The 71,438-nt window shown below is 46.4% G+C and overlaps 4 protein-coding genes across 5 annotated transcripts; 1 reads left to right on the top strand and 3 right to left on the bottom strand.

Moving 5' to 3' along the window:
• The first annotated feature begins 22,331 nt into the window (after positions 1 to 22,331).
• On the top strand, positions 22,332 to 24,096 carry LOC124688137 (zinc-finger homeodomain protein 7-like). Its single transcript, XM_047221852.1, has one exon. It carries the CDS (start codon positions 22,338 to 22,340, stop codon positions 23,790 to 23,792), a length of 1,455 nt encoding a protein of 484 aa, XP_047077808.1. The 5' UTR covers positions 22,332 to 22,337; the 3' UTR covers positions 23,793 to 24,096.
• Positions 24,097 to 25,513: 1,417 nt separating this feature from the next.
• LOC124688136 (ATPase family AAA domain-containing protein 3-like) lies at positions 25,514 to 29,873 on the bottom strand. The gene is made up of 8 exons (XM_047221851.1): positions 29,595 to 29,873; positions 29,405 to 29,500; positions 28,846 to 28,956; positions 28,404 to 28,713; positions 27,815 to 27,905; positions 27,424 to 27,733; positions 26,852 to 27,000; positions 25,514 to 26,508 (listed from the first exon to the last, which is right to left on the bottom strand). Exons 1-8 carry the CDS (start codon positions 29,871 to 29,873, stop codon positions 26,004 to 26,006), a joined length of 1,851 nt encoding a protein of 616 aa, XP_047077807.1. The 3' UTR covers positions 25,514 to 26,003.
• A 5,462-nt stretch (positions 29,874 to 35,335) lies between these two features.
• LOC124688135 (chromatin modification-related protein MEAF6) lies at positions 35,336 to 39,099 on the bottom strand. Of its 2 annotated transcripts, none has more exons than XM_047221848.1 (6): positions 38,912 to 39,099; positions 36,743 to 36,843; positions 36,201 to 36,270; positions 36,051 to 36,078; positions 35,909 to 35,969; positions 35,336 to 35,755 (listed from the first exon to the last, which is right to left on the bottom strand). In XM_047221848.1, the coding sequence occupies exons 1-6, from the start codon at positions 39,062 to 39,064 to the stop codon at positions 35,659 to 35,661; spliced, it is 510 nt and encodes a 169-aa protein (XP_047077804.1). In that variant the 5' UTR covers positions 39,065 to 39,099; the 3' UTR covers positions 35,336 to 35,658. The 2 variants fall into 2 exon arrangements, with proteins under 2 accessions (XP_047077804.1, XP_047077805.1); XM_047221849.1 differs by having other exon boundaries at positions 35,909 to 35,966; positions 38,912 to 39,091.
• A 5,844-nt stretch (positions 39,100 to 44,943) lies between these two features.
• LOC124688134 (protein RADIALIS-like 3) lies at positions 44,944 to 46,752 on the bottom strand. Its single transcript, XM_047221847.1, has 2 exons — positions 46,375 to 46,752; positions 44,944 to 45,267 (listed from the first exon to the last, which is right to left on the bottom strand). Exons 1-2 carry the CDS (start codon positions 46,635 to 46,637, stop codon positions 45,243 to 45,245), a joined length of 288 nt encoding a protein of 95 aa, XP_047077803.1. The 5' UTR covers positions 46,638 to 46,752; the 3' UTR covers positions 44,944 to 45,242.
• Between the last annotated feature and the right edge of the window lie 24,686 nt (positions 46,753 to 71,438).

Here is a 71,438-nt window from a genome sequence, read left to right as displayed (position 1 = left end):
CTGTTTTACAATCCTCAGTTTTGCACCAGCGTACGGACGGTCGTGAGGCGGTGGTTTACATCTTCTCTGCCGGCAAGTACGTAAAAAGAAGTAAAAAGAAGCAACGTAATTAGAGAATTAGAGCATCTCCAGTCGCTTCCCCCAAAGCGTCCCCCAAAGGGATTTAGGGCGCGCCGGATCAAAAATGCGTTCCAGCCGCGTCCCCCAAAGCCCTTTTTTATCCGGCGTGCTCCTATACGGTGTCTGGCGCCCCGAGCCCGTCCCCGTCCCACAGGGGACGCTCCGGGGACGCCGGACAGAACGAAAAGCGAGGCGGGGAGTGGCGGGGCCGACCCGTCAGCGGCACAATTAATTTTAACCTAACCGTCGCCTACATCGCGACGGAAGTTATTGGCGCGCAGCGACGGTGCAGTTCCCGCAGCGACGGTGCGGTTCCCGCATAGGGCGCAGCCGACGCGTCCCGTCGTGCCTAGCTCGCGTGCCGGCGTTAATGAGCGCCACCGCTCATCCGCCCCCTCCGGCCTATAAAAGGGGCGCCTCTCATCGTCCCTCTCACACACAAACCCTAGCGCCTCTCTCCCAAACCCTAGCCGCCACCATCTCTCAACAAGACTCGACGCTATGTCTGGTAGAGGCGGAGGCCGACCTCGCGGCCGCGGCCGTGGTCGTGGCCGCGGCATAGCTGAACGCTCGTCGTCGCCTCCCACGCCGTCGTCTTCATCGTCGGAGATGGACGTGGAGCCGGACGTCCTGTTCGAGTTCGTCCACGTCCTCAAGGGCGACCCGCGCGGCATCCGGAGGCTGCCGGACTCCTTCGCCGAGTACGTCGGCGGCGTACGCCCGCGCAAGATGCATCTGCGGGAGCATTCGTGCGGCTACTGCCGGTGGATCGTCGACGCGATCTACGACGCGCGCGGCAAGATGTACCTCAACATCGGCGGGGAGAAGTTCGCGCGCCACCACAGCCTCGAAGCCGGCTTCATCCTCGTGTTCTCCTACTTCGGCAACGGGGACATGAGCGTCAAGGTCTTCGACGAGAGGCGCTGCCGCCGGGACTACCACGTCGACGGGGACTCCCACGACGACGAGCACCGACGAGGAGGACGACCGAGTGTTGTTTCTTCGCAGCGAATACGTGCACGGAGGTTTCTGCCTGTTCGCCTCATCGGTAGAACCAACAAGGGCACCATCCTCCCGCTGGATTTTCCAGTTTAGGTGACTGGGTGTGCCCTCGAGTGTTGTTTCTTAGCAGCGAACACAGGAAACCTTCGATGCACGGCCTAGTTAGGTTTAGTTTTTTTGCAATATTTTATATTTGTGTCCACCATGGTTCAAACTATGTATTAGTTTGTAGAAAACCATGTTCCAAACTATGTTTTCGTGTAAACCACGTTCCCAATTATGTATTAGTTTGTTGAAATTGAAATAAAAATGCCAAGAAAAAATATTTAAAATGTTTGGGGGCGGCGTTTGGGGGACGCGGCTGGGGAGCGACCTCCCCCAAACACGGCACGAACAAAACACGTCCCCCAAACGCTCAATCCGGCGCGATTTAGGGGACGCTTTGGGGGACACGACTGGAGATGCTCTTAATTAGTTCAGTTCGTCCGGAAAGAGCTACTACAACATAGCTAACCCTAATACCCTATCATGCGGTACAGTATCTGATTCTCACGTCAATTCATCTTTGAATCCGTATGCAAAGACACGTCGCTTTTGGATGAGGTATAAAACTCGGTTGATTAGTTTCCACTTTGAATAATCTATTCCTAGCTAACAACAAAGGGATTTACACGTGGAGAACATTCTCCTAGCTAGCTACATGCATGCTTGCCGCATGCAAGGTCCACTAAGCGTTGACAAAATCAGGCTGATGAGATATACCTTGGAGTATAATCTGCAGCCTAACTAACTTATTCCATCAAATAAATATACTGTAGTACGTTTTCTTTTTTCTTTTATAATATATAGGACATGAATATAGAGAAAATATATTATTGAACTACATCTCAAGATAAATCTCGCGACATTAATTTAGTATCATAATTGTCGCTATTTTTTTAAAGATTTGGTCAAAGTTAACAAAATTTAGCATAACACATGTCCAAAGTTACTACTATTTGAGGAAGAGGAAGGAAGCAACAAAATTCCAAACTTTCAGCAAGAAAACATTGTTTGGCTTGTTCACGTACACGTCATGTCCGTATTTACGTTTAATCGTGGCCGTACACCTGCTGTCTGATCTGAATTCAGATGGTCCGTCGAGTAGCAGGAACGGGTCCTGCCTGTTGACCAGAACTGAACAGATGACGGCACCATGGATCCGGACTGCTGTGAAAGTGTGAATGATACACAAATTTGTGTCGCCACCTGGCCGTCGATGCGCCACGTTGTGGGGGCAAAGTTTTTGAAAACGAAGAAATGGGGCGAATCGTTGTGCGCGCACGCACGTTTTGGAGTCCTACCTTTTTTGCGAGAAAAAAGATCTCAACATCAACTTAGACTACAATTATAGATCCATGATTGGTTATAAGTAATAGGGGTCATGATTAATTAAATTACACCGTGGAAAGATCACTTTTGTTTACGTGTTTGAATAAATGCACTGGTTTCTTACATCACAATATGCTATGGTTTAGTTCTGTTTAGGGTTCGTACAACCCTTGTGGTTTAGCACGATGGAATGAAAGTGTGCTTTGGAAGGCATCCATGCTACATGAGCTACATTGAAAGCAGGTTAATTAAGCATGCAGACAAAAAGACTGTTTGATTCATGCATGTGTAGCATCGATCATTTTCACAGCCTGTTTGATTCAAATTATTTTCATACAAATTCAGAAGTTAGAATAAGCAAAATTAATTATGGGTTGTTGATTTTGCAGGGTTGACTCTTACATTCTGTTAGGGCATCTCCAGCGGAGCGACGCATTATATTGTTCGCGAGCGTCTATTTGCGTCACCTCGTGAACGCGAAAATAACCGTTTTTGCCCGCGCATCCGCTTGCGTCTGGGGTGGCTCCAGCAAGGCGACGTATTTTTTTTGTACTTGTCTTTTTTTTCCTCTTCTCCTTTTAAACATAGTTCCGAACATTACATATTGGAATATGGTTTTACGCAAACTAATACATAATTGAGAACATGTGTTACACAAACTAAAACATAGTTTGAACCATGGTTGACACAAATAAAAACATTGTAAAAAAGGAAAAACCAGTTATGTTGATTCCGCATGTTCGCTGCCAAGAAAGAACACTCTCAGGCACCCAAACTAAAAAAATCCAGCTGGTGACGGTACCCCTGTTGGTTCTTTCGAGGAAGAACAACCAGAAACCTTCACTACTGGCATCAACTGGCCCGTAGCTATATTCTCTGCAAAGAAAGAACACTCTAAGTTCTAACTATCGGTGTCCGAGTCGGATTCGCCGGTGTGGTAGTGCCTGCGACACGCGGCGTCGTCGAACACCTTGATGATCATCTCGCCGTCCCCCTTGTAGAGGAAGGTGAGCTGGCAGCCGGGCTCGAGCGCGAGGTCGCGGGCGAACTTGTCCCACCCCGTGTGCAGGTACATCTGGCCCTGCCCGTCGAACAAGACCTCGACAGCTGGCAGAAGTTGCAGCTGGCCTCCCGTAGCTGCAGGTGCGCCGGCTCGACGCCATCGACGAACTCGGCGAACTTGTTCGGGAGCCGCTTAATGCCGAGTGAGTCATCGTCGATGCGGATGAGGAATTCGAAGCAGCGGTCCTCCTGCGAAGACGAGGAGGGCGCAGGCGACGCCGACCGTGGGGCCGTAGCTGCTCCACCATGGCGGCCCCTGCCCAGGCCCGCGATCTCGACCGCCTCGCCGGCCACCAGGACCCGCCATGGATTTCCTCGCGGGCCTAGATGCGTCGCAAGAAGAGCTAGGCGGCGCTACGGTGGAGCTTGTGGCAGCTAGGGTTTGTTTGGAGGAGTGGATGAGGAAGAAGAACGCGCGCCCTCTTTATATAGGCCGGAGGCAAGCGACGGCCGCGAGACGCGTGGCATCGCCATTACTGCGTTGGTGGAGGTGGGCGGCGGCCGCTCGGCAGCCGAGCCATCGCCATTAACGTGGTGCAAACTGCCGAAGCAACGCAGCGGCGCCAGTCGTTGGCGCGCGTGAGAAGACGCATCAACGCAGGGTCGCTGCCAGGCGGGCCCGACAAAACGTCCGCCAGACGCGAGCTGACACTTTGCGTGTACGCGCAGCATCCGTGGAGACACATCCGAGGCGCATATTTGGGCCAGGTTTGCGTCGCTGCGGACGGCCCAGTCACTTTGCATCGCCCCGCTGAAGATGATACCAGACGCATTTTTTAGCGTCGCCCCCGTTGGAGATGCCCTTACATCCAGTTTATTTGCGTTGAATTTCAAAATAAATTTTGCATTGACTTCATATCTCTTGGGGAGTGCTTTACCTCGCGTTAAAAAAAATATAGTAGGAAATTACCTATCCCGTGACATAATCAAATAAAGTTTCATAAAATATAACTCCGTTGAATGAACATGACATTGCAATATTACATTTTGTTTAATATTGCGGGCCAAAGAAGTACTAAGGTTGTGTTTTGTAAATCCCCAATCCTATTTCAAAGATACACTATTTGTGTTACCTAAAATAAATCTTATCCTATACGTTTTAACTTATCACAAGCACGGTGATGCTTCACTCCATATACAAAATTGTGCAATTATGTGAACATAATTGTTTTGTGTTATTTCTACCTCCGCTAGCATACGGTCGATCAAATTTGGGCTTCATGCCATGTTTCTCTTGCTAAGACATGTTGTTCGTTTTGTACTATCTCCTCTCTACCAATATACGGTCGATCAAATTTGGGCTTCATGCCATGTTTCTACCGCAGATGGCTCGAAAACGCCATCAAATGCTACCTTTTGTGTCGTGTGCGGAAGAGAGTCGTTGGTACATGTGGTCTTCACATATTGATCTTAAATTTTATATTGTATATGCCGATGATACAATTCTGTTTATGATCTCGAAAAAGCTCGCAACCTAAAATTAATTTTGGCGGCTTTTGAGCAGTTGTCAGGATTGAAAATCAATTTCCATAAAAGTGAATTGTTCTGCTTCGGTGATGCCCAAGATGATACAGCTCTATATACAGAGTTGTTTGGTTGTGGGCAAGACCAATTTCTTATTCGCTATTTGGGTATTCCGATTCATTATCGGAGACTTACGATTGCTGAATGGAAAATAGTAGAAGAACGATTGCTGAAGCGGCTTAGTAGTTGGAAAGGTAAATTGCTGTTCCTGGGAGGAAGATTGGTACTCATTAATTCGGTACTGACAAATATGGTACTGTATATGTTATCATTCTTCCTATTGCCAAAAGAAATTCTGCATAAACTCGATTATTATCGATCCAGATTCTTTTGGCAAGGGGACAGCGAGAAAAAAAAATATCGACTGGTTAAATGGAGTATAGTTTGTAGTCCCAAAGATCAAGACGGGCTTGGAGTTCATGACCTCGAGGTCAAGAATTCAGCTCTGCTGGGAAAATAGCTTTTTAAGCTCCTTACCGAGGATGGGATTTGGCAATCTATTCTCCGGAGAAAATATATCAGCTCCAAGACGTTGTCCCAAGTGGTTTGGAAACCTGGGGATTCACACTTCTGGGCTGGTCTAATGACGACAAAGAATGTCTTTTTCCGTCATGGAACTTTCTCAATTAAGAATGGAGCTCGCATACGGTTCTGGGAGGATGCTTGGTTAGACAAGGCAGCCCTAAGTGAACAGTATCCTGCGTTGTATAGTATAGTTTGTCGCAAAGGAGATACCATTGCCACAGTAATGGCTACCTCTCTCCCGAATGTGACATTCAGACGAGTTTTGTTAGGACAAAGGCTTTTGGCATGGAATGCTTTAATTCAAATGTTGGGGGATATTAATCTATCACCTGAACCAGATGAATTCAGGTGGAATTTACATGTAGATGGCTCTTTCTCCGTCAAATCTTTATACAGCGCCATACTTCATTCTGATTTACCAGTTGATAATAATAAGAAAATTTGGAAGATGAAGATACCATTAAAAATAAAAATATTTGGATGGTATCTTCGTCGAGGTGTCATCCTCACCAAAGACAATCTTGTTAAGCGGAATTGGCACGGAAGTACTCAATGTGTTTTTTGTCATCATGATGAAACTATTAAACACCTTTTCTTCGAGTGCCAATTCGCGAGATCTATTTGGTCTGTCATCCAAGTAGCATCTACCATGTATCCTCCGACTAGTGTGGCCAATGTCTTTGGCAATTGGCTTCATGGTATAGATCCAAGGTTCAAGTTGCTTCTTAGGGTGGGGGCGCTAGCAGTTATCTGGGCGCTTTGGCTGAGTAGAAATGACAAGATTTTTAATGATAAAAATTTCTCTTTATTGCAGGTCATCTACATATGTACAGGTATTCTTCGTTTGTGGTTACCTCTTCAGCGCATGGAGAACCGAGACCTATTTACGGAGGTCTGTACACGGTTGGAGGATACGGCGAGGGATACTTTTTCCCTACATGGATGGCAGCATAGTCTACGGATTGAAGCCCCACCCACACCTTAGGCGTTATATGATTCATCCTTCCGATATGTATTTCGCCTAGTTCATTTTTAGTTTGACATCTTTTTGGACTTAAGACTCATAAACGGCTGTATGCATCCTGGTTATGCAGAGGCTGGATGTAATTGCTTCTAAAAAGTAATAAAACATCCTTTATCGAAAAAAAATCCTAGACGTCATACCTTTTCAGTTTTCAAGCTGTGTGCAATACACATTAACCAACTGTGCTCCAATAAACTGATCTGGGACATCTAATATGTGTTTTTACATACCCTTTTGTTGCCCTAAACAAGCATAAATGACACGTAATGATACTCTTACATTCCAGTTAAATATAAACATCAAGATACATAGCAATATCACAAAAGCATTAGATGTATTGAGCTAATTTTGAGTGAAAAGAGTGAAACAAAGGGACCTTTTCAGCAATATCACGGTTATGAGAATGCATTTACCTTTTCAGCAATATCAAGGTTATGAGAATGCATATACAGGCATTCATGTGACACAATCTCTCGGTAATTTATCTATTTAGTCAAGCAGCTTATTTTAATAACGACTCAAATGTTGAAAGACATTTGTGTAGTCTAGGACCCCTCGGATGCAAGCAACTACATCAAAAATAAGATTTTAGATTTCTAATAAAATCCACAATACTATTGAGCAAGTTTTAATATGAACATCTTGGAACAAATGTGGTATGTATACAAGTAATCGGTTATTGTTATGTGAAGGCCTTAACTGCTCAACAGATGCTGGTATAAATACATTTGTGTCACTGTGTCAACATATATCTAAGCATATATTTGGAAAAAACAATTGTGCAGACATTATTTTTTATTTTTTTAAAACAAGGGCAAAATATTTGGCCCAATTGATTAATGAACATAAGAGTTTAAAGAAAATAAAAGCAAGATTGCATATGGGAGTGCTCTCCCAGTATTAAATCACTCAAACGATGTGCACCTGCAAGAACCCAAACATTTGCGTCAATTTCTTCGCTTGGAGTGCTAAAGTACATGTATGTTTTGTTGTTAGACGTGTGTATTGTGCTCATATTCCAAATTTCCTAAGAAGCGAGGAGGGCAAGACAAAGATTTTTTTTGCTTCGTCATGTTGGACCATGAAGAGTGGACCGATTGATTTGGCCATTGAGCAATGCCAAAGTGGTATAATCCAGGCAAAACCTTGATGACACCCCAAAATCTTATGGTGAAGCAGCAGTGGACGAATAGGTGTGTAACCGATTCTGGCTCTCTCTTGCAAAATGGGCACGCACCGCAATTAGCAAACCTTTCGTTCCAGACGATCGGCCGTCCAAAAAAAACTTTGCTTTGAGAGTGGTCCAAATGTTCCAAACTAGTGATCTCGTATTTTTTGTTGTAGCACCGAAGAATTAAGTCTTGTAGGTCTACTTAGATATGTATTGGCCACTGGTGGAGAGGTTCCCAACAATGTCATCGTCAACATGGGCATTGAGATACACTTCCTTTAGTTGACTCGAAAAATCAATAAATTGGGCAATGTGCCCCCATCAAAAAATCCACGGGTATGTTGATTTTGACGATCCATGCATTATTGACACTCCATTTTCCCCCTTTTGGATACCTCATAGATGAGGATGATGGTATCTTTCGGCTTCCTATCATTTAGCCTTGATGCCTATCAAAAGGAGTCGTTTCCCAACCACCCACAGTAACAGTAACGGTAGAGGCACTATGAATAAATGATAGGTAGATGTTTCCAAGAGGAAAAGAATGGAGGGTTAAGCAAGTTGTAAATAACAACGCATGGATAGTTAAAATCAACATGTTCGCATATTTCTTGTTGGGCACATTGCCCAATTTATCCATCTTTGGAGTCAACGAAGGCAAGTGCATTTCAATGCCAATGTTAAGGAAGACATTTGTGTAAATCTTGATAACCGGCCTATCCCTCACAACAAATCAAGAATACTTTGCATATGCAACAGAATGAAGAACCTCACATCTACCGCTAGACCACATACTACACGGCTCCATCCACGTATATATGCAGGTGAAGAAATCATTGCATCTTTTGGGAGATAGGGAAGATTGCGATCAGTTAGGAGAAGTGTCTATTCTTGTGACGCACCCCCTAACAATGCTAGAGATATAGATTAGATATTTAGATGTGTGCAAGTCAGTATTAGGAGAGCATGTTTTGGTTATAAGCCCGAAGACATGTCTTGCTTCCGCAAACTCAGTCCATCTAACTAAGCAAGTGAATTAGATATAACGATGTAAGTTAACTGCATCCAAACAAAATAAGCTTCCACAACCATCTTAGAACAATTTCCGGTTTCGACACATCATATGCACCCGTTCCCATGACCGGGTATACCTCGCAAAGTTTGGAGGTAGAGATACACGCCAGCGCATAGCAAGCGATTTTGGCAGCGAGCCCTTATATGAAGACATATGTACAGTCTAGATATACAAGTTTCATTTTTCAAATATATAAGTTTCCTTTTTTGAACATTTCACTGATCTATTAATAGTCATTAACAATAGTACAAATAATCTGAAAATTAATATGAATTTAAATATATACTCGATCACCTAGCGACAACTACATACACTAGCAAAAGGACATACTATACAAGAGTCTTGCTTAGCTAATACAGAGATGTGCTTATGCACAATCGTCTACGTATCAAAGAAATGAGTAAAAACTAAAGGGGCTTTACAATTACAACACAGATATCTAAGGCACCACTGGTGATAGATGGTCAATCCGTTGATTACGCTGTAATCCATGTCGGAAAAAAATTCTCTCACCGATTGTGTAGCATATCCGTAAACAAGTTGCGATGCTCCACACGTTGTAGAGACGACCATGAATGAAACATAGTTGTGCACCGATAGATAACCTGCATCAGAAAAATTCTTTGTCATTGAAAACCTTGTCATTTCTACAAAGATGTAGCGACCAAATTACTGCAATCGCTCCTACCGTAATAAATAACTTAAACCTATGATCCACACCATTGAGCGAATTGCCAAAAATATTCGCAACGCTACATGGTGGGTATAAAGTAGATCCTATCTCGATAACTAACCATATAACTGCTTAATAGTCTTTTCATGATGACAGAAAACACACTTTTTTACATCCATGCCAATTCCGTGATGCAAAGTTGTCTTTGGTGAGTATTACTTCTCGACGAAGATACTATGTAAAAATCTTAGTTTTAGCGGAATCTTCATCTTCCAAATATTTTTATTATTATCAACTCACACGTCTGGCTGAATTAAAGCTCTCTTAAAGATTCCATCTAAATTTGTTTTTGTCTTGCATCAAACGGACCAAAGCCATACATTGTAGCAAATAGTTCCAAGATGCTAGCCTTGGACCAACGAGATCCTAAATGCCACATTTGGTAGGGAGGTTTTCAACACCTTAGTGGCCGCATCGCTTTTGTGACACACAATATAGTATAGAGCATGATGTTGTTCATGGAGTGTGGCGTTATCTAGCCATTTATCCTATGAGAATCTTATATCTGACCCGTCACGAAACGGGAATGAACCATATGGAAAGAATAATTTCTCCATTGCCATAAGACCAACCTAGAAGTGTGATTCACCCGGTTTTTAAAGAACCCGGGACAGCGCACGAGAGCCAATGTACTTTCTTCTTAGAACGGTTTGCCACATCCCCTCTTCGATAAGAAGTTTGAAAAGCCATTTACCTGGGAGAGATATGTTCTTGACATCAAGGTCATGAATCCCGAGCCCTAGTTGTTTTTTAGGGCGGCAAACAACACTTCACTTAGCCAGTCGATATATTTTTCTCAATATCTCCTTGCTAAAAAAATCTTGATCGAAAATAGTCCAACCTTTTTAAGACTCCTTTTTAGAAGTTGGAAGAAACATATTGGTTACTACTGAATTAATTAGCACCAATTTTCCACTCAAGGATAACATTTTCCCTTTCCAAGTTCAATGTACTCCCTCCGTTCCCAATTACTTGCATTTCCAGTTTGGTCAAAATCAAACTTTGTAATTTTTTATTAAATACTTACGAAAAACTATTACTTTTAAGATATAAGATCTAGTATATTAAAATCGTCATATAATATATTTTCATGTCATATATATATTTGGTATTATGAATATTAATATATCTTTCTATATTTTTAATTAAACTTTATAAAGTTTGACTTTAACTAAATCCAGAACACAAACTAAATAAAAACTGAGGGAGTATTTGTAATCATTCCACAACCAATTTCCACTCAACTTTCAATATATACCCAAATATCTAATCGAGAAATGGCCTTGGCTACAACCAAATAACTCAGCATACTGATGAACCTCATCTTGAGCCTGACCGAAACAAAATAACTTGCTCTTATGAAAAATTATTTTTGAGACCCGAAAGCTGAGGTTGAGACAAACCACGAGTTCTGATGCACCAACTTTCCGAACACTTAAGAAAACGGTGTGTAAAGGTTTGGATTTTTCTCGTTGACAACTATGACATCCAACTATTTCTTCAAATAAATTTCTTCGGTTTTTCTACAGTGCAACTACTTTTTCGAGCGGTCTGCGGTGCAACTAAAGAGCTACTCCATCTGTCTATAAAAATATGTCTTAGATTTATCTAAAATTAAATGTATCTATTCTCTAAATAATGTCTACATACATCAACTTTAGACAAATTTAAGACATCATTTCGTGGATGAAGGGAGTACTATCGCAGATTACCGTATTTTTGTTACCTGGATTTCAATGAATCAATGACAACTTACTGTGGATGCAAAACTCTATTTTTTATTCTTTTTGACAAATCGAGCCATTATGGACGGTACCAGGTTGCTAACGTTTTGTTTTTCACTTAACAGATGTGGCATGGTACACTTTCATTTTTAATCCTCTGCCTCGCTAGTCATATGCTTACCATCCGTGAAACCTTGCCAGAATGTTTCTAATTCTTTTTGCCTTACAATTTTGCAAAATGTAAAGCTTAGTTATCAAACATGATCACAAAGAAAGAGAGCCTCCACGCAAACTGAACTTGGCTCTGAGGTTTCTTGTGGAGGAACCAGCCTATTTAGGTTTAAGTCTTAGATTTGGTATGGATGTTTACATTTACCTGAATTAATTTTAGGATTTAACCGTTTTTTCGCTTTCAGTGGTAGGTGACATGCTCGTGAACAGCGAGGCGTCAGTGGTGACTTCGTTAACCTCAAAATATGCTTGCTCGCTTCCTCGAAGGTGCTCATAGGGGTAATATGTGCGTGTGTGCATGTTTGTGTGCATCTACGTTGTAAGAGCATCTCCAGTCGCGTCCCCCAAACCGTCCCCCAAAGGGATTTGGGGCGCGCCGGACAAAAAAAGAGTTCCAGCCGCGTCCCCCAAAGCCCATTTTTGTCCGGCGCGGCCCGATACGGTGTCCGGCGCCCCGAGCCCGTCCCCGTCCCACGGGGACGCTCCGGGGACGCCGGACACAACGAAAGCGAGGCCAACCGACGCGGGGCCGACCCGTCGGCGGCACGGGAAGGCTAAAACCCCGTCGCCTACCTTTGGTCAAGCGACGTTAATGGCGTCCCTGTTTTCCCAGGCGACGCAGGGACGCGTCTCGTCGTGCATGGCCGCGTGGCCGTCCGCGCCGGAGTTATTGCGTGCAACCACCCGCTGCCGCCGCTGTTTTAAGACGCCCTGCAGTTCTCGCCGCTCATAATCCTTCTCGTCGCCGCCGCCTCCCCCCTCCCAGATCTTCTCCTCGCCGCTCAAAAAATGTCGAGCTCGTCGTCCCGCAAGATCGCCGCGGCGAACGGCCGGCCGCGGCAGCCTCACCGTGGCGGAGGCGTGGGCGCCGTACCACGCCCGGTATCCGGTCCCGCCGGACATGCGGCTGCGCAGCGGCGGCGGCTGGAAGATGGCCGTGAACGGCATTGGCGTTCCACCGCCGCCGAAGCCGAAGACGGACCAATGGAGGGACGCCATCAAGGCCCGTCGGGCTCAACTCACCGCCGAGGAGCGGTTGGATCCGACATGGGCGGTCAACGACAACGACGCCTGGTGGACGACGTACTTCCAGGCGAAGTACGACATCGAGATGCACAGCACCGACAACCTCGTCGGCGGCCCCAACAGCTGGAACAGGGAAGGCCGCGCCCTGTTCTGGGGCGTTTCGGGGCGCACCCTCGAGAACGTCATCTGCAGCCTCCGCAACGGCGCTCCAAGGCTGGAGATGCCGTCGGCAGCAGCGGCTCATCGCCAGCAGCGACGACCCCGAGGACTGCCCAGGGCTGCGGGCGGCGTTCTTGGCGTCCATGGACGACAAGGACGCCTGGAGGGGCGACCTGGACGCGGAGATCGCCATGTCCATCCGCGACTCCGGCAAGCCGCTGGTGGACCTCACCGACGACGGCGAGGCAGGACCAAGCGGCTTGGTGAAGGACGAGCCCGTCGACGAGCGCGTCAAGCAGGAGGTCGTCACCGACGAGATGTACAACTTCCGGCAGTACTACGACGCCTCCGGCCGCCGCAAGTGGTTCTAGATTAGGTTTAGTTTTAAAGTTAGTCAAATTTCGTTCGAATCTATGTAAGTTTGGACGAATCTAATCGAATCTAGTTAAGTTTAAAATTTGCGAAATTTTGTTTGGGGGACGCGACTGGGGAGCGACGTCCCCCAAACGCGGCACGAACGAAACACGTCCCCCAAACGCTTAATCCGGCGCGGTTTGGGGGACGCGGCTGGAGATGCTCTAATGTGTTCAAAAAGGGGGGGGGGGGAAGCCTCCACGCCGACCTTGCAAAAAGTAATGGTCTCCCATATCTCTGACTGGGGGGTGCAAACTCAAACACCGTGTGTGTGCGCTCATACAAAATTTGAACCGCTATTGGCAAGCAACCATCCTTGACATCCGCCCCCACTCGTGGGTCGGGTCTTGGCTCTCTGCCGAGGTAGCCGTAGGCCGTAGCAGACGCCGGAGACGTTGGAAGCCAGCTGTTGTGCACAGCACGGATGTCGATGCGTGAGTGAGTGACACCAGCAGCTGGTGCACGTACGCACCAACAGCAGCCACTGCTCTCGCTTTTCCCCGGCTACCCCTGGCTCACGACTTCCTGCAATCCTGCTAAGCAGCACGCCGTAGTGCACCACTCGAACTCGGTAGCCAGTGTTCTTCACCGACGGCAATGAGCTCGCATCATTGCACCGGATCGTGTCGCTGGTCAGGGCGAGAGTCCATGGCATTGGTGTGGACTGTGGAGCGGTGGGGTAGTGGCAGACCATGGCACACCAATCAGAGTAGTCTGATGACTGTGTGTTTTCGATAGCGCCCCGGCGTTCGTAATTCCCAAGGCTGTCAATCCTCCCCTTGGGTGACCGTTTCGCCCCCAGTGAGTTCGTGCCAAACAATAGTTTAATTGTTAAGTTTATTTTTCTTTTGAAATGGAGGTGAGGGCATCTCCAACCGGGCGACCCAAACGGACGCGCTGGGCCGTCCGTTTTGGGCCGTTTGGGTGGCCGAACGGACACCCGGACAGCGCCCTGCGTCCGCGTGTCCGTTTGGGTCGCATGCTGCGCCCAACGCGCGGACGCACCGCATATGTAATAAAAAAAACATAAATGAAAATGAAAAATAAAAACAACACAAAATAAATATAAACTACTGGTTAGTTAAACTTAGCCCTATTTTGGGCAATTTTTACACAAAAGAAAGCCCTATATGGGCTTTAAACTAAAAAAAAAGAAACCCTAGACGGGGTTTGCGAGCACGGTGGCCGCCGGCGATACTACCCCCGGTAGTACTCGTCATCGTCGGCGTCGATGACGACGACGCCCCCGGCGGCGACGCGGCTGTTCCGGCTCGACACGCCGGAGGGCACCGGGGACTCCGGCCAGGGCTCCCACTGCGCCCTTTCCCAGGCGGAGTGCGGGTTCGGCGGGCTCGCCGGCCTGCGCAGCCGTGCCCTGCGCGCGGACTCCTGCCGGAGCTGCTCCTCCTCCGCCAGGCGCGCGGCCCGGCGCTCCTCCTCCCGGAGCGCCGCCTGACGCGTAGCCTCCTCCTGACGGCGCGCCAGGTCGAGGAAGGCCCACGCCTCCGCCTGGGCGTCCTCCTGGGCCTTACTGGCCGCCTCCTCCAGCGCGGAGGTGCGCAGCGCCTCGGCGAGGTGCGGCCATTTGGCCGGCTCGTCGAGGTCCGGCTGCTCGCGGGACGCCGCGAGCGCCGCCTGCGGCTCCGGGTCGTCCTCCTCCCGGGGCTGCGGCTGCGGGCCGTGGGCCGGGGCGCGGGCTCGTTGATGTAGAGCCCGCCGGGCGGCGGCCTGCCCGCCGGCGGTGTGCGCGGCGCGCGCGCGAGGCCGCGCCGTCGCGGATGTGAAGCACGTGCGCCGGCGCGCATCGTGCTCCACCTCGAACCACAAGTCCCGGTTGGGACTTGCGTCGCCGTACGCCGGGTCTCGCTGGAGGTCCGCCGGCAGGCGAGCGCGGCGCCTCCGGATCTCGGCGTAGCGGGCGCGGCCGGAGCCCGGAATGGGCGGCACCGGAACCCGATCCGGGCTCGGGTGCCGGCCGTGGGGAGGTGCACGTCCCCACGGCATTGGGGACGCCGGCGTCCCGGAACATCCGCGCCACCGCAACGGTGGCGTAGATCCGCTCGCGTCCGGGAGGCGCCGGCGGCCCCATTGCGAACGCCGGCGGCGCGACTTGCCGGCTCGCTGCCGGCCTCGTGGTCGTTGGCGGACGGCTCGAACTCGCGCTTCGGGGCCATGGCGGCGCGGAAGCTTCGAGCTCGCGCGTGCGGCCGGAGTGGAAAGTGGGGGCCCGGATAGGGACGGTCCCCTTCCCCGATCCACATTTAATAGGGCCGGGGCACCGACGAGTGGGCCAGCCACGCGGACAGGGCGGACACGCGAGGACGCCGCGTGCCATCCGCGGCCACGCAAACCCGGCCCAGATTTGGGCCGGGTTTGCGTCGTTCCGGACGCCGCGGCCGTCCGCTTTTGCGGTGCGTCCCCGCGTTGGGCCGGGTTTTTGTCCGTTTCGACCCATCCGGACGCGCGGGCGCGGGATGGGTCGCGCGGTTGGAGATGCCCTGATACCCGGCATTTGTATTAAAATGATGCACACAACCATTTTTATTGATTTATTTATTCACCAAGCCTAAATATAAATATTTGTAGGGAGTCCAATTTAAACTTTTAAACTCTTATATATAAAAACGGAGGGAGTGGTAGTTTTGGGTTTCTTCCGTATGTTGTTATGAATTTCTAAAATACATAGAATCGAACGGGACGTGATGATCAATTTCTATTTTTTTTCTACGGAAGATGGAGACACTTAGCTTTTGTAAAAGAACTTTTTGAGCACCCACGCGAATTCTATATAAATTTCAATATATTGTTCCTACATGAAATAGATGCAAAAGACTTTTTCCAAAGACATGTAACTTTAGGTAATCTTATAGATTAAGGTGCAAAAATATATACATCTTTTTTTACTACCAGTGTTTTATTTGGTTCAAAAAGACCTCCACGCAACATTCATATTATAACTACTTTATATGGAAGGAGATGGCCATGGTGGTGTCGTTTCGAGGCTACGTGAGCACGATGACAATTGTTAGAACGGTTTAATCGGGAATCGACAACGGAGGGTTGCTCCCCTTCCCGCTGCCGAAGTTGTAGGAAGTGTGCGTACTTCCTTCTTGAGGACGTTTGACGCGGAAACATGCGACTTTTTGGTCACATCTTGTAATAGTTTGTCATTGTTATCCATTTTAGTACTATGATCCTAAGTTGTTTTGGTACCGTTGTACTAAGTTTTATTTTAATATATGTATGGTCATGTCCGGTGGATGCAAATGCTGGGAGAACTAACTTTTCTTTCTAAAAGAATAAAACTCTAACTATACTTTTTAAAGGCAAAAGATTGGAGGTTTTCATTAATAGAGAAGGAGATTGTTAGATTGAATCATTGAAATCGATAAAACTTTTGTGGGTAGCAAAGGAGTTTTTTCGTCAATAAAAAAGATTGCCAAGTTTGTGGTCGTCACCAAGGTGTAAGACAGGGTTGTCTGGAAACTCTTCTCGATCTTATTGCTGTTTCAAAATTAAAGACGTGCAAAGGACTTATGTGATAAGTTTTACATTTGTTAAAAGACCACCTATTTCTTGAAAATACAACTCTAATATAGTAGGGACTTATGTGAGAAGTTTCACATTTTTTGAAAGACCACCTATTTGCTTGTTTATCGGGTTGAGCACAAATCATAAATTAGCTCTACCAAGGATTTGTCATGGATTTTGGAACTGACTTTGCACATCCTATTTTCGACTCTTCCAAAAGCACAATGTGCATTTCCTACTAAACCAAAGTTTGTACTTCACAATTTTTTTGATAAAGTCTTCAGAGGTATTGACCAGACAACGACAATGACCATCAGAAACATCATTTCCGACTTCACATTATGGTCTCACCGCTTCAAAAAAGCGAACATGATTGTGGACGCAAACTCTACTTTATTGAATGCAATATATTCAGGTGGGGATCCTCTCCCCCCCCCCCGGTGAAAGCTTCAAAAACAAAAACAAATTTGATTTAGACATGGAAAAAATCCGAATGAAGTTAGATATGGAACACGGCACATGAGATTTAGCACATTATCATAAACTGGACGTATACATGAGGAACTATTTCTGCAAAGTAATTTCAGATTTCAACTAAAAAAATGGTATATTGGTATACTTAGTTATTCTGTAAGCTTTGCTGGTGTCTCCGTGCTACCGTGCCACGGAACCTGGAGCCCTGGAGTTGGATCTCGTTGGGGCTCGATCGAGCTGGCTAGGTATAGCACAAACCGTTTCGACTCGTAGCTACGTACGTACTCTTGCAGCTAGCAGCCCCTACTGCCCGGTCGGAAATAGTTTCATGCCCCTACCTGCACGCTCTGTCCATCCGTGCACCTTCAGTACAGAGTTTGCGACGCAAATTTAACGCAGGATCGGCCGCGTACGCTACGAAGATATTTTTTCGGTCCCGTTAATAATTAATTTGACGGGGTAGCTCGTAGCTGGGAGACAAGTATCGTAGATCGGTACGTACGGGCCAGCATTCCTACTGTACGTATGGAGAAGTACGTACGTCTAGCTGTTTCGCCTTCAAGACGCTGGTACTTCCGAACATAGGTTTTGGCTACGATTATCCGGCTACTGTCGTCACCCGTCAGTAAGCGGATATTCACCGCTCAAAATAAACCCGAAACTCAATTGAAGAGTTTGGATGTTTTCCACAAACTCACGTCTATACCGGTTTTGTGTGTCAATTTTTAGTTTCGAAGTGTGAGTCGAAGTAAAGGGCCGAAGAGATGAGAGGCTTCTTGTAAGTTGGTGTTTTTTTTGTAAGTGATGACGGGTTGACGGTGGAGAACTTGTTGGACCACGACCGAGTTTCGACAGTTGGGTTCTAGAGATGTGATTGCTTTCTTCGTAATATTAACATTTTCTCTTTGCTGATAAAAAATAGCTAGCATGTAAGGGTTGTGTTCAGCTGAGCCCAATGAAGATATGGTAACTTAGGCTAAATTGCTTCACAGCACCATGCCCCACTTTTTTTTTTGACAATCAATACCACATATATTCATAGCAACAAATAGTACATGGTAGAGATACATAAACTGACTCCAACGATTACAAAATAAAGTCTAAAAGATAGTAACAAATCTTCGAGGTCTTCAATTTCTTTCTTCTTCCGAACACAATCTTGTACTCTTACGAAGGCGAGCCAAATATAGATACCGAACCATAGACACTGTAGATACCGACGAAAGTTCTCCCATAATTTTTTGTGCCGCAATGCCAAGGCTGCGTGCACGCACGCAACCATTAAAGCGAGTCATACAACATCGGCAAGAGTACCAACACCGGTATGTCGGGGAATAATAACCGACTAGCTTTGTCGTCGTCGATGGAGAGCCGAGAGTACGAATCACCATTGTCGAGGACGTAGCAGCCGGGACAAAAGCTGCGAGGATAATCCTCCTCGCGGCAACAACGACAAAAGATCCAAAATCGATCTGGCGAAGCAAGATCCGAAGACCCATACCTAGAAAATTGTGATTGTTCAACACCACCATTGACGCCGGGAAGAAGATCTCGTCGCCGAACGAAAGGCCGAAGATCACTTATTGCAGACGATGCCATCTCCATTGAGGGGAAACCAACAAGAAGGCGGCTACCGAAATCCTAACATAATCTAATAAAAACAATACTTTTATTCGAAACTCCACGCATAGATCGGGTTCCCCACTCCTCCTGACGCCGGCGAAGCCGACCGGAGGATGGGGAACCAATCTATGGAGGAGGATGAACTGGAGGTGGCTAGGGTTGAGGCGGCGGCTGAGAGGAGAGATGCACCATGCCCCACTTAGTCTGACCTCATAGATTTCCAAAGATGGGTACATTATCAAACTAAGGGGCATTCGGTCCAAGGTTTTTGTCTTCTCGGTGTGGAAAAATACCGGTAGGCACATGTATTACCGGTCTTCATAAATACCGAGAATGCAAGTTATAATATTCACCCTTGGTATTCGGTCAAAGGTATGATTCTGATGCACTTTTCAGACACCATTTCTGGCCATTCTGTGCCAACTTGACTTCATATTTATGCATTATTGGTGCCTCGCAGATGGACATCAGGCAGTCGCTCTAGAGGCTGCATATGAAATGCATTGACAACTCTTCCGACGAAGAGACCGACGACTCATGGTAGTTGCGGCATCCATCCTCCACGAGCACATTGACAAGCAAATGATGGTCTATCGGGGCTCGACGAAGGGCCGCAAGGCAACGTGATGTGAAACCGAGTTAGCGGGCATGCCTGGTACAAAGACTACTTCCACCTCACTGATCCGGTTTAAACGGAACATATGTTCTGGTGACGGTACCAGATTGTCAAGATACCGGTTCATGGTCATTCTACTGGGCGTCAGAGACAACGACTCCTACTTCCAATGCAGGCCCGATGCCACTGGTAAGCTAGGTTTCACCTCTTACTAGAAATACTCTGCCGCTATTCACATGCTTTCGTATGGAATGCCTGGTGATACCTTCAACACGAATGAGTAAGAGCACATGTCATGAATCCATGTACTGGTTTTGTCGAACCATGAATAGGGTGTTCGGCGAACTGTACTTGAGAGCCCCAAGTGTTGAGGACACTAGACAATTGTTGTCAATCAATGCGGCTAGAGCCTTCCCGAGCATGATCGATTGCATGCATTGGCAGTGAAAGAACTGTCCATTTGCATGGCAGTGTCAGTACAAAGGCCATGTCGAGGGATGCACTATTATTCTTGAGCCAGTGGCATCGCAAGATTTGTGGATTTGGCACTCTATTTTTTAGCATGGCCGGTTTCCACAATGACATCAATATGCTCAACTGCTCTCCATTGTTCAACAGGCGTATGGAAGGCACTGCTCCTAAGATAAGATATGAGATCAATGAAAATGCATATGACAAACATATTATCTTGCTGATGACATTTATCCTGACTTGACGACACTAATGAAGACAAGCCGTAATCCTCAAACAGAAAAAAGATGAGAGGTTTGCCAATGTGCAAGAGGCTTGCAGGAAGATATGGAACGAGCATTTGGTGTGCTCCAAACTCGGTAGGCTATTGTCCATCACCCAGCTAAAACATGATCTTTTCGGACCATGCATGAGATGATGACATGTTGTATCATCATGCACAGCATGATCGTCGAGTCAGAGCGTCCCGAACTACCGATGGCCGCAATGAACTTGAGACTTTCAAAGTGAGTTGGGTGAGCCATACCTAGGCAGGTACTTGTGATGAGTTGCTAAATATGAATGTTGAAGTCTCTGAACAACAACATTTCTAAACGCCTCCAATAAAATTTGATTGACCATCAATGGGTATTGGTTGGACATCAACACATGGATAAGTACCCTACTTTTATTTCGCAATTATGGACTAGGCTCTATGTATGTTATTGCTTGATGCGTGTAGACTTTTGTATTTATTTGGTTGGAATAAAGTATTGAGATACCCTTGTTTTCGCTGTTTTGTATGGCTATTTTGTTAATATGTTGCACACTTTTATGAAAATAAACCCATCAGAGAGGCACCCCTAGATGCGTGGTTATTACGTATTGCACGCGGTTATTGTTAATGACCGGAATGCATCAGTGGAGATGCACTGACGGTACATACAACTCCGGCTGCACAAAACCGAACTGAAACTGAAAACCGAACCGAAAAAAACCTAACCGTAACCAAATTTCAGTTTTTATGGTTTTATGGTTAGGTTTCAGTTAGTAAAAGTTCTAACCATATAAAATTCGGTTAATTCAGTTAAAAGCCGAAAAACCGCAGTTAACTGAAAGAAAACCGAATAGCCTAGACGAACATACAGTTTCGTTTCCAGGCCCATCCTACATGCACGTTAACCTTTTATATAAGTCTGGAAGTGTGTATTGTACAAGGAATGCGCTCCAGCAATGTTGGTATGGACTTGTTAGTATACATTTACATGAGAACACGTCGTGAGTTCAAGTCCCTAATGGACAACAATGCTGCAATTTTTTTAGTTTGACCGTATTTTTGCTATTTATCATTTTTTTCTCCCATAACACAATTAGTTTGGTCTTAAAAATATATAGAAACGAAATATATGTTCTAAAAAATAGGTGTTATTTAAAAATTCGCGTCAACTCTGGTTAATTTGGTTATTACCGAAACCGAACCGAATTTACATGGTTATTATTTTTATACGTAACCGTATTTACCAAAGTATTGAAATCGTATTTACTGAAAAACCAAATTTAACCGAACCGAAGTAACCATATTAACCGAACGCGTAGCCGGACATACAACTCGAGTTGGTACGCGGACGATCGTAAATGCGGAGGGGCACAAGGCGAGAGGTACACGCTTAAATTAATATCAACGGTGAGGAGAGGGGGAGACATGGGCGTACTTGGGGTCAATGGTGGCGACGCAAATACGTCCGTCCACGGGGCGTGGAGTTATTGCGGTGTGCGTGAGGTAGGTCACTGCAGAGGGAGGCAGCGAGAGAATTGGAGCGGCGCGGGAGCGCAGTTAAGGAAGCTAGGGCACCATCGATCGAAACAGAAACGGCAACAATGGCGGAACGGAGGAGCCGGTCGAGGACGCGCGGTGGCCCTGTCGCCTGTCGGTGGGCATGGGCTCTCTTCTTCCACACCACACCACTCTCTCTCTCTGTCTATCTACCTCAAATCACCTTCAGTTTCAGTACCAGCACTGGTGGCGAGTACTAGCACCACTACCAACACTACCAGTAGACTCCTTCAAACCCCACTCCCCTCCAGCAACTACCGCTCTCTCTCTCTCCCGTCACCTCCTCTTTTCAGATCGATGGATAGATGAGACGGCCTACATAGATAGACCTAGCTCTCTCCCTCCCAAGGAGACATTCCCCACTTTATGGATGCCATGTGGTTACTGCGCTTCATCACACATCTCTTCCGCTTAACATCACTAACCATCTATGCATCCGTTGCTAGGCAAGCTTAGCAGACCTCCTCCTTGCATCTTTCCCCCTTGAGGCCAACACCCCCTACCACAAAACCTAGCTACAACTATAAGTTTACAACAGCTTTGAAACTCAGCCCAACAACCCCACCGCCCCAGCAAAAACGTCCTAATCGCACCGCCCGCCCGGCCGGCACACACACGCACGAGCTCCCTCCGGCCGGAGCAGCCACCATGGAGTACAAGAGATCGTCGCATGTGGAGGAGGACGACGAGGACCTCGAGGAGGAGGAGGAGGACGAGGACGAGGAGGAAGAAGAGGATGACATGGAGGAGGAGCGGGAGGGCGAGATGAGAGGCCGTCAACATCATCACCATCACCACTTCGCTACGGCGCCGGCGCCGGCCATGGGCGCGCCGCAGCAGCAGCACCACCTGCATGGATCCCAGCAGGTTCTTGCCCCGTCTGCTGCTGCTGCCTCTGCGGCGGCTGCGCCGTCTCCCAGCTCCTTGGCGGACATGGCCGCCTTCTCCAGGCCCCTCCTGCCTCCCAACTCCTCCCTCGTCTCCTCGCCGCCGCCCGGCTTCCTGTCGCCCCCTGCGCACCTCCATCCGCTCCAGCAGCACGCGCATAGGAGGATGGTGGAGAGGGAGAGGGGCAGGACGGTGGAGGCGCCACCGCCGCCACCACGGGAGCAGCAGCAGCAGCCCGAGCGCCAGAACCAGCACCACCATCCCCACCAACAGCAGCGTCACCAAGAACCGGCGCGAAACGGCGTTCTTGCTGCTGCCGCCGGCGCCACGCCTCCCCAGGCGCCTGCGCTCGCCCTCGCCACCAGCGCCGCCACGGGTCCGCCGGCTGCGCCGGAGCCGCTGCCGTGGAGGTACAGGGAGTGCCTGCGGAACCACGCCGCGCGGATGGGCGCGCACGTGCTGGACGGCTGCGGCGAGTTCATGCCGTCCCCGGGCGAGTCCCCGGCCGCCGCGCTGCTCTGCGCCGCGTGCGGCTGCCACCGCAGCTTCCACCGCCGCGAGCCGGTGCTGGTGGCCTCGCCCACGCCGTCGCCCGCCTCCGCCGTGGTCTCCCCCTCCGCCGCGGCGGCGACACCCGGCTCCCGGCCCATGCCGCTGCTCCTCGCCCCGCCGCACATCCACAAGCCGCGCCAGCACGTCGTCCCGCTCACGTCCCCGATGTCCGCGCCCGTGCCGGCGTCCCCGAAGTCGGCCCCCGCCGCGCTGGCCGAGTCGTCCAGCGAGGAGCTGCGCCCGCACCCGCCACCGCCGCCGCCCCCTCCTCCGTCCTACTCCCAGGCGGCCGTGGGCGGGTCGGCGTCCGCGCCGCCGGCGCCGGGCAAGAAGCGGTTCCGCACCAAGTTCACTCCGGAGCAGAAGGAGCGGATGCTGGACTTCGCGCACCGCGTGGGGTGGCGCGTGCAGAAGCCCGACGGCGGCGCCGTGGACGCCTTCTGCGCGCAGGTCGGCGTGCCCCGCCGGGTGCTCAAGGTGTGGATGCACAACAACAAGCACCTCGCCAAGACCCCGCCCACCACCCCCTCGCAGCCGCTGCCGCCTCAACACCACCACCACGACCCTCCTCCTCCTCCTCACCACCAGCACCACCACCCGCACCCAGCGCAGCCGCAGCACAACCACCACCACCATCAGCAGCAGCAGCAGCACGATCCATGAGCGAGTAAGCACATTGCGAGAGTGAGAGGATGAGGATGCATTAGTCATTAGCCTTTCTTCTACTAGCCTCTTCTTTTTTTTGTTCTCCCATGTAATTCCAGTGACCTCCATGTTGTTAAGTGTTAACTCGCGCGCGCGTCGGCAGCTACTTAGGGTTGGAGCAGAGACCAGTAATCCGAGGAGGCATGCATGCCCTTCTTCCTCATTGCACATTGCTCTCCTGGATAATAACATGATGATTAGGTTAGCATCTTAGCTTGGTCAACAGCCAACACTTCTTGCTTAGGTCTGCATCTTAGTACTGCCTTTTTCCTCTCTCTCTCCATGCTAGCTAGTGCATGCGTGCCCGTGCTTGTGTGTATGTATGCAGTTGCAGGCTTGTGCCCCGCAGTCGCAGAGGCATTTCTTGAGGCAATGCCATGCTGCCGCTGCCATTGCCAATGCCACTACTCTTCTCGGCCCGGGGGCACTCCTCGCTTTTTTGACCTCGCCTTTCGGGCTTGTTGGATTCCCTTTGGCAGGGCTGTGCATGCGTTGGGACCCTCAGCAGGGGATGTACTTAGGCATAGGGCTTTGTCATTTGGTGTGCAAAAGTACGATTAGGAGGGGTTATTACAGGAGGGTTTGCTCCTGCCTTCTTAAGCTTCTTCTGTGCGAGCTTTCTTTCTGACTTGATTGGGCGGGCCCGTCTCCTCGTAACCCACTTTCTTAAGTGTTTCTCGCAGCTTTGTTGGGACAGCGATTTTGTTTCACCAGCTGCTGCTTCCTTCCATGACCTTCTGCCAAAGCTCTGTAGCACTATTTTTTTTTTTCTCTCTCTCTCTCCCTCCCTGATTTCCGGTGGTGGTGGTGGTGTCAAGTTGTTGGACTTTGGCCAGAAGGCAGGCGCATGTGAGAGTGGACTGTGTGTGTGTCAGACGCTGATCAAAGAGAGAAGAAAGAAAGACCTCTTGTTGGTTTGAGTGTTGTGTCTTGGGTGGATGGCAGCTCAAAGTGAATCATGATATGTGCATTGTCGGCAACTCAATTTTCAAGCTTTGCATTTGGTGTGCGTTTTCTTCCGGTAATGACATTTCATCTCCTTCTTTGTTTTCTTTTGTGGTCACCAGCATGATGATGCATCTAGGTAAGTACTTCTGTTCCCATCTCTCCATGGTCCTTCTAACCAGAGATTAACTTGTGTTTCGAGTGTCTTTCACAAGGGAAAATGATTGATCACGGCCTGAATTATTGCACAAATGTTTGACGCGGTGTCTAAAACATCACTCTGGATCTTGAATTTTGAAGATACCGTGGGGAAGATTTTGCCTTGCGCCATGACAACGACCTGCTGAAACTTAATTACGACCCCCCTAGATCTACAGGCGCTCTGTACTTGGCTATAGTTTGGCTTTGATGGTTGCAAATGAGAATTACGGAACAATAGTATGCTACGCTAGACGAGAACAATAGTATGTACCTGCCTAAACATGTGAAGATGAGACTGGAAACGGAAACTACATCATTTATATGGTCATCATTGATACTATGGGACCAGACTCTGGTGGCACTGTTGTGTCCTGTTCTCGTCTCCGTAGCTTTGAATTTCTTCCCAGTTACAGCTATCAAGTTAATTGTATACCATTTCAAACACAACTATTACAAAATAAAAAATGATGAAAGAGACCAATGCGTTGTAGACACCTTCCAAGTAAGATGATTCCAGATAAGAAAACGGAAAATACATGCGAGACATAGATGTTTTACTAAAACAATAAACAATCTGGCAGGTCAACTGCTCATCCAAGTTTTAACCATTAGCACCCATATATCATCTGTAATAAGTAGTACTCCCTGCCAGTTATACTAAATCAGCGACACTTACTACGGATCAGAGGAAGTAGCACAAACAAGCGTACAAATTTTATTGCTAGCTGAACAATGAGGATACGAGATGAGCGACTGAACAACTGTTTTTGGAAAAAAGCTCTTCGGCCTACTATTGACCTGTTCGAATGTCTGAAGGGCAGCAAGTCGATCTAAGTTCACCTCAGGCAAGCACATCGAACAAAATTGACAGAACAAACCTGTGACATACAGGATTTTTCTGTCTCCAGTTTGAACCAAAATAGCAGCTGCTAACAGAGTAAGCGTGAAGGCGATTGTATATCTCAGTACCATACCTCATCATTCCGAGTTCATGCGACTTCCAGATAAAATCTACAACACTGCTCAAGTTGCAGCCTCCGAAGCAAGCTTCATGCGCTGATGATGCTCAGCAACCTTGTATCCAACAACCTCGTTAAACAACTGTGGATTCAATATACAGTCAGGACTGCCGTAGACAGCAGCCTGCACACTGGCCATCAGCTTAGTAATCTCTCTGCCAGAGAAGCCATCAATCTTCTGGGCAGCGTCCCTGAGTAGATCATCAGTTATATCCTTTACCTGTATCTTCTGTGGCTGCTTCTTCAGGAGTGAACGCCAAGAAGAACGCTTGGCATCTTCCTTAAACATATAGGTTTTCAAGTATAACTTGAGCAACTTAAACCGTTCCTCTTCCCCAGGTAGGGGAAACTCGATAACCTCATCCATGCGGTCAGTAATAGCAGCATCAAGATCACCTGGACGGTTTGTTGCAAGGACAAGAACGATATCCCTTGATTGGTCACCCGTTCGAAACAACAGCGCGTTGAGAGCACTCCGCTGAGCTTCACTCATCTGGGTACTGTTACGCCTAGTAAATTGAAAGGAAAATGAACAAATAGATTAACTGGGATAGATAGACAAAACTTGATGTATCTATGTTACTGCACCCCTACCAAATGAGGTGAATAAATTTCCAGTTGAAAGGTGCTATTTGGGTCCTAACTGTACGTACCAAAAAATATGCTTTGTTTAGATTCAGTAACTAAAAACCTGGTAAGAAGAGTTTGAATTCGCTTTTGTGCACAAAATTACTTCATTAAAAGCTTGAGGCCGACAAAAATTACTCAATATCAGATTATCTATATAATTACATTCATATTAAAATTAACTTGTAGTTATAAAAGTAAAAAATGATTGAGTTGTAAACTTACTCGCACAAGAATGCATCAGCCTCATCAATGAAAAGAAGCATCCCTTTTCGGGACTTCTTAGACCAATCAAAGATTTCATGGATTTTCGTGACAGCCACTGATCCTAAGGGTACAACATCTCCTCCTGTCATCATTGCATAATCAAGTCCCTGTGATGAAGTACACGACAGTGTGAGTATTAGGGGATACAGGGAAAACTTTTCATGCTTAAAACATCTTCAGTGTGAAATGGAATTCCCACCGATCCCTTTTCGAAAACAAAATTATCCCCGTAGTAAAAAAAATTAATAGCTCCTGGGACTTCATCAATATTACTCAGCCTTAGAAATTCAATAGGAAAATGAAAGTGTAGTTGCATACATAGTATTCAATAGCATGTATTCAGAACAAATAAGCTGTAATGGATGGGGAAATTTTTCATCAGTGAAATAAACATCATAGATAAATTTACAAAAGTTACATACTGTTGACTGGTTTTTGAATTACTAACTGTCCCACCAACAAACAAGGTTGATTGCAAATGAATCCTAATTGATAGTGTGATGTAGAACTTAAATGTATTGAAAACTTACAGATTTGCGAGCCATCTCCTTGGCTACTAAAGTTTTGCCAGTTCCAGGATGTCCATAGAACAACATATTGCGGAATGGTGCATCATGAGATTTTGTATTTGCAGTTGCCCGTGCAAGATGTTCAATCCTCCGTTTGAGCGCAGGGTGAAGAATAACATTCTCAAAGCCTGCCCCTTCCGACAGAGATGCCGAGCTAGATTTAAGAGCTTTAAGTCCTGGCAATGGGAACTTTCGCATTGAAGATTCACGAATCAGTGAAGGCTGACCCAAAATTCTATTGACATAACCCCATGTAACCCTGGCTCCTTCCCTGAATAAAAATCAAATGAAACCATCACATGTCTATATCATTGTTTTTTTACAACGAAAATGATATGATATCCAGACAAACCTAGTAGTATAAACTCCAGCCGCCAATGCAGTGACTCCTGCAACACCCATTACTAGTTTACTCCTATCCGTCAATAATGTTCTTAACCCACCTGCACTTGCACATGAGAAAGTAGTATCAAAAGAACTGCAAAATTGGAAATCTTAAGTAGGAATCTAATTAGAACCAGAAAGCCAAATCCATATATGAAATCTAAAGCACACATAAGAGAGGAAAAGTGCTAATTTTTATTTGTAAAAGTATGTGTCATGTAATAACATTTTCAAATTGTTGCATGCACTCAATAAGTATCAACAGGGAGGGGCAGGAGGTCACAGCTGGAACAACCTACCTATTTTTTGGTTTTTGTGGTGAGACTAGAAAGAGATGGAATGGTGTAATGTAGAAACAAGACGTTAAGTCAATGAGTCTTATTAATTTAAAGTACAAGAAACACTCAACACATGGATGCTGATCAAATAATTGAAAATAGCACGATTGCCCAAAATAGTGATGTGACTTTCAAATGTGCAAATGAAAATATCTAAGCAGGATAACAAGGCTGGATGAGTAAATTCACAAAAAATGTTAATAGCAAGATCATCAAAACCTTCTATATGTGAAAAGGTTGTATTTATTGCAGCAAGCCACTTCTCTTTTTCGCCATTCATGTATTCCAAAAGCATTTTTTTCTCGTATTCTTCTGTCAGCTTTTTTTCAAGAGCAACAGCTTCGGCGTCCGACATAGCATTGGCATGGATTGTCTTGCGCACAATTTCAGCCTTTTCTCTCTCGGCCTGTAGCTGCTCAGCTAAAATCTTCTGTTCTGTTTCACGCCTGGCTCGTTCTCTTTTTTCAGCAGCAATCTGTTGCATCTTCACAAGTTCAGCGTCCTGTCGCCTTAGAACTTCACGCTCTTCCTGCCAAGAGGCGCTTGATTAAATCATATGTTGCAGTTATACCTATAAACCCAAGACACCACAGGGAAGAGCGCCAGCAAAAACATAGACATAAGCATTAACAAAGATAGTCAGAAGGGGAAGCGTCAGTACCTGTTTTCTCTTCCTAGCTAACTCATCCTCGTAGCGCAACCTTTGTGCCTCAACTTGGAGCTGCTGTTTCAGATTCTCTCTATAGTCTTCACCAAATTTCCTATTCCTCTCCTGCACATCAGATAAGGATTAACACACGATTCTGAGCGGATTGGCAGCAGAAATGTAACAACAGCTCAACGCCTCATCGCAGATAGATGCATACATAAAAATATTCTCTCACGTAACACACAAGTTCCAGTTATTGAATGGCACGAAGTTCAAGCCTGCGAGTCCTTGCTTATTCACAAAGATTAAGGAGGTGGTGTGAGATAAATTATGACTTAGATCCTAGAATGTCACTGGTTAACGAGTCCAACCCTCTTCATTCCAGAGGAACCGGCGAACTAAAAATTCTAGGAAGAGAAAGTTCAACCTCAACGTAGTGGCTTAGATTCCAGTAGTCTAACATTGGGATTGCCTGAACAGACAAGCTCCTGGCATCGGGCAAGTGCCTACTACAATACCGAACACTAATCGCTCAAAATAAAGGAGGGGAAAAAATTCGCGAATCACTCACAATGTCCTGGTGCTTCTGGTAGACTTCGTACTGGGCCCGCTCCGCCTCCATCTCGGCGATGCGCGACTCCTCCTGCTTCCCCATGAGCTGAAACAGCTGGAGCCAGAACCAGCAAGAGCAAGGGCGTCAGAAGTCAGAGCCGGGCGATACTTCCTGCCGGTTAGGGCAATTGCGCGAGCAGCTTACGTACCAGCTTGGCGTACGGGGAGGCGTTGATCTTGCGCAGCGCGTCCGCCCCGCGCTGCAGCTCCGCGGCGTCGAACCCGCCGCTGAATCCGAACGAGTCGTCGGCGGGGGCGGCATTTGGGCCGGGGGGAGCTGCCGGGGGAGGGGGAGGAGGGGGAGGGGCGGGCTGGCGGCGGAAGGAGAAGACGCCGTCCGCGTACGCGACGTCGGCGAGCGACACCGCTACTGCGCCCGCGAAGGCCACGGAGGCCGCCGCTCTCGCCGGCCGGAGTAGGCGGCGCATGGTGGGCGGCGCGAGGGTTTTCTCGGGGTTTTGCGGAAGCGGCGATGGGAGGATGAGAGGAGAGAGCTCCGTGGAAGGGGGCCTTTTCCGGTGACCTTCTTTCTTGCTTTCCAAGCGAGAGAACTTGATGGGCCTGGATTGGGCCTGGCCGATAAATGTGCTCTCGGTTTTACAGGGCTTGGGTTGTGCCGGCCCACATATCATTTTGCATGCTTGGGTTGATGTTCAGAGAAAAGAACTCTACTTGGATTAGATTGGAGTACAAAATTATTTGTATCTTGAGGCCATGCTTACATTACGATCGATATTTGTTTGTTATAAGGTTCAAAACATGTACTCCACGATTGGTAACTCTGTGAATTATACCTGGCACCACGCCCTCGTGGAATACTACATGGGTTGATGTGGGTGTGACTAGGTGTTAAAGCGATGAAAGGGTTGCCCAGCAATCGACTTCAGATAATATTCATGTTGCAAAGAATTTGCTAATGATAGTAAGTAAATACCACACATGATTAAAGCAGTTTGTTGCACCAAAAACAACTCAAGATTCATTTGTTGGCAAAGAGATCCATGTATATTCGCTTATACAAGTAAATATCCTGTTCAATATCTTTGTCGAGACTTAATCCATCATATATCCATATAAAAGAGTTGGCTAGCTTAATCGGTGAACATGAAATTGTAGAGAAAATACTAGTATCATGAATTGATTCGTTTCAATATGGTGCCAACATGAACAGATGAGGTGGGAGGATACGCTTTAACCAGAGCCGTCCAAAATCTTTTAATTCTATTTTATAATAATTGGGCACATGATGATTATAGACAGATGTGTCAATCTCCTCTAGAGCAAATGTTCTGATACCAGGCTTATTTAGGAGATGTATATAAGTTTGTCATATTTATCATACAACAGCAGATCAAGTTTTTTTTTATGTATGAACACTTCTTTTACATATATAAATAGTTCTCTTTTTCTGCGAAGGCATCTAGAAATATGGCGAGTTAACTGACCACGGCACCTACGCTGAACTGTAGTGAGTTAGAAGAAGCCGACATGACAAACCCGCACACTAGAAAATATTTGCATATTTATTGTGCTACTAGTAAGCATGCACGTGCGACGCACGTTTGTAGAGTAATAGAAAAACATATAGGTCAAACATAACATTTTTGATGCAACAGACCAACATGATACATCTTCGTGCAAAATAATACAATGTATATGTGCATAATTAAATCTTCTTGTTTGGAAGTATGAACCAATTTGATTGCTACACTATCTTGTCAAACTGATTGATCAACAGACTTGCCATGTGCAAGCTCTAAACGTTAATCTTCTCAGAAGTAATTCAAGATGTTACAAAAGATGTACACATAATCGATAGATGAATAGAATTGAGAGGCAGGTGAAAGGGAAGAAAGCACGGCATCCGATTCAACTATGTTGTGCTTAATCCTATAAACTGGGTGTGCATGCAAAAGTATTATTAAAACTTACAGAAACATTTGTAATATATTTACCCTTTGAAGACAAAGCATGTCAAATAAACTTGATCCGACAACAACAATTCATGTTCGCTGTGAGAATTCATCTGTAAGAGCGGAAATGATATGCTATTTTGCTAAAACACAAAACAAAAGAACTTCGAAAAATGATGAACCTAAGATGTAGTTAGCTCGACACCATATGTAAGGACTAAGGTCCACAAGCTAATACCAGCTGTCTTCACTTAAATATATCAAATAAGAGTAAAACCAAGTAATAAATCATCTAAATATAATTCGATTCTGAAAGCATTTACACATAATAAATTTTGTAGTATATTGGCCAAAACTTTGCATGCTATATCCTCAACTTGTGACCAATCTGTAGTATATTGCCTTGCTACTCTCCTGCAAAAAAAGTTAAAAAACTCTAAAGAAAAGAACCTGCAAAACCCGCAAGTAAGCAATGAAGCACCAATTTTCAGTGGTGAAAGCTAACTATCCTCACTAAAGTTTCTTCCATGGATTTGGTTTAACAAGGTAGTATTATATAAAAGAGTACGACGAAAATAAATCTCAACAATTTACAGTGTGAAGACATTACCAAATGATGAATAACATCTTATGATCTGATGTTAAGAAATACGAACATGAAAGTTTTGCAAACCAAAATTCTATAGCACAAATAGTAATAGTCCCCAAAATCACTCATGTCAGATGGCATATAAGTATTGCAGAATGAAGTGTCATTGCTAGAAACATCAGATCCTCTAGAGAAAATGAACAATGAGTATATTATAGAGCAGATAATAGTATATTGTTCGCCTCCATAATAGAAAATAAACTGGCAATTATACATTACCTAGCTCTGAAATCTGCGCTGCTCACCTGACAGCTTGAAATCATAAGTTATTCATCCACATGAGGACATGAAAACGAGAGTACAGATGGGAACATTAGCATGTATTAGAATATTAAGTCCAGAGACACATGAACCCCAATCCTGTATTGATCACATAGTAAGTTTGAATCCAATATAGCAGCCCATGAGGGCTAAAACAAAAAAAAAATATTCTAAGGGATAATGAACATGCCTGGAACCTGATTTTTTTGCAGTACAATCTGCACTTCATTATATTCAGAAAAATATGTTTCCATAACTTCTTTTAAATAAAAATGCTCACTCACCATTTTACATCAACTATATTGTCGGTTCTCGATTTCAAAATCTTTAACAAAAAGTGCTAAAAAACTGAACAAGCTAGCGTAGTAGTGTCCCGACATTGCAATTTTTGAACTACTAAACAATCTAATGACATTTGTTTCCTTGAAGAAAACCCAACTAACGATTATCAAGAACTACAACCACAATTTCAAGATGCCACCGTCCTGGCCACAGAATTCTCCCAAGATGTAAACATAGTTGCTAAAGTTCATTTTGATCATCCCCCTTTCACCCATGTCAAAACAGCCTAAGACGATCAGAGGTTATATTAATATGCATAAATAAAGAATGCCTTAAGTCGTTAACATCTAACAACAATTTTGACAGTGAATCATTTAACAAGTCAGAGGTACCTACAATATAAACTTTTCTTCCTCAGCAGCTCTAAAATCTGCTATGTTTTACAATCATGAGCTATGGTATGTTTCATTAGTTTGAATCAAATTGTATCTCTAGTCTGAACCTGTACAGACTGATTTGCAGAAATAAACTGGAAAATATTATGAAGATGAAAGGAACATGATACCTGACGTCATTGTTTCTGTGCTGAAACATGGCTAGAACTCCTGTTATTTTCTTTCTTTATTCAATGTGGCCAATAGAGATGCACAGAGTAACTGATATGAGCTAGTTGAAAGATCCATACTGCATAGACCCATGAACATGAATTTGCCTTGTCATTAAGTTTACTTATATGATCCAGGTTGAAATATCCCCATCCACTCTATAGTCAAATAATAGCCTCATATTTGCACAACTTTGCCATTAAAAAAAAGAAACAACCTGTGAAGGAAAGATTCAATGAACCCCAAGGATCAAAGGTACTCGCTTGGGGCCCTTGTCTGTCTAATTGCTTCTTCTTTAGTAAACCTACAACCAAAAATAGGAGATTGATCAAAATAGTTGTTTTACTCACTTGACTACACGTGTTGTATGTGAAGGAGAAGGACATGTAGCTAGTTTGACATGGGTGCTATCTAGGTAGTACAATTTGGCAAGGAGAAGAAATGACAGTGGAATTGTTCCACATTAAAAATGACATTACCTTTGCCTCGGATCCAATACAACTCTTTGCCTAGATTAGCCTTTTTTCTTCTTCTGTTAGCGATGACTCAAACAATGTGCATACATATCTTTGCTTCATCAGTTCATAAAGCATGTACTTGCAACTTCACATTTGAGCGTTTAACTTGAGCGTACATCTTCTGAGCCTCTGAACCACAAAAAATCAAGTAACATATCTATGGCTAGGTAAGGTTAACACGCACACCTGAGACAATGAGCCGCTTGACATCAGCCAGCATCCGGCATCCCTCATCCGACCGGGCGACCAGCCATCCAACACCATCAGGTAGGGCAAGATGGTGCGTGCAGAAGACATGCACGCACTTCCCCTCCCCTCCTGGCTTCTCTTACGCCGCCCTCCGACGATTCCTCCAGCCATCATATCCGCTGTTCAACCTAAGGAGGGCATGCCACCAATGTCGGTTCCGTCTCCGTGGTGGCTGGGTAGCAAAAAAGGGATACCGCGTTCATCCACACCCGGATCTCTCGAAGGAGGGGCAGTGTGCTATAGGCGCAAGGAGAAGGGCGACACTGTTGATGCGTGGAGCGGAAAAAGAGGAGGAGGGGATCAGAGGTGGCGGCGTAGGGCTGGATACCTGGGAACTCAGATGGTATCGTCGACCTTGCGGCCGAGAGGAGCTCGTGGATGGCCTCATCGGCCAGGAGGATGGCGGCGGCGCCGTCGAAGCGGATGCGAGCAGGCAGTTGCGGGCATGGAGGTTGTGGCATAGGGCCACAAGGAAAGCGTGTGTGGACGTGGAGCCGACGGTGCAGCGGTGACGGGCAGGCGGGTGCGGGCATGGAGGCGGCGGCGCAACTCCGGAAGGTCAGGCGGCAGGCATGGAAGCAGCGACGCGTCTCTACAGGGCGAGATCATGTTGCTTTGATTTTTCTTAGACCTAGTTTTTTAGGGGATGTATTTGGTGCGGGCGGGGATAGTGGATGAACCCTGTCACAAAACTTCAAAATGCATCAGGTACGCGGCACTGCCGAAGGAAATTTGTTGGGATAGTCAGCTTTTATTTGGTCGTCGTGTGTTCGAGAATGCTCGAGGCAGGCTGTACATGGCATCGCCAGCCCCTCCACGCGCTCCAGGAATTCAGGGTTGAACTCATTGTTTCCCGGTGACGGGCCGGGCGTAGAAGGACGAGCCGCGGGCTGGCGGTGGAAGGAGAAGCCGCCATTGGTATAGGCATAAGCGACACCGGCGATCGACGCCGCTGCTGCTGCGACAGCGGCCGCCGCCTTTGACGGCCAGCGTAGGCGTAGCATGGTGGCGGGGAAGGCGTTGGTTTCTCTGGGAGGTTTTGGCGAAGCGTCGGCTGGAGAGAAATTATAGGACGAAGCAGAGTTTTCCGGTTACTTCTTTCTTCCTTTCCAAGCTAGATTATCGGCCCACATAGTATTTGCATGTTCGGCCTATGATCCGTCATATCGGGCCTCTTGTGTTCTGGCCCACAAAGTATTAGCACGTCTGGCAAATTAGCTCAAAAAAAATAAGGCTGGAGAATGTGATGGGATTGATTGCTCATAGCTATCTGTTTTTGGAGCTTACACTGCAATTTGATAACATGAATTGGATGTGGAGAAGTATATGAGAACCTTTAACACGTAGAGAAAAAATGTCTTCCACATTATTTTACACGCTGAAATTCATCATCAACATGATCCAGACTGGGGATGGCGTCAGGGAGAACCAGGGTCAGCTCGCCCAGCGAACTAGAACTTATAAAAGTCACTTTCAAACAATAGAATTATGTCCACAAAACTTGTTACCGTCTAATTAACTTACTGACACCTTATGTTACAGAACACAAAACAAATACAAAGAAAGGGAGGAGAAGACGCAAAGCTCAAGCGAGCAGATGAGCTGGGAACCCAACACATTAGGCTACTCACCATTTGGGTTTGCAAGATATAACAGGCTAAAGACAATACATAAAGAAGAATCATACGAAACTAGACGCAAACACAAAGTTAAAAGTTGGCTGAAACATGCGAGGGTTAGTAGTCATCTTCGTCATCCATGTCCGGATCGTTAGATGGGCGTATTCTCTTGCCATCTCTCCCTCCAGGACGCCCTCCCTTCTTTGGTTTCCCTCTGCCAAAAATACACGAGTATTCAGAAACAGACAAACCTGCTAAACGATCTGTCTATTGCACCACGCACTCTAATCTTTACACAAAAGCTCAAGGTAAACTTCCTTCACTGCGAAGATACCAGATTTAATCAAGGGCTATCCGAAAAACTTACTGGCCATTAGCAGGAGTGCTTGCGCCCTTCGAACGACCTGTTCCATACTCTCTTCCATCTGCTAGGGTGGCACGAGTATTGAGTTCAATTTAATTTATTAGCTGTTGCTGGTTTCAACCGAAAAGAACAAATAAAAGCTTACCTTCTCGTGCAGCTAGTTGTTCCTCAACCTGGAAATGTTTATGGAAGAATCACGTTAAACATTAGTAAATTCCACAATCTGAAATAATTAAAAATGGAAATGAACTAATAAGTAGGAAGGCAGGTGCTTTTCAGTCACTATTACTCATACCGCTGGAGAGGTAACTGATGACAGAGAGAATAGCCGCTCATCAGGCTGAAACTTCCTGGACCGCTTCAGGCTGAAATGTGTCAGGCAGAACCATCATGAGCATTCGATGTGAGATCTAGAGTTGAATTGCTTGAAAAAAATGATGATAAATACACAATGATTGTCCATAATTGGCACCCAACCAGTCCTATATTGGCATAATTATTCTTCAGGGTTGTTCATCTCCTAGTGTATATCTAGCAAAATTGATTCTAGAAAGAACTATAAATTATTTTATATGTATGATCAGTGGCGTACAAATACACGTCAGACCCCATAATCCAATCCATATAGCTCATGGTAGTAATAAAACAGACTTCAAACAAAATCTGAGAGCTGAGTTCTCATAAATATAAATGATAATCAAAGACGGTTATAACAGAAAAGGATAAATAAACAAGGTTCTCCACACATGAGCTATGAGCTAGAGAGAGAAAGAGAGAGAAGGCCCCCATCAGTTCATCAGTTTATTAAAAAACCTAAATAAAGGAAAGCTTGCTTACTTAGAAGTGTTTTTTGACGATGACAAGAATGATTCAAAACCCTTCAGCACGCTTCCAAATTGATTAGACTCTTGTAGGTAGGTGGTCTCCATATCATAAACCTGGTTGGATGTAGATACATTAACATGAGCTATAGTTGTCAGCAATAATTTATAAGACATGCATGAATAGTAAGGAATTTTGAGTTCTATGTTTCCATAAACATGCCCAGGTCCAATAGATGGGCATTCAGCTTTACTAGTGTTATAAAGGAAAACAGGGCACAATAAAATAAATATGTTACAAGTATTCCAAATTTCCAACATGGCCTGAAGCTGCTGGGTCGAGTCAGCAGTCAGCTACATAGAGTTGCTTGAAAATCAGAGAGAGAGAGAGAGAGAGAGAGAGAGAGAGAGAGAGAGAGAGAGAGAGAGAGAGAGAGTGAGACTTGGCGCTGTCTAGCAAGACAACGAATACCGTACCACGGTTAGTATTACACTGCTCTGTGATGCAAGCGGCGGGCCGCCACAACCCGCTCCGTGCGTTTTTTGGGGAAAATCAAGTATATTTCCTTTTTGATGCCATCGGCACAAAATGAACTGCAAGGGCCGCTTAGCGGCTTTTTGGCGCGTGACACTTGCATCCTTATCTCTAAGCTGTATTGAAAGAATTGAAATAAAACCAATACACATTGCTCTCTTCTCCTGTTTAGAAACACTTTCCATTCTACTTGATCAATTGTTTCTGAAGGTTCAATAATTTTGGATGATAGCATGGTGGTAAGACCCCAGTTAGGGGTTGCCAATAAGGCTCAAACCCTGGTTCTCACAAAAAAAAAAATATGCCCCTTGCTGAGTTTGGTTCCCCATGCGTGTCAGGTTGCCAACAGAGCTGCCACAGTGGGTGGATCCAGCGTTCGGGGGACTTTCCCCATGTTTATTTCTTGCAGAAACAGAGATTAACTGCAAAGCTGAGGCTTGATAGTTAAAATTGCGAAAATTATGAGGTAGTGCATCCACTTGTACTATAGCCATAAGAACTTCTTGTCCTGTATTCTTGTATATTTGCTCTTGAGGCTTCTTAAAGTTCCATAGTACCAAAAAATGGTCTGGCCTTATATTCCAAATGCTATATCTTGTGATTGTATCCAAAATTATAAAACTCAGCTTTCCATTCTATTTGATCAAATGTGTCTGATGGTTCAATAATCTTGGATGATAGCATGGTGGCAAGACCCCCAGTTGTGGGGTTGCCAACCAGGCTCAAACCCTGGTTCTTACCAAAAAAAAAAAGGATGCTTTGCTGAGTTTGTTCCCCATACGTGTCAGGTCACGGACTATGCCGCCGCGGTGGGTGGATCGGGCATTCGGGGGCCTTTCCTCAACCTAAAAAAAGCAATGCCTTCGGGTTTCTTCCATCAAGGGTCATGTTTTATAATTTTGGATGAAATCACGAGCTTTAGCATTTGGAATATAAGGTCAGACAATTGTTGGTACTATTGGAACTTTAAGAAGCCTCTACAACGAATCTACTAGAAATAAAATACAGCACAAGATGTTCTTATGGCTCTAGTATAAGTGGATGCACTACCTCATAAACTCGATGTGTTTATTTCTTGCAGAAACAGAGATTAACTGCAAAGCTGAGGCTTGACAGGTAAAAATGCGAAAATTGTTTGACTAGTTATTTTGAGCATCAAGTGTTTCACAAAATCGACCTTTTATAGCAATCAGTGTTCACACGGCAAGCACACCACGCAATTTGATCAAATAAAGTAATCGATAACTTTTTCCCCACAAAAGACCAACCCGGCAGATTTGTTGTCACTCCCTGCATCCCAAATTTAATTCTCACTGAGTTCAGTTTGATACAGCAGAGCATTTCCTAAATTGAGCTCACTATCCACCGCACGGAATAACATTTCGAGGTCCATGTGTTGATTCAGAAGTCTATATATCGTTCAGATTTGTATTGTTCCTGGTGTCGCCAATATCTGTGGCTCTAATTCTACAGTCCATCCGAAGTTTCAGACCAGACTGTATAGATTAGCAATGTTTCATGGAACGGAGTTCGAAACCTAAGCAACTGAAAGTCCCCCATGTCAATTCGAAAGAAACATAGGGATATACGAGTTCTAAGAAGAAACAGAGGAGGCCTGCCAAGAGAGACGGGGGCTGGAGGAGACCTAACCTGGCGCTCGATGGAGCGGACCTCCTCCTGGAGCTTGGCGCGCTTGCTCATCAGAGCCGAGAGCATCGCCGTGGGATTCGGGGCCGCCGCCGCCGCCGACGGCGCGGAGCCCGACGCGGCCTTCGCTCCCCCTCCTCCGCCCCCTGAGTCCATGGTTCGCGTTTCTAGGGCTCGATGCTGTGTTTTGGTGTTTTGGGGGCTCTCGGTTTCGGCTCGCAGTTTTTTCTTTCACCGACGATCCGCAATCTGTCTACGGGTCCCTTTTTTATTTCCTAACGTAGGTTTCACAATTTCGCCAAACCCGAAATCATCGATTTTCCTGCGAAGAAAAAAAGTATCTTTTGGGAAAAGTAAGAAAATGATAACCCTTCCTTGCCGTAACATGGTGCATATATGTCTTTTAAAAAGTCAATCGACAACTTTAACCAATTTTATTGAGAAAATTATCTTTATCTATGATATCCGAAAATATACATCATAATAAATATGATTGATATTGATATTTTATTCTAGATGTTACTTGGTCAAACATTACATAAATTATATGCACTATATTTTGGCAAAGAAAGGTAGTATATATATTCCAATGCAAACTAAATACTAAAATCAGTGATTCATGCTTCACTCATATGTACAAACCAGCAGACAAACAAGAACATTTAAGTTGCGATATTTAGAACTAAATTACCAAGACTCGGGAATTTTCAACTCTCCAGAGAATGTCTAGCATGAAAATTATTGCAAATGGACTGCTCTATTTGCAAAGTATGCTACTCTCCTAACACTCGTGGATTTCCAACTCTCAAGAAAAATGGTTGGGGTGAAACTATTCCATCTCCCACCCCACTTCATGTCAGCTGGTGGCTGAAATTAATAATAAGAAAAGGAAACTATGTTCAAATAAAAAAGATACTTTCATAGAATGAATGAGTTTTTTTTTGGGTTGCTCGTTGTCTTGACTAACAAACCACCATAAAACATAAAAAAAAAGTATAAACTGTTTAAATGGAAATAGAAAAAGCATGCCAACTTAACCAATCAAGATAAATATTCAACTAAACTATGCATCAGTCATTCTTCATCCAATGATTTTCATAAGAAAATTTAATGTGTAATAAATCCACAAGCGAATACGGAACTAATGTAAGTGCCAAGCTAAGCAAACTAATGCTAATGAGAACAGGGAACTCATGAGCGAGGCGACACAAAATTACCTCCAATCACAGAAAGATGCTATCTAGCTACCACTATCTGATGAGTAAGTGGAGCCAATGGATTTCCCTAGTAGGTGCATATTCATGCTTTGTTTTTACATTGTGTTTATATTTTGCATTTTCAACACTTTAGTAAGAGTTTAGTAAGAATACATGGACTTTCCGATATACAAGGAATGTCAGTGACAATTACAACGTCATCTAAATGGTATACAAAATCATACAGAGCTGCATACACAAACTATGGTAGCGAGTGGGGATAATCCAAGGTAATTTTGGACACGGAACAAATTAAATAAACACATTTTATACTAAATTGTTATACTTAATTTAAACTTATGTTTGTCCAACTATAGTCTTAATGTGTATAATTTTCTATAACTTCGATGCCATAATCGATCAACCACATAACAATGATTCCAAACATTTCTTACAATGTCCTTTGTACAATTGTGATGCATACCACTCAAAAGCCAGCTTGTGCCAAATTTAAATTTTCTGCTACAATAAAAGTTCTTCATGATTTTTATACAATTGCATTATTTACATAGTAAAAACATATGTATTTTCTGTATGTATGTGTGTTCGTGTGTATATTTAATATCCTTAAATATCTTGACAAAGATCTCTAAACCTTACACTCAAACAAATACATTAGCAATGGTTCTAATGTATTGTTAGCTAATTAAGTATAATAACATGGAAGCTTCTAGAGTATAAATTGAAGCATCAACAAATGTTTATCTCATGTTGGATTCATATTAAATTTACAACATGTACATACCCAGCACTTTGTATTTAAATAACACCACTTGCAGTAGCACTCATGAACATAAAGTTGTTGCATATTATACTTTTGTATATATAGAACCAGATTATTTTGTATGATCATATTGACACTTGGTTTCATCGGGTGTATACAAGCGTTTTTTTTTTTTTTTTTGCTTTCCCAAATAAAGATTATGTATGAATTCAATCATGGAATCCATTTAGCATATATTTTAGTATAGCATGCCAGGCGTTTATAGGAGAGAGACTAGCATCCTAACTAAACTAACCATCATTGGCAACATTGGTTTGTTCATAAGTGATATATGCTATTGGTCGGTAAAGTAAACTTGGTCACGCAAAATGTTTTAATTTTTTTATTTAATATTTATTTGGACCTAAAGCATAGAAGAATAGTGGTTGCTGCACTATTAGAAAAAGGGTTAGCGGTGAGATCACTAATAGTGGCGCACCATGCTATATAGTAGTGGTGCACTTGTAAATAAGTACGCCATAGCTATCACAATTAGCAATGGCACACTACTCATCCAGTGTGCCACTACTAAGTTTGACCCACCCCTAGACATACCAATGGCTCAGTGACGCACCTGCACATGGTGTGCCATTGGTATGTCTAGGGGTTGTGTGGGAATGTTGGGCAGCACTTAGCGGTGGCGCACCATGAACTTTGTTTTTTTTTTTTGCAAAATTGTGTCATGTATCGGTAAAACGGCTTTTCTGGTTGCATACGACCTCCGATGAAAATGTTTTTTATATGAAAATGTATCACAAAATTTTACATCCGATTTCAACCACCTTCGGTCATTTAGTGAAATTTTTGATTCCCCAAAATCGAAAAGGAAACAAGACATTTTTCAGGTTTTAGATTTCGGGCAAAATTTTCAAAAGCAAAAAAAAATATAGCAATGGCGCACCAGCTCATGTTGCACCACTGCTAGTGTTCCCTCCTTTGAAATTCAAAATTTACCGGCCACCACTTACCCCCCCCCCCCTCCCATCCCCCACCAACTTCTTATCCACCTCCTACTCCCTCCTCCACACATTTTATTCTCCTCCTCCACCTCATCTCCTTCCTCCTTCCTTCTACTCCTCCATCCACTCCTCATTCCTCCTCTCCGGCAACCCTCCCTCCAGCCTCCATCCTACCTTCGGCCTTCCTCCTGCATCCTCTTCTCCCTCCTCTCCATGAACCCTCCTCTCCTCCCTCCTCATTTCCCCCTCCTCTCCATGAACCGTCCTCTCCTCCCTCCTCTCCATGAACCCTCCTCTCCTCCTTCTTCCTACATCATCACCTCTCCTCCCTCTCTCCTCCATCCTCACCGACAGCTAGGCTGTGAGCATGAACATGAACGGAACAAATAATTAGGACAACAAAGACGAGAAAAAATAACTAGCAAAAAAATTCTAAAAAAATGTGCTAGATCCAGATTTCAAATTTTAGCAGTGACACACCTACTTTTTTACTAGTGGCACACCTCATGTTTTTAGCAATGACGCACCAGGCAGCTAGCAGTGACGCACTACATGGCTAAGCCAGGTAATAATGGCGCACCACATGGTGTGCCACTACTAACACTTAGCAGTAGCGCACCAAAAGTGGCGCGCCACTAATAAGGCTTTTTTCTAGTAGTGCTCATACAATTTAGAATTTTTGACCTCCTTATTTTGGACCCGGGGCCATCACCATGTTTGCCAGCATGGCAGCCTATGGACCAACCCTCCTACGTGCCTAATGATGCCAAAAGTTGCCTAGCTAAAGAGAAAAGTAGAGCTACATCTTGGTTTTGTAGAACGTTTTCATTTGAACTTTTTTTTTGCAAGATCCATATAAATCAAGGATTTTATGCATCAGGTATATGTGCTCTATTTATATTGAAAAAGGAATCAAATAGTAAGCATGGAGAATTCAACAAAAAACTAAAAAGGTTGCACGTAGATAATAGAATGAACTATGTGTCATGACATTCTTGTGAACAAACTGTGTTGACGATTGGCAAAAAGAAATTAACACAATATGTGTATTTGACATGAAAATATAAGAATGATGAGCTAAAATGCATTTTTGGCCAGCGCAAGGAGTCCGCATGTTTGCCAGCATGGCAGTCTATGGACCAACCCTCCTACGTGCCTAATGATGCCAAAAGTTGCCTAGCTAAAGAGAAAAGTAGGGCCACATCTTGGTTTTGTAGAACGTTTTCATTTGAACTTTTTTTTGCAAGATTCATACAGATCAAGGATTTTATGCATCAGGTATATGTGCTCTATTTATTTTCAAAAGGAATCAAATAGTAAGTGTGGATAATTCAACAAAAAACTAAAAAGGTTGCACGTAGATAATAGAATGAACTATGTGTCATGACATTCTTGTGAACAAACTATGTTGACGATTGGCAAAAAGAAATTAACACAATATGTGTATTTGACATGAAAATATAAGAATGTTGAGCTAAAATGCATTTTTGGCCAGCGCAAGGAGTCCGCATGTTTGCCAGCATGGAAGCCTATGGAGCAACCCTCCTACGTGCATAATGATGCCAAAAGTTGCCTAGCTAAAGAAAAGTAGGGCCACATCTTGATTTTGTAGAACGTTTTCATTCGAACTTTTTTTGCAAGATTCATACAGATCAAGGATTTTGTGCATCAGGTCTATGTGCTCTATTTATTTTCAAAAGGAATCAAATAGTAAGTGTGGATAATTCAACAAAAAACTAAAAAGGTTGCACATTGATAATAGAATGAACTATGTGTCATGAAATTCTTGTGAACAAATTATGTTCACTCTAGCAAAAAGAAATTAATAAAATATGTGTATCAACATGAAAATATAAGAATGATGAGCTAAAATGCATTTTTGGCCAGCGCACGGAGTTGCTGGCATAAATGGGGGAAATATCAGCCACCACTGGAGCCGTTCGGTCCACTTAAGTGGGAAAATCTTGCACATCCGATCATCGCAACAAAACTCCCTGCACGTAACATTGTTTTCTATATATGCCCCATTGTTTGCAACATTTTTCCATCTGTCAGTGAAGTCGTGAAAATCGGGGCAACATATTCCCATTGAGCGGAACAAAAATGTTGGAAAAGCATATCATTTTCTGCAACAAAAATGATAACACATTGAACAAATGTGTCTGGCATACGCAACATCACAAAAACTAGTTTGTAATGTTGGAGAACATCCTTTTGTAACATACCCATATAAATCAATATAGCATTTTACCCTTGCTTGCACAACAAAACGATGCACACATGTAGGATTTTGAAACACCTTTAGCAACATCAGAAAATTCCCCAAATAAACAGACCTATACTGTTGACCATGGAGGCACCGCCATGGTCAACTTGAGCTTGCTTGCCACAATTCGCCACACCGGAGGTCCCTAGCAACCACACCAGGTGAACCACACCCCCCAAATCCGCCCACAGTCGTCATCTTATTCTGGCACCACCATGGTAAGTAGTGCACTCTTTTATTTACGTGGTACTTTTGCATCAGGTCTCTAGAATTTTCCGTGATAACAGCGATCACTCTCTCTAGATAGCATCTACTATTCCTCGTCAATCATGGACGACGCAATGAGTGTGGACTGTGTACACCAAGATCTACTTCCGATTCAGATTTTAGGCAGGCAGGCCCGTCCGTTCAGCTATTGCTAACACCACTGTCTACAGTCGGCAGGCTTAAGCCACACTCTAGTTAGAATAAATGTGGAGCCCGATCACCCGCCAAAACCTGTGCTTGCGGATATGGTCACACGATCACACATAGTTTCCTTCCTTTGCTGCTACGACTCCTGATCATCGTTTGCCGTAGCGCAGTGGCCGCTGGGCTACTTGGCAAAGCTCTCTACCTGATCAACAGTGACATGGCATTCACTTTGGATAGCTCCTAGTTAGTGCAGGATCGTGTGCATCTTTGCAAATGCTTTCAATGGACCACCCTGCACAGTCCATGCTTGGTCACCTGTCCAAGATGCCTCATGTTCATTATCGTAAGACTGTATATCATGCGACTCAGCAAAGAGATAAACAGCGAAATATGTTTCAATCATGTAGACAAACAGCGTATTTTTCATCAGGTAGCGATGCCCACATCAGATATATAAGTATATCAAACGAGATCTCGACTAGTAACCACTCAAGATCACTACAATACTGATGACATGTGCACGCGCGCGCACGTACCCACACAAAATACAAGAGCACATAAGCTCAATAATATAGCGACTGTAACATCTTTAGTGAGACTCGGTTATGTTTTGGTTTTGCTGGAAGGCATGCTGCTTTCTTTAGACTCTGGATTAGCAGCTCCCCTAAGATCACGTTCACTGTGGGTTCAGGTACATTCTCCTGGAACAAGAAACCACAACATGACATTGTTATTCGTTGGAATAAATGAAAAGGGGATGAACAAAATGTACACTGTTCTGAGAGTGATTTATTCATCATAAAGCCAAATAACTTTAAGGTGGTGGGGTCTGTAATGATTTGCCTTTGCAAACTTTAGGAAAATATGCATGGTTGGTTACCACTCGGAGTGTAGGCACTGGGCGTTCCTTGCTTTGGGTTGGAACGCGGAGGGCAACTTCAGAAAAAGAACACCTTAACTGGTGTCCTAATCCTGCCCATTTCTCTCACAAGCACATGATTCTAGTGCTAATTTTTTGGATCCACACCGCGCATCAGCAACATAAACATACTAGCGCTAAAGGTTTTTCAGACTAAAAACTAGATTGACCCACTTCAATGCCCAGCGTGGAATGGGCTTATCTGTTCTTCTACAAGTAGTTATTTGATCAGGTAATGTCCAGAGATCAATAACTATCTAGGAGTTTGAAATTCTAGCATGCTGTTTATTTCTGGGGTATCTTCCATTTAGTTGAAGTTGCACGTTGTTGACAGGCAAATGAGATTTTAACTGTCTCTTCAAAATGTAATCACAGTCAACAGAGAGCATAAAATAAGAAGAGCACAAAAGTGTATCACTAGTTGGAACTTGGAGTACTCAAGGCTCACGTGCTAAAACAGACTTAATTTACCGCGAGATGGAAATGGAACACGGGAGCAGAAACATAGATAAGTTCCGAAAAAGGCCATCTGCAGAGTTTGTCAAACTCCGTAATTTGAGAAAAATGTAAATAGCAAACTAATCAAATTAGTTATTCAAGACATAAGTCTATTCCAGCAAAACCCATGGACAATTGATTATTTACATTTTATATAACACATGATACAGATAATCAAGGCCAGGCATGCCGCAAACTAGGTGTGGAAAGTATGAAATCATCCAGATGATCAAGCGCTTCAAAATCAAGTGAGTACATCCAGCAAAAACAAAACAGTTCTTGAACATACACCCAAGACTAGTTGTGCATAGCAGCATATATGAATAAGATGGGCAATGAGATTATGCATATATAGAACAGCCATCGAGAGAGTAAGGGGGTTCTTAATTACCTGTGGTCCTCATTGGCACCACCTGAAGAGTTGATGTTGCTACTGCTAGCGCCGGATGTGCTGTAGTGAGATCCTTGACTGCCTCCGTGAATGCGCTGCAGGTCCTTAAGCAACTTTACATAGTGCCTCTTCACTTCCTCAACTGTCTTCCCATCACCGACTGCTCGTGCCACATTCTGCCAGCGGTCTGGCGTGTGCTCGTCATACGTTGCCAGTGCCCTCTCAAAGAGCTTGTTCTGTTCTTTTGTCCAAGATGAACTCATTCTCTCTCCTTTTTTCTACTGCCCTTTAACTGTCTCCCCAGCAAGGAGAAATCTTTCAACAAAGGCCAGGGGACTAGTAAGGCTACTAATGTCAGCTCGTGTTTCTGTGGAACAAAGGGTGAGCGAGCTGTGCTATTTATACAGAAGGGGATGCCAACAATTGGTTGACAAGCCTACACATGAGGGAGGAATTGCAACCACTCAGATTTGCTGGGAGACTACCCTTTTCATTTCATTTCGTCCCACAATCTTAATAGAGATCATTTATTTTGTTTCTTTATGTTGTTCAAACCATGCTTTAAGGGTGCTGGTACTTACCATAACTTTTCCTTGAAGACGCAAAAAATTACAAGACCAACAAAAGTAAACTAAAACAAAACTACAGAGCAACCTAGACTAAAAACCAAATAAAATGAAACTAACAAAAAAGAGCAAGCCTACTGCAGAGCGCTACAGAGAAGCAAAATGGTAAGCAGGAGGAAGGTTTAGCAGGCAAAGCTAGTGGCCAGGAGGCCTAGAGTGGATACAAACCATAACTAGTTATACCTAAAATACTACAATGCACAAGTGGTAAGATAATCCCTACATGGCCATTTGTGCTTTGTAACCACCAGGATAAAAGCATACAACATCCTGTCGATATTATCAACTTGCAAAATGTTCCGCATAAAGGTGTTGTCCCATACTCATTTGCAGTCAGTTGATTGGCTGTACAAACTCCTTGCAAAAAAAAAAGATTGGCTGTACAAACTACATACAACTTGCACCATCACTTATACCAATGATTTTGTGTAGCAGAGAATTTTTGGAACAGAAGCCTTGAATAAAGCAAGTACAACGCGAAGCTAGTGACTAAAGAATGTGTTGACAACTTCCCCTCTGAAACAAGGATCTTCAAATATGTATCTATGCATGCATGTTCAGTATCATACTCATTTTGGTAGTATTAGAACATTAATACTCAAAAGGACAAAAAAAAATGGAACTCGATCCTTGGGACAAAAACCTGGAGTCATTGCTTTTTAGGTCAATGAAAGGACCCGACCGCCTGCTCCGCCACTACGGCAGCGCAATTGGTGACACGCACGGGGAACAAACTCAGAGAGGGGCCTTTTTTTGTGAGAACCAGGGTTCAAGCCCTGGTTGGCAGCCCCACCCCTGGAGGTCTTACCACCACACGTTCTCACACTCAGAAGGACAAAGGATTGCAGATTCTCTTGTGCAAACCATATGTGGCAGGCTAGTCTCCAGTCTTCACTTTTAACTTCATTTCTCGTTTATGCATCTTCGTTAGAATTATTTAATGAGGATGGCACCCCAAATTAGTATGGATTAAACACACTAAATATATGCCCATTTGGTCTTCCTGCAGTACAGGGAAAGGTGCCCTTATAGGGCCAACAGGATAGGAACACTTAACTCTTCATATTTCTACTGGACTAATCTGTGATGGTATGTGGACTACTGTAGGCCTCCAGAGAAAAAACACAAAACTATATCTTGTCCAAAGAAGGATCCAAACATCCTAAGGTAAGAGCAGTTCACTGTTTACTAGTTCTCTAGTATATAATAGAATAGCAAATTAGTTATGCTCCTTGTAAGAGCTAAACCTATGCCTCAGTTTAAAAATTGAAATCTAGTACTCCCTCCCTCCACTAATGTAAGACCTTTTAGCTTTTCTCGTAAATGCATGCATCTAGAAGAGTTTTAGTGTGCAAGTTCACTCATTTTGGTCCGTATCTAGTCTACTTTGAAATATCTAAAAGGTCTTACATTAGTGAACAGACGCAGTAGATGTTGTGAGAAACTAGAAAATTCGTTAAGTAGGTTAATACCATGTAAATGGTCTCCTAATAGCAAATGTGATTGACTTTACACAAACTTCCCACAGAATATTTTATTTAACAACTCGCCCCCTAAATTCTTAACAGTCGCATTTGCTAAAAGAATGAATACTATGTACGACAGCAGGAGCACTGCATGTAGGTACATTAAGAATAATAGAATGCTTCTGATGATTTTAAACAACACAAAGTAATCTCCATTTTTATTTCATAACAAGTTTGAATATAAATCTCCCTAGTTAGCTTTCAGGTTGAGTTGTATGGCTGTGGTGTTGGTCCGCTCTTGGACTTGTACATATAGAAACACAATACTTTTTGCGTTTTCGCGAAAAAGTTTGAACGTAAATCTTCATGCAGAAAAGAGAGTCATGCCCAAGCAAATATGATATAGAGGAAAATTTTACGCAGTCCCAAGCATTTTCCTAACCTAGTTTATAAGAATTAAGAAGCAAATGGCAGTATATGACGATATTTCTAATGCAACAGCTTGCCAAAATTAGAATAAAGCACATACACCACTTCTAAAAAGGTTTAAACTGTTCTTCTGTCTCTGAATTTATTAACAAACTTTCACATGAACATTGATTATTCTGTGAAGCTTAGCACCAACATTTAGTTGCAGTTTTGTAGACAATTACAGTTATGTTACCTAGCAGTCTTGAGCTTGTTATCAAACTTGCACCAGAAAAGTGAAGTTCAAAAGATGCTTCCGACTTTAAGCTTGCCTCAAGTTGCTACGACTAATCTTTACTGGGTAGAAAGTTCCTGTAGTGTTGGACATACAAGGTCAGAACAAAGCCTGCAGCTAGCAGTTACTACTGAACTTAAGCAAATAATATAGAGATAGTAGGAATAAAATGAAGTTGCAGTAGCAATTTTTATTACAATGATACATAATAACTACTAACTCATTGCCTGATTGGTAGAAGCATTGTTGTTCTCTTTCCTTCTTATTTTTCCTGTTTGGCTATTTACTGGAGCAATATAGCAGAAAGATGCCGCAAGCCGCAAAAGGCACTTTACATTCAGCAAGTAATAAATATTTGCCAGACATTTGTACATTTGTCCCATCTTGGTCCTCATTACTTGTTTCATATGAAACACATTCATCTTGGCTAGTATCCACACAGTTGACTTGGCAGACATTTGAAGATTTTACTAAAAGAGATTTGTGAGGAATGAAAAGGTCTAGTTCAAAAGTGGATTATCCCATTAAGGTACGGAACACCACTGTTCCTTTTTGCGTAAGTCACATCAGCGAACACCATGGTGTTTGTGCATATGCAGATCTCTTATGTGATTTAGTTCGAGTACTCGTCATCGTAAGGTGTGGACAGGTGGATTCGAAATGATAGAAAAGGCCCCCACCAGGCTAGTAGCTAGGATTCTCATTCAAGTGGGATACACATCTCTACCATCTCTTCTCACAAACTCAGTTTTGGTATTAAACAAAACTGAACCAAAATAACAGTTTGAACTTTCTAATGTCACACTCACCTGTATTCCTGGAACACTGGACACCTTTTTTCAGTCTTCAAAGGAATGTCTTTGCTTCAATTATTTTCCCTTTGTATGAAAGGTGGAGCGTACTATGGCAGCCTTTGAATCTATATCTGAATGGAACATATGTTGACCGACGAATTAACAATTCACTATACCTGTCGACCTGCCGTGACATGTGATGGAGGAGAAAAAACAGTCAAAGTTCATGCTTGACCGCACCAAATTCCACAATGACGTAAATGAAGGCGTTATATCATAGCAATGATTACGGATAGAAATAGAGGTCCAACACATGCTCTTTTTAGACAAAACCAATCTTAGTTAGACATAGAATAATGGTACTCCTTATGCTGAGAAATATAGGATGCATTTTACTGTCCAAAATTGATCGTTCGCTGACAGTTAATCCAACATTGTGTGGGTTGTGTGACAAAAAAAAAACCCTATACTGTAGGATTTGTATTGAAATATAATTTCCCGTGATTTGGGATTTGCAAGTTGCAACTATGAGCAAAGTACTGTACGAGAACCTGATCAATTTGGGAGGGCCCAGTAGAGGGAGTATAAGCTGATTTCCTAATCTTCTGGCACTCATCAAGCAATAAAATAGATGATTTCACTACACACAAACATGGAATTTTTTGACGGTGATGCCATAAGAATAAAACAATCATCAAACATAGCATCTTAAAGATTGGATTCTAAAACATAGGTGTCAACTTGTTGAAAAGTAGGGAACCTCACAGAAAAAGGTACCTGATAACGGATCTGTGGCCTAGGAGCTAAAGGATGATTCCTTGATAAGATGTGATAGAAAAAAACATTCTGCGAAGAGGTCGGTTAGAGGAGATGAAGTAATAAAAAGACACAATAGAATAAGATCTAGCTCATCTGAAAGCTATGATATTCCATCTGCGTACAGAACATGTGGTCCGATCTTTCGTAGACAGCCAATAAGCACGTGGGTTGGTAACAATGGCAGATTTAAACAATGGACAGGAATGATCCAAAAAATTAGTTTATCAGTTTGGGAACCAATTTGGATAATATTACGCTGACGTAAGTATTTCCAATTCCAAGGATCACGTCACTGACTGAACTTAGGATTCTAGAAGAAAGAAAGGCTGATTGAACTTGCAATTATACGGATAGCAATACTCCATAAACATGATCACTATGCTAATCTAAGATCACAATTACTGAAACGAATGTAAAAACGCTTGTGACGTATGCCATGAATATAGCAGTACTCCATAAACATTGCTATGTTCCAGTTAGATAGTAGACAACCATACGGGTTTCCAAATATTATCCAGACAAAAACCTGTTCTGAGATGAGTTCTATAACATGATTTAAGCAGCATAAACTCATAACATGTGGCAAACAATGAGGAAACTAAGTAGTGAAACAAGCAGGGTTGAATGTCTCCTGCCGATAAGGACAAACATTTAGCCACCATTTCATTCATATTGGTCACTACTAAGCAGATGATGCCATCGTTGGCAATGATCACAAAAAAGAAAAACTACATAGGTGGAGCTACGTACACCACAGTTTTGTGGTCCCATGAGTTCTGAATCAAAAAAAGAAAAACTACATAGGTGGAGCTACGCACGCCACGGTTTTGTGGTCCCCTGAGTTCTGAATCTAGAAAACAAACACCGGATGCGACCTAATGCATGCCCTCAAATGTATGCTGAAATTCATCAGGCCCCCATGGTAAATCTAGCAAAGAGCTACACAGCCACGCACCTCGCTCCATCCATCCCATTGTCACTGCAGTTGAACCAGTTGGCTCGGTCGCACAGTGAACTCCCCCATGAATAATTTGTAGTCAAGCCATAGAGCACAAATCGTCTCATGAGGCATTCTATGGGTTTATGTGATGATAAAAAAGACTCTGAGAAGAGATCGAGAAGAGGAGATGAAGTAAAAAAGACACAACAGAATAAGATCTAACTCATCTCAAAGCTATGATATTCCATCTTTTTTTTACATGGACTATGATATTCCATCTGCGTACAGAACATGTGGTCCGATCTTTTGTAGACAGACAATAAGCACGTGGATTCATAACAATGGCAGATGTAAACAATGGACAGGAATGACCCGAAAACATTAGTTTATCTGTTTGGAACAAATATGGATAATATTACCATCTTGCTGAGTTAAGTATTTCAAATTCCAAGGTTCAAGCCACTGCTTTGGATTCTAGAAGAAAAAAATGGGGCTGATTGAACTTGCAATTATACGGATAGCACGTTACAGCTTACAACTCTATGATAATCTAAGATCACAATTACTGAACTGAATGTAAGAACACTTGTGACATATGCCATGAATAAAATAGTACTCCATAAACATTTTTATGATCCAGTTAGATGGTTGAAAACCATACGGGTTTCCAAATATCATCCGCACAAAAACTTGTCCTGTGATGAGTTCTATAACATGATTATGCAGCATAAACTCATAACACACGGCAACAATGAGGAAACAAAGTAGTTAAGCAAGCATGGTTCTCCTGCTGACGAGGACATACATTTGGCCACCGTTTTATTCGTATATAGAATATTATTAAGCCGATGATGCCATCGTCACAAAAAGCAAAAACTACATAGGTGGAGCTACGTACACCACGGTTTTGTGGTCCCCCTGAGTTCTGAACCTAGAAAACAAACACCGGATGCAACCTAATGCATACCCTCAGATGACATAGGTTTTGGCTCAAGGTTTTGGATGCACAAGAAGCAATGCTGAAATCCATCAGACACCATGGTAAATCTAGCAAGGAAATACACAACCACGCACCTCGCTCCATCCATCCCAGCGTCACTGCAGGGACCCGATTGGCTAGGTCACATAGTGAACTCACCCATGAATAATACCCGCAAAAAAAAAAAACTCACCCGTGAATAAAGTTTGTAGTCAAGCCATATAGCACAAATCGTCTCGGGTGAGGCATTCTACGGGTTTATGTGATGATAACGCCACCTCACAAATCGCAAATTTCAGGTGCACGGATCCTAAGTTACAGGTGGTGAGTGGCCGTATTTTGGAACGCTCCCCCAGCCCCCAACGTACCGCATTTCTCCCCTCACAGGCGTAGAAACAAACACATAGCATGCGCGCGTGCGTTCGAACGTTGGGGGTATTCTCACCTCGCGGTTACATCGAGCGGCCGAAGGAAATACGGCGGAGAATGCGAGAGGGTGTCCCGCGGCTCTCGGTCGGCGCCGCCGCGCCGGGGTCGCCCGCCGGTGCGCGCGCTGGCAGCATTTGGATTTCGAAGAGAGAGAAGCAGCGGGGAACGGAGAGACGTGGAGTGGAGCGCGATGCGGCGGGGAGAAGGAGAGTCTCCGGGAGTGTTTTTTTTTCTTCAGAAATACTTTGGGCCCGTGCTCGCTCCAGCCCGTAGATGGCCCGGGGCCTCGCAAGTTTCCCGGGGCGGCGTGGGCGTTTCCTATACACCGACCTGGTCGACGCGTACCGCGCGCTGCACACCCCCGTGCGCGCTCCGGGCGGCCCAGTTAGGTGCTGCCCATTTTATTTTCTGTTTTCTGTTTCTGTTTTCAGTTTTCTTTTTTTTCTTCTTTTTTTCTGTTTTCTTTTAAGATTTAATTTAGAAAGTTAAATTTTTAAGGATGCATATTTATAAAACATTAAAAAAAACAATATTTTCAGAAAGTATGCAGATTTTAAATTGTTTAAATTTCAGAAAAATGAATTTTGAAAAAATGTTCAAGTTAGAAAAACGTTCAATTAAGAAAAAAATTCAAATTCTAACAAAAATCAAATTTGAAAAATGGTCAGAATTTGAAAAGTGGGAAAATTCAAAACCATTCAAATTCAAAATTTTTGCAAATTAAAAAATCGTTCAATTTTGGAATTTGTTCAAATTCAAAAATTGTTAAATTTTGAAATTTGTTTGAATTCTAAAATTGCTCAAATTTAAAAAACGTTCAAATTCAAAAATTGTTCAAATTTAAACTGTTCAGATTCAAAACAGAGAAAAAATGGAAAAAATAAAAACAAACTGGGCCGGCCCAACATACCTGGCGTGGGTGTGCGGTGGTCCATCCGCACTGAGCAGATCGGCGAACAGGACCTCCCGGCCGCGTGCTTCGTCTAAAACCCCAGCAGAGTTTCTAGGCCAATTTTTTGCGGACGAGCCTTTTGTGTTTTCCTTTGTTGTTTTGACGTCGGGCCCAAATTAAGGATGAAGAGCATAATGAACCCGGAGATTCTTTGATAAGACTTGCAAGCGGAAACTTTCGTTCGGTCATTCAGCATGAGAATTCCTATTTCACTAAGGAAAACACTTGTAATCCGTCGGCCGATCCAATCGCAAAGATCGGTCGTTCCGTCTGGATCGCTTTTCCCGCTGGACCACCTTCCGCGCGCTGACGTAGCCCCGTGCATGTAATCGGGTGTCCAACTGCCTCCTTCTATCTCAATAAGGGCATCTCCAACCGGGCGACCCAAACGGACGCGCTGGGCCGTCCGTTTTGGGCCGTTTGCGTGCCCGCCCGGACACGCGGACAGCGCCCCGCGTCCGCGTGTCCGTTTGGGTCGCACGCGGCGCCCAACGCGGCGACCCAAAGAGACGCCACGTGGTTCGTCTTCGCCGCGCGGCGTCGCGCCATGGCGGTGCCTCGACGGGACAGCCATGGCGGGAGGTGGAACGCGCGGGAAAGATCCCGCGCGCACCAAGGTTCCCGCGCGCGCGAAAACGCCATTGGCGCGCGCTCGCGCCCAAGTTTCCCGCCGGACCGCCGGCTATAAAGACGGCGGCGGTCTCACCTGCACCGCATCACCGTTCTCTTCCTCCACCTTCTCTCGGCGCCATGCCGCGCACCCTTCGGTCCACATGGGCCAAGCTCTCCCTCGCCGCCCGGGCCGGGTTCCCGCGGACGGACGAGGAGGAGCGCGCGGACTCGCGGTGGGTCGCCGACGACGAGGCGCTCCGCGTCGGCCGCCGAGGCGGCGGCAAAGAAGGCCGGTGACGCGGAGATGGGGAAGCGGCGGCCGCGGAGGGCCGGCACGAGACCCCGGACGGCCGGTACGCGGCCGTGGAGGAGGGGGCGGACGCCGCGGAGGAGCCCGTCGCCGCGGAGGACCTCGCGCCGGCGAACATCAACGCCGCCATCGAGGAGCGTCTCGCCGACCTCACGCGCGTGACGAAGGAGCACGAGGGCATCCGGCGGGCCGGCCGCCGCCGCTAGGCGACCTCCTCGGCCGGAAGAACGAGCCGCTCGCTATGCGAGCAGCCCGTGACCTCATCCGGATGCCGTCGCCCGAGCGGCGCGCCCGGGAGGATGCTCGCGTCGGCGGAGCGCGGCCGGCAAGAGCGCATGCGCCGGCGGCGGGGCAACCACGAGGCCCGGAAAGCCGGCCGCGTCCGCCCGGAGGCGCGCACCGCCGTGGAACGCGCCGCCCGCGGAGAGCTTGAGCTATGCGGGAAGCGGATGGTTCCGCCTCGGAGGCGGAGCGCGAGCGCGCCCGAGCCGCGCCGGCGGAAAGGAGGAGGATGATGCCCTCCGTCCAAGCTGCCGAGGCCCGCGAAGCCGCCCGCGCCGCCGCCGACGCCCGCGCCGCCGCCGACGCGCCACCAAGCCCGTAGAAAGCTGGAGTGGAATCCTCACGCGTACAGGCCGCCCGCGTCGAGTGAAATCCACGGCCCCGACGGCGAGCCGGCGAGGAGTCGCCGGCGAGGCCGCCGGCCCCGTACGTATATGATAGAAGTAGTAGCTAAAAAAAAATGTAATGAGTTCTATTTAATGAAATATATTATTTATGCCTATGACACGCGGGCCAGGGGCGGACAGCGGGCGGACGCGAGCGACCAGCCTTTCGCGTCGCGGCCACGCAAACCCGGCCAAGATTTGGGCCGGGTTTGCGTCGTTCCGGACGCCGCGGGCATCCGTTTTAGGGATGGGTCCGCGCGCTGGGCCGGGTTTTTGTCCGGCTGGACCCATCCGGACGCGCGGGCGTGGGATGGGTCGCCCGGTTGGAGATGCCCTAAACGAGCATGCATGCGCATGTACTCACATATTTAGCTAGCTGCAGCGCCATGCATGCTAGTATATGCATGCATGTAGTCTAATTTGGCATTTTGGCTGATGCCGTGATGTGTGCTACCTAAATTGATACGTGCATATGGCTAGATGCTGGCTAGTTCGCTGAGCCCTATCACTCTCTATGTTGTTTGTTGGTTCGTCACGTTGTCGTCCGAGCATGTTTGCGACCATCCCGATCTAGGCGGCACTTATCCTATTCAAGTATGGAGACCTTCGAGCCTACTTCTGCGATGTCGTCCGACCCTTTCGACGGCTGTGACTACCATTATTTCGGGGAGATGATACACCGGTGGGGAAGCCCCGTTGTCGCATGATCTAGTCCCTAGGGGCCTTCGGCAAGCAGAGTTCGTGTCCGACGGTTCCAGTTCGGCAAGTCGGGCTGCCACAGACGATGTTTGAGGTTAGTGATATTTTATTGTTGTAATCGCTTGTGTCTTTTGTAAAAATAGTTGATGATTTTTATTGTAATTCAGTTCGTGTCAAATTAATTGTTGCTTGGCCATTCTTGCATTGCTTGCAAACATATGTATTTTTTTGTTGTAATCGTTTGCGAGTTTTGTAAAAAATAGCTGGTGTTTTTTGTTGTAATTCAATGTTAATTAATGTTGTAAACACATTGTTGTAAACACCCAAAAAATGTTGGATTTTTTTATAATTATTGTTGTAAATACCAAAATAAATTGTTAATTATGTTTATAATTATTGTTGTATATATTTTACTGATTTATTGTAAATACCCAAAAATAATTGTTAACTTTGTTGATAATTATTATTGTAAATACTTTACTGAGTTGTTGTAGATACATTTTTGGTAGGAAAAATATTCATATTGGAATAGTTTGCCTTTTTTGAAATCGATGTTGATTATTTCTGTAAATATCCTACTTTATTGTTGATTTTATTGCACATTAATTATTGCAAATATGTTACTTATTTGTTGTAAATATATTCTGCACCGGTAATCACTAGTGCTGAAACAGTTATTTTTTTAAATATTGTTAACGTAAACGTCTCAATTGGATTATTTTTGTTGTAAACTACCCAACAACATCACATGGTGGGATCCACGATACGTGACCAATTGTATCAGCATTTAGTGCTTGACTCCATTCACGTAAGCAAACTAGTACCAACAGTAGCCTCTACTTGCGACGTGAATAGTGACCAAACATAGCTCTACGGTTGGGAAAAGCGACTTGCTTGCAGAGTTGCAGTGCAGCTTGAGAAAGTAGTGGCACGCTATGTTCACACTAGCCTGAAACAGAGCTGACGAAACCGCAGCGCTGAAAGCGACGTGCATGCAGGAGGCCAATCCCGAAGCGTTGGATGCGGCGATCGAACGACAGCTGGAGCAACCGATCCCGCATATCGCATCGGTCGGCCGACGCTCAGCACGGCCCTTTCACTAAGGAGACATGGAGCCATAGCAAATAAAGTTGCTAATTATGTGCAAAAGTCCACAGAAGAAGATCGTGTAATCAAGTAGGTTTAGATTGTCATTTATCTTTAATTTATTTAGTCTCACAAGCGGGTCCACATGCAACAAAATAAGTTTGTAGATGGAATCCACCAAGAAGAGTTAGTATGGCAGTCACTGCTCCTTGACCGGTGTACCAAATAAATGATTACTCGAATCACGATTTTAAGCATAAAGATTTCACTAACCCGTCAAAAGGGATATCTTCTACTTCGAATAGCTTAATCGATGAAGCAATTGCCTTCTTGAGCCTTGGTATTAAAGGTGGTGTGACCAGTGCCGTAGCTTAGTGCATGTCAGGGGGGCGGTGCCCCCCCCCCCATGATTTGCACATGCATTGAAGAAAACAAAATTGGAGAGCCTAAATTATGGATTTCTGTGTATTTTGCACCCCCCCCCATGAACTCATGTATTTCATTTGCCCCCCCCCCCCCAACAACTTCCACCAAGCTCCGCCACTGGGTGTGACCAGCGCATAAACAATGTTCGTTAACCCAAGACTTGGGCTCAAGGGTTGTAAGAGGGTGCTCAACTCGGTAGACTTGCTAGGAAAAACGCTAGCATTGAGGGAGCTTTGTTGATAGGAACTCATTGCTGATGCTTGTGAGGCTATGGGTTTAGTTTCTGAGGAGCTAGTGAAATAGGCTTTGTCTACTTAGCAAGATGGGCCTTGTATATTGGATCAGGAAGATCAGTTGCAAAGGATCCACTAAAGATTGAATTTCATAGAGCTTCTAAACATACAACGAGAAAATTGTGTGAGGTCAATGATTTTCTTGTTACATTATGTTCATAGTCTAAGAGTTGAGTTTTCAATAAAAAATAGGCTTTATGAAAGATTGGGTTAGCATTTTCGTAGCCATATTTTTTCGTGTTCGTGTTAGTTGAAGATGCCATCATCTAAAATAAGTGATCTTCGCCCCATCGGGGTTTGACAATGAGATATCCTTCCTAACATCAATGGTAGTGTTGATAGATTAAAGTTTTATAGGTACGGTCTTTTAGATCTTGCTTCGTCAGATCGGTTTTGGAAATCCCATCGAACTTGTCAAGAGGAGGATGGTCCTCGTAAACTTTTTTATCCTAGATGCTACGTCTTCGATAATGGTGGTTCGTATAATCGCCTCTCCAGCGAGGCCGACAAGGAAGTTTGTTATTTGTTTCCTGAAATATTATTGATGGTTCTTCTGTCGATGTTGGTTGATTACTTTAATGCCCACGTGACTGCACGTAGCATTGATATTGGCAATTATGTGTTCACGAATTTATTTTTTTACAAAAAGACCTTAAAAAATTAATTCTCGTGTTTGCTGGATCAAAGTACGCGCTTGCCAAAAGCCTCACTCGACTGGAGCCTACAATGTATGAATGTAACCATGGAGATTGGAGAACCTTGGATGAACCTACACCGAAAACAAACAAAGAAACGTCGGTGCCGTAGCAGATATAGTAGGAATTACATACGGAAACTATGTAAACGGTAGCGTGCAGGTTGTAAAATGGTGGTGTACTAGGGGTGGAATGGTTCACATACATACGCGTTCTGGGGTCGGGGGCTAGCCGCTGAAAGGTTCGGAGACGTGGACGTGATTACGTGAACTCGATTGGACCTGTGTGCTCGTGCTTGGTTCAGACCTTTGCGACCATGCAATGGTTTCCCCTGAGGGCCACCAATTAACAACTTGTCTGAAACGTACTTCCGCGAGGCAACTGCACGCATATTCTAAACTGAGAGTCTGAGACGATGGCTGTCTATAGTTTCTGGTCGTTCCCGGCCGATCGACGCGGTACACAACAAACACACGTCTTATGACACTTTCTGTTCGTCAATGCGCGCGTTTGGTGTACGTAATTCGAAAGGATCCAGAGCTGGAGAAGGTAGCAGCTTTTTTTTTGAGATAAACTTGCTGCGATATATTAAACGGCACACTCAGGTGCTAACACAGTTACAAGAAAGTCTGGGGGATCAATCTCCCATACCTCACTACTCTTATTCTCGCAGCCAAACCGAGCTAAAGTATGCGCCACTTTGTTACCAGTACGACGCACATGCCTAACCAAGTGTCCGGCGAAGCCCTTCAGTAACGACTTTATTTCCTCGACTAAAGGTCCATGGATAGACCTGTCTATGTCGTTGCCTCCAATCTTTGCCACCGCACTAAGGCAATCCGTCTCCAAGACCACCTTCGACAAACCATTTGCCCTTGCCAACACCAGCGCTTGCTTGCATGCCAGTAGCTCAGCTCTCTCCGGATCGGGTATAAGGTGGAAAAAATAGCTCGCTCCCGCCAGGAACCTGCCATCATGATCACGCATGACCACACCGCACCCGCCCGAACCGTCCTTCGCCAAAGCACCGTCAGCGTTAAGTTTTGTCCAGCCCTCATCAGGGGGAAGCCAGTGCTCCACCACCTGCGCCGAACCCGCAGTACGCGCCTGCCGCAGCCCTTGCCACTCCTCCAACAGATGTAGCGATTTTTGTATGATCGCATGTGGGGAAGACACCTGACACTCGTCCCTGGCATCGTTTCGCGCCAACCACAGCTGATATAGAACCATGATGCACACACTGATCTCATCCTCCGTTAGACCAGACAGCCATTGGAGAAGCCACCCGTGCAGGTCCCGATGGCGACGCATAGGCCCCTCAGGCTGGCAGAGGCGAAGCCCCGTCATCCTGCGGGCGAGCTCCCACGCCTCCCTCGAATGCCCACACTCCCAGAACCTGTGCAGCAGCGTTTCTTCACGATCACATACAGTACAACGCACACCCATTTTAATCCTTCTCCTGCGCAATTCCTCTCCGACGGCCAACCCATTCTGTATCAGTCTCCAAACGTGAACCTTAGCCTTCCCAGGTACATTTGCATCCCATAGGGCTAGCCAGCCTCGGTGGCCCTCGAGGCTTGTGGACGAGCTAGCCGAGCCAGCACGAACCGCATTGAGATGCATCTTGAGATGGTACGCTGACCGCACACTGAAGACCCCGTTCTTGGTATAATTCCATGCAAGATAATCTCCTGTTCCAGCACTACCCACCGGGATTTTCAGAATATCTTCAACATCGACATCAAAGAATACCTCACGCAGTTTGCTTTCATTCCAGCCCTGGCCACCGTCAAGCAAGACCTCATCCACCCTACTTATCTCCCTCCCTAGGTTATGCCCTAGAGGTCTCATCAGACCGTCCCTCGGGATCCAATTATCCGTCCAAACATCCACCTTTTTCCCATCGCCAATTCGCCATACCAATCCCTCCCTCAGCAGGTCCCTACCATATATGATGCTGAGAAGGTAGCAGCTGGTAACGCTTTTGCATGCTCACTAGCTACTGTTGCACAAGACGAGTCGTAGCGTCTAGTCTCCTGGTCTTAAGAAATGCATTTCATTGCCCTTTATCCACCCTTTACCCAAAACTAAAACTGAAAGTCGATCACGATAAGCAAATCCGATACATAATCATTCGGTTGGTGCACGCCAGTCGCTGACGCGTGTGTGTTGCTCCCGTTGCGCGCGCGTGTCGTCGTTGGAATTAGGATCCTGAAAGATCTCCGGGCAAACACTAGACCCGTCATACTTAGAGCATCTCCAGCCGTTTGGGCTCCCCACGCCTAAATCCGGCGATATTGTCGTCCGGATTGGAGGAAAATTTGGCCTGGGGAGGCCCATCTTCCCAGCCGCGAGCCTAGGATGGATGTAACGGACTTCGGCGAATTCAGACAAAATTGACGAGTTCGTTCAAACATAAGCGAATTTTAATGATATTTAACATATAGAGGCGAGTTCGTGCATAAATAGGCCGAATTCGTACATATATTTGAATTCGGCGATTGGCAAACTAAACTTAAACTAAATAGCGGCCTACTACATGCCGAAATGGCGGTAGAAGGACGTGTAGTCGCCGTCGTCGTCGTCGCTCGAGCCGGCGTTGTCCTGGGGCGGCGTAGCCTCGTACCAGCGGCTCGTGCCCTGGCCAGCGTCGCCGGTGCGTGGCGGCGACGGAAGGTACATGCCGTCGTCGCTGCTCTCCTCGAGCTTCACCACCTCCCTGGGCGCGGCGTTCCTAGCGGCGGATGGTGCGGCGGCGCGAGCGGCGAGTTGACGCGCGGCGGCCAGATCCAGCAGCCGCCGCTGCTGCTCCGCCTCCTGGACCAGTCCAGTGCGGTGTCGTCCGCGCGCTTCTCCTCCTCCATGTCCTTCAGCAACCTAGCGATCGCCTCCGCCATTGCGGCGTCCTCCGCGCGCTTCGCCTCCTCCTCGGCGAGCTGGTTTGCGGCGGCCTCTTTCTTCGTCTTCTTCCGGCCGCTCTGCGGAGCGGAAGGCTGGTCGCGGATGACGAGGGCGCCGCTGCTGCGCCCTCTGGTCGGCGGTGGCGACGCCGGTTCCTTCTTGACGGTCGCCCACTCCTGCTTGACGGTGGCCGGCATCGACCCGCCGGACCTGGACGCCGACCGCGAGCCAGACGAGGTGGAGGATGACACCATCCTCCTCGGCATCCAGGAACTACCGTGCCGGCGCGACACGGTAGGCGCACCGGCGGCGGCATCCCCAGGACGGGGGAGTTCCGGCCTCGATGTGCGCGAGCACATTTGCGAGGGTGCGCTCAGGCGCGCTCCACCATCGGCGGCGGCCGGCGGCGTTATTCCTTGCCGGAGGAGGAGGAGGGCCGTCGTACGCCCGGATTTCGCGTTCATACCTACGCCGGAAGAACGCGACCCACGATTCGTGGTTGTCGGGGAAGAAACGCGGATCCGCGCGCTGCTCGTCACTGAGAGTGGCGAGCACCTCGTTGATCTCCGTTTCGAGTGCGCCCCCCCCCGTTGGCGGCGGCGGGATCGGCACGCCGCCTGCGCTCGGCCTCCATCCCCCCGGTGCGCGGAAGTCCGGCGGCGCAGGGTAGCCCGCCGCGTGGAGGAGCCGTCCCTCCCATTGGTGGAGAGAGCGGCGGCCGAAGCCGTTCTTGGCCGCACCTTCGTTCGCCATTGCTACCTCTTCGAGTTCGGGGGAAGATTTGGTGGAATGCGAGAGAGAGGAGAGGTGAATGCGGGGCAGACGCGGTAGTTCGGCGATAAATAGAGGTAGGCGCGCATGAACTCGCCGCGTGGAAGCTACGCGGCCGGCGAATGCTGACCGGCGGCAGGCTTTTACAGCGCACGGAAGACGATGCGATGAGGACGACGATCGTGGTCTCTCGCCGACAAGTTGGGGCCACCAGACGCGCGGGAAGTTTCCTCGACGTTTCGCGCGCTTTCGTTTCGTCCGGAGTCCCCAACCGTTCCCCGGGGGGGCGGGGATGGCGTTGGATCGCCGGATGAATTTATGCCCAAATCCGGACGAAAACGAGGAACCGGGGGGGGCGCGACTGGACCGAATTACACCGTCCGGATGGAAAAAAACGTCCCTCGGGGACCTAGTCGGGGAGACGAATGGAGATGCTCTTATGTAACCATATCTTTCCCACAGCTCTGGTCGATCGTGTAGACTATAGAATCCACCCGGTTTCACTTTGTCCACAAGAACCGTATCTTCCCACTGTACGGTCAAGCCAAGTCGCCTGCCAACGCGGTACCGCGCGCGCAGACTCGTAGACGCGGCCGCTGCATTTTTCTTCTCTGACAAAACTAAGACTGAACTCGTAGCTGCCAGCAAACAAAATAAGTTCCACGGCGATCAAATCCAATCTACTGGCACTGGCCGGGCAGCGCTAAGATATGGCGACCTGTTCCGACCACCGCTGCCGGAATGGCAACAGACGGGCCGGGAACGTACGCACTCGCTGGCACACGGCCAATTAAGGGCGACGTACGTGCCGCGGCTTGCTGAGCTCAGCTGTTCTGAAGCCAAGTAGGAGTCCGTGTCATCTCTGCTCATCTCATCGGTCGTCATGAGAGCCACATGCTGAAGACTGGCCAGTAGATCGATCGCAAAGCTCTGACGTGGACAAGGAATAACGGTACCGGCCGCCGGGATGCCGACGACGTCAACGCGCGGCGTTGAATTTGAACGCGGCTCGCTCGCTCTCTCTCTCTGCAATCCTGACCGATCGACCGCCGATAGCATTGCGCCAAAAGGCCCAAAACGCACGACGACAACAGAACGGCGACCCAGGCGACCACCCGAAGGCGACAGGCGGGCGTACGTCTCTGAGTAGAACGTACGCTAGGCGCGGCGAATGAACGTATGGCCGGCCGGCGAGTAACTAATTAATTATGGCTCTCATGTCGCTAGCTGATTTAATTAACTAGTATCGTATACGTCGCATGCATGGCGGCTTAGCATTGCTGCCCATAACATATTAACATGTGCACGGATGGCGCTGCAGGCATGGACGTCTTTTCCACGTTCCGCTCCAACTGATCGTGATGCATATGCTTTGCGTTGATTGTTACACTACTTATCTTCACTGAACCAAGTTACCCGATGGCAGAGCCGGTGCCCACGGAACGTTCAGGAGAGGAGGTTCTGCACACCATACGCATATGCTCAGCATGAATCAGACCGGTGGTGGTGAGCACAGGCACGTATCTGGCCAACCGTACGTCGTGGGTGCGCGCGCGCCCCCACCATTCGACCATCAAGCTCGCCGCCAGCAACCGTTGCACATACGCAAAGGAGCACGAGCTAGCTCGGGACGTGTCGATCGCCTGTTCCAATGCGCATTCGGATCGTGTCAAGATCCTCGAGTCCTCGACGTGGCCAGCCGCGCGGCCACATCTAGCTAGCCGGCCACGGCCGGGATCCAAAGAAGACGCACTCTCAAAAAGGTGAAATGTACACTAATATATGCGCACGGGGGACACACAAATGTGCCGAGCGAGCAAGGGATTGGCGAGATGCGACCCGCCCGCCGGCCGGCATGTCGGGGCAGGTGGACCCGCCATGTTCGCTGGCCAACGCGCGCAGATCGGACCAGGGAGACGCGCGCGGCAGCCCTTGTTTTTCCGATAACCTAACCGAGATGTTGCACCGTGCATGCATGCACGTCCTCTCTCTCGCCGTTGCGTTGCGCCGCCCATCACCCATGGGTTGTGTTGGCCATCGATCGGGATGGAGCTGCCTTATGTGTATTGGTGTCAACAGACCCCAATGAAAAGTAGTAAATCCTTCACACTAACTAGAGTTAACTATGCTTTATTTATAGAATATATGTCACCAGTGCAATTGAGAGAATATAAACCTGACCCAAGCGATATTTCCTTCTAGCTTCGTCGATCGATCGAGCAGCGCTCTCGCATCCATCGCTCGTCCGTCGTCGTCTTTTGCGTGAAGCACCTGCCGGCGCGGGCGCCTGCTCGATCGACGTTCGTCGGTGATGCATAAATATGACGGTTCTAGTGGTTAGGTTTCTTGTGGTGGAACCAGCCCACCTAAATTCAAGTCCTAGACTTAGCATAGGTGTTTGCATTACCTGAATTTATTTTAGGGTTTAACCGGCACTATGCTTTCAGTGGTAGGTGACGTGCCCGTCAACAGCGAGGTGCCAGTGGTAACTTCGTCAACCTCAAGATATGCCGGCTCAATTCCTTGGAGGTACTCATAGGGGTAGGGTGTGCGTGCATGCGTTCATAGGAGTGATTGTACGTGCGTGTTTGTGAGCATCTGCGTTGTACTATGTTCTCAAAAAAAAAAAGACAACAGCCGCCTATGGCTGCGTGGGCTGCACTGATGCATGCACCGCATGATGTATCGGTTGTTGATCGGCCTCGCGCCAAGTTGCCAAAACAATCAATCCTCACACGGGTGTGGCAGTTTGCACGATGTATACATTGTTGAATATAATTACATAGTCTCTCTCATTAGATTGATCTTTTGGCTAAACGGGCTAGAGCATGCAATTTCACGTATACTACCAAAATTCTATTCTTTGCCGAGTGGGTTAAATACCAGGTAGGCTTATTGACCCTACGGGTAGCAAGCATCTAAGACCCATACTGCATCTGATTTTCCTTCCACACACCATCACCACATTCTTCATGATCATGACCTATCAGTCCATAACACTTGCAAAAGAACTTTCTCATATTTGAAAGCCAACCTCCGTCTTCCTTCCGGCAAAGACAACGAGACACATCGCAGAAGAGGCCTTGTATCGATCTTGACGCAGATACACACATAGTTTTCCTCATAGTAGAGCTTCGGTGACATTTCGACCTCCTTTACTTTCCCCACGTGCAAATCGCCTCCTACTTCCAATATAATTCCGCTATGCCATGAATTTGAGCCCAAAAATGCATGCCACGAAAAACGAATTCTTCCGAATCGGATCACCGAGGCCCTCGTAATCCTCAATCAGCACCCCCCAACCCCTGAAAGTCCAGGGCCCTTGGTATACAACATGTTTCCAATCACCTAGACAATGCATCTGAAAAATAAATAGGTTCTTCCTAGCTTCCCTGCAAACCGGATCACGCGAAAGGTTCCGGATGCTCTTCATGTTCTCAAACAACGCCTCTGCCCTAAACGATCTGGCGGTTTGCACCTTCTAGATCGTCAACCATATGGCTTCCTTCTTGTACTCATTTGCCTCGTTCGCTCCGATCACAACGTCCCTGAGCTCCTTTTCGTTCAACTCCGGGTGGCTGAACATGTTGTCCTCCCCCCCCCCCCGCGCTTGATGACGGGGAATCTGCAAAGTCGCCTTTGCCTCCATGGACGCCAACCAGATCGTACCGTACATGCTTCAAAGGAGAAGAAATCGAAGGGAGACACATACATAGGGAGTCGGGATCGACACAAGGGTGAACGGAGAAGAAACCGAACGGAGACACACATAGGGAGTCGGGATCGACAGAAGGGTAAAAAATATAAAGGAACTAGTATGGGATGAGGCCAGAATCCGAACGCCGCTAGAGCATTAAACCCTAAACGAGAAGGTGCGCCTTTTTTTTCTTTGCCAAGTGTTTTCTTAAACATTTACGTAGTGTTTTCGTAAACTTTACTAAGTGGCCAAGTGTTTTTTGTCACACACTCGGCAAAGATGTTGTTTGCCTAGTTCCGTATGACGTAGGCTCAAGCGTGCTGGTGCATGCCAGTCACTCACGCGTGTTGCTCTTCTACCTAGCGTGTGTCGTTGGAATCTGGATCCTGGAAAGATGGTTGATCAAACAAAGCCGTCATATATTAGAGTAGACTTATTAGACACAATTGACCCAGCTCTCTCGTCTTAAACTAAGAATCCACCCGATTTCGCCTTGGCCACCAGAGCCGCGTATCTGATATGTGCCTTACTTACTTGGGTGCGGTCAAGCCAAGTCGCCTGGCCACGCGTTACCCCGGAGACTGACTCATGCATATACACGCGCAACCTCTGCATTTTTCTTCTTTCTTTCCGATAAAGACTTGACCGGCCGCTAGCTGCGAACAAATCAATCTCCACGGCGATCGAATCTACTGGCAGACCGGACCTTTTCTTGCCATGGCTGCCTGCCGCAAGGCCGGGCGCGCGCGCGACAGATACGGGAACGTACGCATTCGCTGGCACACGGCAACGGCCAACGGCGACGTACGATTTCGAACGTATCCAGTGCAGTCATCACGATTCGGGAGCTGTGTGTATGTATATATGCGCGCCATATGATGAAGACCGGCCGGCGTATCATATCGATCTCGAGGGATCGCTCAGCTAGCGTGTGGACAGCGAGCGGAGAATAACGGTACCGGCCGCCAGGATGCCGACGATCGAGGTCAGCGAGCGGCTTTGAACTTTGAACGTACAGGCATAAGTCACTCTGCAATCCTGACCGGTCGACCGCCGATATGTATATGTATAGCTATGCGCCAAAACGGATAGGACAAAAGGGAGCGTAGGGTTTCAGAGCCCGGATCAAAGTAAAACGTAGACACCGGATGGCGACGCTAGCTGCTCTCAGCTCGGCAGCGTAGTATACTAGTATGGCTGTAATGTTGCCGATTTAATTCGAAAACTGTACGTTGCATGGACGCGCGCGGGAATGGCATGGCTGCCCATGCATGGCACGCGCACGCATGGTCTCTACCAAGTACCAGTGCACCGTCGTCGTGCGGACGTGACGACGCATGTGGTTCGCGTCGATTGCTACACTTGTCTTGTGTGAACCAATTACGATACCTGATGGCCGAGCCCCCAGTACGTGCCCACGGAATGTTCCGGAGAGGCTCCCGCACACGCACTGACGCACATGCACTGCCCGAATCAGACCGGCTGATCACTTCACCAGGGTGATGGCGAGCACACACCGGCCGGTGTAGTGCTCGATCGCGCGCGCCCACCACCTTTGGACCGTCCGTCTCGCGGCCAGCAATTAACCGTCGCTCCTACGCAAAGGAGCGCGCGCGCTTGTAACGTGTCGCCTCTTCGGTACATCGACGTGCGCGCTGCATAAATTCCCATCATAGCGTCATCAAAAGCCACAACCGGCCGGCCGGTTATCACGATCGGCTACGAGGGAGCGCCGATTCGATACGTGGCCAACCGCGCGGCCACATGCACGATGTTGCCGGCATCCAAACCGCACTCTCAAAAGGCACCTGTGACTCTGTGAGGCGATGATATCATACTCTATCAGGAGAGAGCACGATAGATGATACACACCGGAGTACTACGCACGGGGGACACACGAGAGCAAATGGATGGTGACCAAGAGATCGAGGAGAATGTGGCGAGCGATCGACGGTGAGGCACGACCCGCCGGCCCGCATACTGGGTCAGGTGGACCCGCCGTAGTGTTTGCCAACGCCGATCCAATCAGGAGACGCGCGCGGCGGCCAACCCTGCTACTCCCTCAATTAGAGATTGTATAAAGCTTGAAAGCATTTCGAAAATGTTAAGAATTATAAGACCTATATCTCATCTAATGCATGTCCTTCTTTTTCTCTCTCTTCTTTCATGCATGCAAAACTATTGATCCATCATCCATGCACTAATTAATGTGAAGAATAATGGTCTTTCTTGATCTTAGCAAACTGGCCCCCAAGCCCTAACAGAGTGAGTAGCTTGGTTGGTCGGTTTTCCGAGCAACCTCTCTGTCTGTCGCCGCTGCGGTGAGACCATATCACACATCGATCGAGCAGCCGTGGTGCACTCTGCTCGATCGACGAAGATAGGTGGTGCGCCGTATGTACGTGGAGATGCCGAGAGCTTCCAACCGTGGACCCATAGTCCTTTTGCTCGTTTGCTTCGTGCTTGCTCACTGTTGTGTTTGTTTCTCAAGTAAACAACGCTACACGAGTATACGATCCAGAGGAGCGTCCTTTTTGTTGAACCCTCGCCAATTGAGTTGTCAAACGAATCAATCATTCGCACCGGTGTGGGCGGTGTGCGTGATGTACCATTGGTAATGCATCATGGCTCATGATTCATGAATGACGGTTCAATCGAGAAAAACTCATCCGATAGTTAGTACCAAACTCTAGAGTATTATCCTCACTAATCCCCGCAAAAACTCTAGTACCAAACAAGGCATCACGGTGGAAAATTGTTTGAAAACTCATCTGATAGTTAGTACATAGTTTTGACCTGCAAATTTATCTAAACTTACCTATATGCCTGCCCTGCGACTTAATTTACATGAAATTACCCCCCTCCACCATTTTCCTAACTTTCCTAGCTTCGTTCTAATCGATGTCAGAACGCATTCAGTACACCCAATGTTTGCTGCAGTCGGTGCAACCAACTTAGAAACACACGTTTAAAGTTATCAAAAACAATAAGAAATAGTCTGATACACCATAAAATTACTATGTCACAAAAAGTTCAAGTCTATACCCTACCCACACCTCAAGGAACAAAAATAATTCAAAACATGTACCAATTGTATTTTCTTTAAATTGGACCTGAGTTGAGCCCATTAGTACTATGATGGCAGCCATATTTTAAACCTTTTCTTCCTATGGCTCTGTCTCTAATTTGGATTTGACTTATATGGTATAATTTACTTTTTATATCCTTTGTCAGCTTTTAACATGTGTTATCCACGTCATTGTGCACGGGCCGCTTGCACAACAAGCTAATTAAGGCGCGTCATATGCCTCATCTGCTTGGTGCCGCCTAGAGAAAAGACAAGATAGATGAGGAATGTCCCATGAAAATCGACCGATCTCTTTCCGGTACTGATGCGCTCTAGATCCTTGGGGCAATCGACATGGTGGCACACCGATTAGAAACCGAGGAGGTGCAAATAAGCAACTTCTCTAACCAGTAGAGCCATGCGGAAAGTCGATTCAACATCCTGTATCGCTTTACAACAGTCCTTGCATCGGTGCAAAACGGTCCTAGGGAGGCCAAGTAGAGGTAAACCGCGGGGGAGGGGGGGTGACGCCAATCGGTGTGTATGTTTAAATGTGAGCCGTCCGAGATTTTCTTATGTCTAAGTAGAGTTATATATGAGCGTGACGGTTAGATGGGACGATAAGCATGTGTTGTCCACGTCATTGTGCACGGGCCGCTTGCACACAACAAGCTAATGAAGGTGCGTCATATGCCTCATCTGCTTGGTGCCGCCTAGAGAAAAGACAAGATAGATGAGGAATGTTCCATCAAAATCGACCGATCTCTTTCCGCTACTGACGCGCTCTAGATCCTTCGGGGCAACGATCAACATGGTGGCACGCCGATCAGAAACCGAGGGGGTGCACATGCGCAACTTCTCTAACCGGTAGAGCCATGCCCAAAGTCGATTCGGCATCCCATATCGCTCTAGTAAAACAGCGGTCCTTGCTCGGCGCAAAACGGTCTTGGGGAGGCCAAGTAGAGCCACTCGGTGTGTAATGTTGAATGTTTTTGACGGTTAGATGGGGCGATAAGCATGGTTGATCGACTTGGCCATAATAGACTCACTCTTCTTTGGTGTAGATGCTTTTTCTTCCTAGTTGAGAAGATGCGACGTGTACATGTGCACTTGCAATAGGCGGTGCTTGGAAGCTGGACATTTCTAGAAGCCGATGATCAAGGAAATTTTGCCAAAAGAGACCACCTGCCTCAATTCATTGTCAAAAAGGACCACCTGCAAATCGAATTGACAAAAAAGACCACGTACTCAGTGGCGGCAGCGCCCCCAGGCGACACGTGGAGCTTGCCGCCGGAGGCTGTGGCGGCAGCTTCATGCCGTCGCCCGAGGTGACGGCACGTTAGGTGGCAGAGATCGCCGTCCGGCCGCCGTCGACTGGCGCGGGCCATGCCGCCGGTGCATGGGGCGGCATGCATGTGTGGAGCATGCCTCCACTCTCCCTGGCGGCAGCTCTGTGCATGGTACAGAAAATTAATTTGATGCATGGTACCTGATGTCACGCGAGCAAACCTGACCTGCAGACCAACGCCTCTGACCGCACTGATTTTAATTCTAGTTGGCACATTTAATTAGCTATTTACGTTCGAATTACATGTTGCATGTCCTAATATATTACTCAATAATAACTACAGTCGTTCTAATATTTTAATTCTACCTATGCATGCAAATTCTGCATGAAACTACGGAACATGCATTAATCGAAGGCGCGACGAATCTGCACCACTTCGCGGGCACGGACGTCGTCCTGGAGCTTCTTCTCCGACTCGAAGGACTCGACGAGCGCGCGTTGCTGATCGGCCGTCTCGTCCGGGTGAGGCCCATCATCATCGGACCACTCGAACTCGTCGTCGTCGTCCTCCTCCACCTCGGTTGGCGCCTCCTCCTCATCCGTTGGCACCCCCATCATCGCCGCCGCCAACGCGTCGGCCTCCGCCGCCAACTCGTCCGCCCGCCTCCCCCATGCCGCCTCCGTTGCCGCCAGCGCTGCCTCCCGCTGCTGACGCTCCTCCGCCGCCAGCTGCTGCTGGCGCTCGAGCGACTCCCGCCGCCGGCGCTCGATCGCCACCCGCCGTTCACGGTACTGCGCCTCCCACTCCTCGCACTGGCGCCGGCGCTCATCATCCCACCGCCG

The sequence above is a fragment of the Lolium rigidum genome, chromosome 2 (assembly GCF_022539505.1).
Source record: "Lolium rigidum isolate FL_2022 chromosome 2, APGP_CSIRO_Lrig_0.1, whole genome shotgun sequence".
Classification (NCBI taxonomy): Eukaryota; Viridiplantae; Streptophyta; class Magnoliopsida; order Poales; family Poaceae; genus Lolium; species Lolium rigidum.
This window is presented reverse-complemented; position numbering and strand designations above follow the sequence as displayed.

Excerpts from the sequence above, each read along its gene's own strand:
- LOC124688136 (XM_047221851.1), bottom strand. The coding sequence starts at position 29,873 with ATGCGCCGCCTACTCCGGCCGGCGAGAGCGGCGGCCTCCGTGGCCTTC. Across the intron at positions 29,501-29,594 it reads CCTCCCCGTACGCCAAGCTG|CTGTTTCAGCTCATGGGGAA; the intron begins GTACGTAAGCTG and ends TTCTGGCTCCAG. Across the intron at positions 28,957-29,404 it reads ACCAGAAGCACCAGGACATT|GAGAGGAATAGGAAATTTGG; the intron begins GTGAGTGATTCG and ends TCTGATGTGCAG.
- LOC124688135 (XM_047221848.1), bottom strand. The coding sequence starts at position 39,064 with ATGGACTCAGGGGGCGGAGGAGGGGGAGCGAAGGCCGCGTCGGGCTCC. Across the intron at positions 35,970-36,050 it reads ACAACTAGCTGCACGAGAAG|CAGATGGAAGAGAGTATGGA; the intron begins GTAAGCTTTTAT and ends GTGCCACCCTAG. Across the intron at positions 35,756-35,908 it reads AGCACTCCTGCTAATGGCCA|AGGGAAACCAAAGAAGGGAG; the intron begins GTAAGTTTTTCG and ends TATTTTTGGCAG.
- LOC124688137 (XM_047221852.1), top strand. The coding sequence starts at position 22,338 with ATGGAGTACAAGAGATCGTCGCATGTGGAGGAGGACGACGAGGACCTC.
- LOC124688134 (XM_047221847.1), bottom strand. The coding sequence starts at position 46,637 with ATGAGTTCATCTTGGACAAAAGAACAGAACAAGCTCTTTGAGAGGGCA. Across the intron at positions 45,268-46,374 it reads GGTGCCAATGAGGACCACAG|GAGAATGTACCTGAACCCAC; the intron begins GTAATTAAGAAC and ends TTCTTGTTCCAG.